Source organism: Pinus tabuliformis, chromosome 8, assembly GCF_031772625.1.
Source record: "Pinus tabuliformis cultivar Carrire ecotype Pingquan chromosome 8, CPIR1, whole genome shotgun sequence".
NCBI lineage: Eukaryota > Viridiplantae > Streptophyta > Pinopsida > Pinales > Pinaceae > Pinus > Pinus tabuliformis.
Genome location: NC_142294.1, coordinates 331995937 through 332068025, shown reverse-complemented (window position 1 = coordinate 332068025; position 72089 = coordinate 331995937). Strand labels below are relative to the sequence as shown.

General features: G+C 34.1%; 1 pseudogene; it reads left to right on the top strand.

Annotated features, from left to right (window-relative positions):
- The first annotated feature begins 13374 nt into the window (after nucleotides 1–13374).
- Nucleotides 13375–33895, top strand: LOC149235474 (GDP-L-galactose phosphorylase 1-like; annotated as a pseudogene).
- Nucleotides 33896–72089: the final 38194 nt, after the last annotated feature.

The following is a 72089-nucleotide window of genomic DNA, read 5'->3' as shown; positions in this document are numbered from 1 at the left end:
TTAGAGAGCTACACTATTGTTTCGGTCTAGAAGTCTGGAGGGATTTAGGCCAAATTTTTCTGTTACAGGGTAAGTATGTTAGGAGTTTACTGAAAAAGTTCAGGATGGATTAGTGCAAAGCTACAACAATGCCTTTACAACAAAATACCAAACTTATGAATGATGATGGTTCTAAGGAGACACATGCAACATTGTAAAGATGGCTAGTTGGGAGTTTAATCTACTTGACTACAACTATGATGGATTTGGCTTATTCAGTCAGTGTATTGAGGTAATTCATGTCAAAGCCTCTTGAGATTCATTGGGTTTCAGCGAAAGGCGTCTTAAGGTATTTACAAGGAACCTTAGACTTTGGTATTATTTATACTGATTCCTTTGATGTTAGATTTACATGTTTTTTAGACTCTGACTGGGCCAAAAATCTTGATGAGCGACGATGCATAACATGGTATGCATTCAAAATTGGGTCCACTGGTACCATGCACATGCATCTATCCATCCAAGAGAAAGGTGAACCCTTGATCTAGTTGGTGCCTCAATTGCTTGAGATGGAAGTTGACCCTGTCAGCTCTTTTGTGTTAGTGTTTTGTGTGTGAATCATCACCCCTCTCTATTTGTCATGTGGGGGTTGTTGTCCTTGTTGCTGATTAGTTGCCATCTTGTAGTTTGTTTTCTTACTGGGTGATGTGGGTGGTGATATGCTGGAGTTTTAAGCAATGTTGTATCTTGATTTAATTCACTACCTAATTGACCCTGATTAGTATCTGGTACATGTTGTGGCGCATGTTGTTGTTTCTTATCTTCTAGTATTAATTCAACCATGGATTCATCATCTAATGTGTCAGTATCTGGAACATCTTCTGCTTTAGTGTCCTTGGACTCTCCCTGTTTATTGATGGAAATATTCTGTAATGTAATTTTCTTTTTTTTATACCAGAGTTTCAGGAATTTATTCTACACATCAATATTGATAATATCAATAGATTCCATCCAAGCGTATCGCAAAAGAATATCCACATTAGCCATATGTGAAGCATAAAAATTAGAATGCAATACATACTTGTCCATAGAAATCTTCAAATCTTTATAAACTTGCACCTCCTCATTATTAACCTGTGTGTGCTCCATTTGTTTGGCTAGAACATGCAATCTTTTAGCAAAATGAATGTTAATAAAATTATACTTGCAACTAGGATTGATAGACACAATTATCTTCTCTTTCTGAACACATCCATGAACCTGTAATAAGGAGATACTAATAGAAATTAACCCCACATGTTTCTCATTCTCTTGTTTTCGAGCATGAGACCATTTGTCTAACAATAATTTTTCAAATTCTTCATCGAACAGGTTTATACACTTCATTCTGTTAAGTGATTCCCACCATGTGGCCGCCTCCTCTTTAAAATGAGTCACTACGAAACCTTTCCATCCTATTGGCCATAATGACTTTTCTCTTTCTATCAATTCTTCAATAGTAAGACCCTTATCTTTCACTGTAAAAAATCTCTTGCTAGAAGCCATGAACAGGGTTTTGAAAAAAAACACTTACTTGGCAAAAATTAAAATGGTCATGGTTCAGTCAATATTGCTTAGAATCTTTATTACGACCTATTTTCGGAAATAGAACAACCATTTTGCATCTTCTCATGTGATAGAAATCCTGATCTAGGCACTAGAAATCCAGATTCACGCTGCAACTCTCCCGCCATCACAAAATATTCTAAAAAATGGTTGATTTTAAATTAGTGATATCTCCTTCATCCGGACTCCAATTCGACAAATTGTTTTTTTGAAATTGGGTAATTTTTTAAGATGATATCAGGTCTGCAATTTTTTTCTCAAAATTCCCCACAAAAATGACAAAAATTAACTCGAGATCTGCCATCCATGAATTTTCGTCAAAAAAATTCTTCAACAGAGTTGATTTTTAAATCTATGATATCTCCCTCATCCGAATACCGATTTGGCTGATTTGTTTTTTCAAATTGGGTATTTTTGTGCAAGGAATCCAAATCTATAATTATATTTTGTAAATTTTGTACCAGAACTTACAGATCTGATATAAAAACTCATCGCCCAAAAACCCTGAAAAAAATAAATAAAAATAATATATATATATATATATATATATATATATATATATATATATATATATATATATATATATATATATATATATATATATATATATATATATCTCCGCTTTGCCCAAGAAAGTGCTCTCATACCACTTGTAATAGATCTGACCTGCAAATATATAAGAATATAAATATTCCCAAAAATAACAAGATAAAAATAAATGGAAATGTTTCTTTATTGATATCAAACCCATGAGGTAGGGCAACACCATACAATCACTCCTTAAGGGAGGAGAATACTCCACAAGCCATAATGCTTGTTCATATAATAATCATTGACACCTCACAATGGAGAGTCTCTAGCCTCTATATAGGCCTCATACATGCAATACCATGGGTCATTACCATGTTCCCTCAATACCATATATCTAATACCATGGGCTTATCACATTATTGCTAACCACTGGTGGTCGTACATGATGTGGGTTAACTATTTTATTTATTAACTATGGTCTATCCCATTATTACATTATTCCCTTGGGTACCTCCCTATGTACCCCGTATTATCCCCCAGGTATACTACATTGCATGGAGCAACAAAAAGCAGAATACAGTTTCCTTGTCTTCAGCAGAAGTTACTGTGGTGTGTGTGACAACTTGTGAAGCAATTTGATTAAGGAGACTTCACCATGATGCTGGAGGAGAAAAAGAGGTTGGAGCAGTTATCAAATGTGACAACCACAGCTCTATCAAACTTGCAAATAATCTAGTGTTTCATAAAAACACAAAGCACATGATACACAGTTTCATTTTGTGAGGGAGAAAGTTCAATCAAAGGAAATCCATATTGAATATTGTAATGCACGTGACAATGTTGCTGATATTTTCACTAAGCCTCAAGTTTGAGTTGTTTAGGGAAATGTTGGGAATACCCCTTTTCTCCATTAAGGGGGAGTGTTGCAAATAATGGGAGAATATGTAATTTAGGAGAGAGTAGGTTCACTGGAGCCTTAGATTAGGAATTAGTTCCTCCTTAGATTAGGAATTAGTTCCTCCTCATAAGCAGTTGTTCTAGCTTCTCTACTTGTGTGAAAACTATATATAATTTTTATTGTAAGATGAATTGTGTAGAGTGTTTTGTGTGGGGCTGAGCTGCCAATTTGATTAATAAAGTTGGTTCTTGAATTCTTAACATTTACCTTCTTGGGGTTTTTTCAAACCCCTTTTGATTTTCGTGGCACATTTTGCAGTTATGAGTATGTTCTATGTTGAGAATTTTCATGGAGGCTTGAGTGCTCTATTTTGTTTCAGCAACCTCTATGGCAAAGATTTTTGACATATTGATTGTTTCTCGTAATGTCTTTGACAATAGTTGTCATTCTGAATTGTATAGACAATAGTTGTCATTCTGAATTGTATGCCTATGGACACGTACAATGTATTTCAAAATTATTTTTACATATTTGCTATTAACATCTTTTTATCTAATAAAAAAATTGTAGTTTTTTATACTTAAAAAAAACAGATGCAGGCACAATGAAAACGCAACCCCATGATTTACTATGCAAATCTTCCCGGGTATTTTAAATTATCGAGGACGTGATGTATTCAGCTCCGATTGGTGCATAAATGTATTTGTAAAAACAAACAAGCTGCAGCTACCATGCCCTCTATTGTTATGATTACGACTGTGTGCTACTATTGTTATAATGATTACGACCGGGTGTTACTATTGTTACCGTGATTTCTAGTGTATGATTATGACTGTGTTTTACTATTGTTATTATGACCACTAGTGGGTGTTATTATTGCTATTTTTTTTTAAAGTATAGCTGACTGGCTATATGTTTTGAATTTTCTAAATGTATTTTTTTAGTTAAATTTGTCAAAAACTAAGTAGGGATTTATTAAAATTATGAACTTTCAACAATTTAAACATTTCAAAACTCTTATTCTTAGAAACTCCTTAATTAAATAAACAAATAATAATTTAGATAAAAATAGTTTCACTAAATTCAACCTAAAACAACATCCTTTCTATATCCAGTGGAATATTAAAAAAGCATCCAATAGATGTAAACAATTTTACAACCCTAGAATCGTTAATAACTCCAGTAAGACTACGATAGAGTTATAAATTATATTATTTTGGATTCACAACATTGAATTATAAACTCTCCTCGTCCAAGCATCTAAAGTGTCTTCGTTCCTGAGAGTTTAGTAACAGTATATACCATCAAAAACTCATTTCACTAAATAAATAAATAACAATTTAACTAAAAATCATTTCACCACATTCCAGCCTAAAACAACACCATTTCTATGTTTACGGGTGTAATACACCCATAAAACAATTTTACCGCCACAGAATCATTAATAACGCTTGAGAAAGACTACAATAGAGCTATAAATTATTCATTGTGATAGTTTCAATTTATAGGAAGCGATTCAGATTTAAAGAATCTGCTGTTGTAAATTACAGAAAATATAGAGAAATATAGAGACATCCCAAAGACTGCTTCTCCAGAGCAGAACATATCTATATGCACTCCAAATGATTGAATTAATAATAAAAATTGAAAAAAGTTCACTGTATGTACGGATGTCCTGACCAGATCTTGCGGGACAGTTGCCCTGAAAATTCAATATTGGTTAATCCCCAACTTGGAATTTATATCGACGAAAGCACGGAGGGCAACTCATGGCGGGTCTGAAACGTCTCTGCTAGAGATCTGAGTTGACTCGGCGTTGGGATAAGAGTTAATCGGTCCGGAAGGCCTGGAGGGAGGAACAGGCCCTTCCTGTAACATGGCGAATACAGGTTTGAAGGTGTTCTTACCCATAAACACAGATTGGCGGAGATCTAACTGTAATCTGTGATCCAGAGATTCGCTAATTTGCTGATTATGGTCATAATCGCTGTGATTAATCTCCATTGATAGAGCCTTTGACTGTTGGGGCAAGGGACGGGCTTCTGAAGTTGGCGAGATCGTGCAGAGAAGTACAAGCAGCCATGGTATAAGCAATCTGCAAGCGGAGGTTGAAGAACAAGATGTTGACTGGCGTTCCATGATATTGACTTGACTTGAGCTCAGAGATTTAAGATGAGAAATATGGCTGTAACAGATTGTAACACTTAACCAAATCCAGAGATGGTTCTCTAATCTGTTATATAATATATATATTATACAGGGGTGCTGCCCAATTGTGTGGAACACGTCATGTAGCGTTTTCTGTCTTGAATGAAGCAAGTAGTTCATTTAACACAAAACATGAGACACGCAATATCCACGCCATTCCCCATACCAAACATGTACCCTCTTTTACGCTTGAATTTAATTGTATTCTAACTTGTTCAAATCTCAACCTTATCTTCCTTGGGCGCATTCAACCTGTTTGCATGTTGTTGGGCAATTTCCCGACTGGTTCCCATTTCCACTCCGCCCATATCGGCTGATTACAAGAAAAGTGCATATCATTTTGAAGGCAGGGTTTGTTTTCGGTGGAGGTGAGCGAGGCAGGGGTCGATATCTTGGAATCTGTGATATTGTGTCCGTTGAGCGCTTACATCTTCTGTTACGGACATTTTGTTAACGCGGGAAAGGGGATATTTTTAAGATTGTCGACGCGTTATAACTTTCAGTTTATGCTTCAGGTTTGCTTTTGTTTGAAAACCTATTATGAAACAATGGTGGTCACGGGATGGTGACTTATCATTAGTCGTAAGAAAAGATAACCCACCATAATCAGGGAGGAAATTTGTTATCATGATAATATTGTAATGAGTGAAGTCCTATAAATTAACTGATTGATATAATATCAATACAGACCAATTCACAGCGGGTATCCAAATACTTATTATGATAGTTCATTATGGAAAAAATATTAATTCAATTCATAATTAACATTTAAATTATTATTTTACAATAAATCAATATAAAAAATGATTAAAATTTATTTATTTTAAGAATTAAAATTAAATTAATTATATATATGTATTTTATAAATTCTAAATTAATTATCATCTATTGATGTCTAGTTTGGAATAGGTTTTTAAAATCTAAATTTAATTTGGATGGCAATTTTTCAATGATATTTATTTTTGGCAATGTTTATGAAAATATTATTTTATGAGATAGTAGTTAAGATGTCTCGTTTACAATGAATTTCTAAAATTGAAATTTAATTATTAATATATAGTAGATGGATGGTAGTTATTTAATAGTATTTATTTTTTAGGGAATATGTATGAAAATATTTTTTGCAGTTATTGACATAGTAGTTGAGATAAAAGGTTGAGATTTATTTCAAAAGTAGTTATGCCATTATTTATTTTCTATTTAGTTTTAGAAATATTATAAAATAAAAAATATATATAGAATATTTTTCTCTGTGAAATGAATTATGATTTTTTTAGCTTGTGGTATTGGTAAGTCATAACATTGGCTGATAATATTGTAACAAAACCTATATATAAGTTAAAAATATCTATGATAAAATGGGGTGAATCTCCATACTAAAAAATATTGTTGCATGTACATATTTTTAATGTATTAATATATATGAATTCATTTTATAATTAATAATAATAATTTAAAATAAAATTATAATTTAATTAATTTTTATGATCTTTTTACAATCTTGATAGTGTGAGATGCGTTATCAAGTAAATATTTTGATATGTCATAAATTTAATAAACATTTTTCATAAATTTGATAACATATTATAATAACGTTATATTTAATCTTTTTGGTAAGTGAAACTTTAAATTCTAAATAAAGTAAATGAAAAAAAAATGGATAAAGAAATAGACATTTTAGTTATATGTAATTGATATTTATACAATGTTATATGCTTTTTTTAATTAAAAAAATTAATATATTAAACTAAATTTATATACATTATTAAAACTCATAATATTGAAAAGGGTAAAATTACAGATTTAAAATTAATTAAACAAGTAAATTGTTTATCAAATATATATTAATTAAACATAAATATAAATTATATAATAAAAGAGAGACATTCAAAAAATCTAAATTTATGGAGGATGTTTGGACTTTAACCATTAAAACCAAGGTGTCAAATAAGTTAATTTTTTTTTATTGTTTATTTGAATAGTTAATGTCTCAAGATTAAACCTGATCCAACCATTTAACAGTAGCATCTAAATTTCATGATGGTTAAAAGCTTGAGTCATGTTTCATTTACATTGTATTAAGTAGTTTTATGGATGTTGGATGTAACACTGTAAATGTTTTTGTTTTATTGCAAATGACTTGGTAAAATTGTGGGTCTTTTAAGGGTCTAGAATGGATCATAAATATTATTTTATTTATTTTAATAAATAATATTACTCTCGCAAGTCATAGAATTACGGAAAAGGTGCTAAAAGAGAGAGTTTCATTTACCAAACAGCTAGAAGAGAATCATTTAGTTATTCCTCTTCCAAGAAAAAAATAATCTCCCTTGGTATAAGGGAGCCAAGAGAGGAGAGGGAACAAAACCTAAAGAAACTTTAAAGACTTAGTATTAGTTGGAGGAGGTCGATGTGAGGGTAATAAAGTTGTAAGCTTGTGAATATGCAACATGACATTGTTGAAGGTAGGAGGGATGCTTCCAAGAAAGGATTGTTGAGTTGGTTGACCAGTGGAATCCAACTAAGACTTGTGTGCTCAATTTAGCCCTAAAATTGGACCTGGTGGGGTTAGAGAATGTCTAGGGTTGGATCAACTAACTTTCTGGTGGTGAAACTGGCTCCAGGGTGGGAATGGACGTAATTTCCTTTCTCGTCTAGGGTGGGAATGGACATAATTTCTTTTCTCATCGGTTGGGTGCAACACTCCCTTTCCTAGTGATTTCTAGCTAGTCAGATAGTTAAGAAAAGATAAATATTGACTTGTTACTTGTGATAATTATTTCTTATTTGAAAGAGAGTAAAACAACATGTGTTCAAATATATATATATATATATATATATATATATTTCTAATTGAATATTTGTGTATGGGTATTTTTATTAAATTATTCAAACCAATGGAAAATACTAGTTTAAGGCTAGAGAGGTTAAATAGTAGCCAGAACATTATAAACTAATTTTCATCTGAAATTAAGTGTAAATTGTATTAGTAATGGAGCTCTTGGTACAAAATGTAGAGTGTAATAGTGTTAACACGAGAACGTTTTAATTATGAGCAACATGAACTACGGTTAGTTCTAGTTAGAAAGTAGGAATTTCCATTCAAAACAATCGTTCTTCTATATCATTAGCACAACATGAATCCTTGTTTTATATCATTAGCAGAACATGCTCTCAATTGTATCACAGGTCTCGACAGGTAGATTCGAGTCATGCCTAACACTGTAACTATGCTAACACTAGCTAATAATATTTATAAGGTATTGAATAAGAAACTACAAAAGAACTCAGGAAAAATCAACAACTCAGAATGAACTCTTAATGTAGTACAAAACATAAAGCTAGACAGAAGCATTGTTGGAAAAGGCCATGCAAGCCCATAACTGTATATCTGAAGGAAAATAAACCATGCTTGGAAGTATACATTGTAGTATTTACTCACAAGAAAAATAACTAGAGTAATTGCTTTATCATAATTAAAAAAAGAAGAAGAGAAAATCAGTTTCATATTCCAATACCTATGAAGTTAAATGGTAGAAGATCAAAGTTCAAGAAAGTATCGAGACAAAAAATATTTTATATAGTGCATATTGGTTCCATTGTATAAAAAATAATATTCACTAGGTGGGTTAGTTATTGGCCACGACCGTTCTCAGTAGCCCAAGAACAATGCCTTAATATTTTCCATACCTTTTGATTAAGTGATATACTAATAAGTGATATACTAATAAGTAAACCTTCGTATCAATCGCTTTATGTCTACTTGTAAGTACATATCCCAAATAGACATAATTATGTGAACATAATAGTAAGTGAAAATTGTAATAACTATTACTTAACTTCATGAATAAAAACATATAATAGGGGTAGATGCTACCTTGAATTACTATTAAGACATATGCAAGGAAAATAATATGTATAGGGGAAGCATGTTGTAACTATAGAGGGTAGAGAAAGAGCAACAACAATATTAAATAATGGAACTGGTATAAGTCTAGAAGAGACTATTCAATCATAAAATTATTTCATTTCAAGCTTCCAGAAAAGAAAACACATGACAGTTAAGGTAACCTCCACGAAAATTGAATTAATTGTTAAATAGAATTTAAAACTATAGTAGACTCGTTGTCTTAGAACATCATGGTCATACCATGTAGATTATAATTATCACAATGTAAAACCCTAACTAGGTGGAATTATGTCAAATGCTAAATAGCAGGATGATTACATTAATCCCTTAAGGTGGGGGGCGCATGGGTCAAATGACTATTTTAAAACACAAAACCCATTTTTGGGTGGTCTTGAAGATGAGACCTAGAACAAGATAAAAAATACTTTGTTAAGAACCTAGAGAACAAGAAACCCCAAGTGATTAAGGAATCGAATGCCAAACTCCAAAGTAAATGAATAAGGGACTCCATGATGAACGAATATGTCAATGAAGCCCTGAATACTAGTCACCAAAGAGGATTAAGAAAGGATTCCAATAAAAAGGAAAGAAAGAGAAATGATTGTTGATACATGAATATTTGGCATGTCTGAGCTTCAATCTACATATAGGAAAAATGATAGGGTTAGTACCCTCGTAAAAAAGATGTAAATAAAACAACCACATAGTGTGATTGTAAAAAGGGCTGGAAAAAACACTACCCTCTTTCCCTTGATGAAGATTTAAACTTTAATGAAATGACAAGCCACTAATAACATTAATTCTGTGACAACCCTCACCTCTACCTCTGCATAACAAGGCAAGTTAGACAGAATCTCCACTGTCCAATATCATAAACTATCAGAGGTTGAAATACAACATTGTAATACCTGGGAAGATAGAAATTGTTTGCCTAGGTTTGAATCATTGGAGTTGAACCCCTGAAGTGACCAGCAAAAAGAATGACGTGTCAGAGCAGCGAGGGTCATAAAACCAAAAAAAAAAAAAATTGTAATAAAACTTGTACTGATCAATACTTATGAACTCCGTGAAGAACCAGGGTCATGTTATTAGACATAACGTAGCAAAAAATGGTGGTATTACTGGAATGGGAGAATATAAATGAAATATGAGGAGACAGGGAACTATTTTAGACATTAACATTAGTCGAATCAAAGAGTAAATATAATAAGACTCAAAACAAAATAAAGAAAAAAACAATAATTCATGAGCTAGTTTTTGAAAAACAAGGCATAATAATTGTATCATTGCAGAGCTCCCAAGTTGCAACTTAGAAATTCACTACCATTTCCATGTAATTAATAAAAGAGGTGAACGGTACTAGAGAATGATGAGAGAAAATATGGGTGCCTCCAAACTATTTGTTAGATAGTAGTGCCGAATGGGACATTGTTAGGAAGGAAAAACTAGAGTTGCAGAGCTTGGTCGCTAGGGGAAACAATATAATCTGGGGGTAGGAGGCCACCAAGGAGCAGGGTAATTTCCATAACAACTCACCCATGGTATTCTCTATTGATAAGAACCTCTAATATCGAGAACCCTTAGATGCTTCATACCTCATTAATAGAAGAGTCTCCTTTAACAAATGTGATTGCCAAGTACATAGGAAATAATTTTGGAGCATTTTGGTGAACCTCAGTTAGAACTTACCTTCATCTCAGTTTATAATTCACATTCAAGGACTATTATACTATAACTCAAATAAATATACTCAATATTACATGAACATTTTCAATATAAACTTCAAATAAATAAATATTGATAGAGGTGGACTGATATAAGCCTAATGGTTTATAACATTAGGTGTGTGGTCAAATGGTCTACCCAAAATCTTGACACTATGGAGGGAATAAACAACAAGAGTACATAATTAACTAGTAGCTCAACCATGGGTGCAATTATTTTAGGTACTTGGAAAATCTTTTTTATCTTCTCTAGCGTGGGTATCTAGGCATGTTACAAGTGGTATCGAAGCTGAAGGTTTAATCACTATGGCCTATTGAAGGGAAAATAACACTAAACTATGTTATGCCTTACGTAAATTGAATCTTGGAAATATGGGTGCAGTCAAGTGAGGAACCACAACCCATATCCATTGTGTTGTTTAAAAAAAAAACATAGAATGGAGTGTAGAAAGCATTAATTAAGAGCTGACAATGAGTAATAAATGAGATCAATTTCTGAGTACATTAAAGTAACTCTGCTATATGAGTAATTTACCAAATATTAATTGATTTGTTTTTTAGGCCATCCATACTTGCAAGAATTGAAATGGTGGTGTGTTTGGATGACTTAAGTATTGACACATGTTAATTAGTAAATCACATCGAAATAATTATAGAGAGAAATTGTGATTTATAATGGTAGGGAAGTGTGTGGGTAGAAAAATAGAGGATATATATAAGTGTATAATTGAAGTAAAGTATTAAGTCCCATACTGTCAAACGATTATAAAAATCTCATATGAGTATGTTAAAGAGAAGAATGTGTGTTGCATATTAAATCACCCTGAAAGGTTCGGGGTTATCCACATGATAATTACCTATTTCTAATTGTGAGTCCTTTTGTTAATCATATATATATATATATATATATATATATATATATTCGACACAGAAACTATAAGGTTAATAACCATAAGGATGTCTTAAATTAAATCTCTAATATGAACTTTTGAGGAATATATAGGTATAAATGAAACAAAGATATTATTGGTAAGTAATTCTCTCAATTGGAAAATCATTATTTGGTTGGGATACTTACCTCCTCACACCTGGATGTTGACGAAGAAGCTATATGAAAGACTGAATTAAAATAAATACTTGGAAGTAAAACTAATTCTAATCCCCATAGAAGGGTCAATTTACCTATGTATGGAAAGAAAAATGTAAAGGAAAGAGTTTATGGTAACGAGTCCAGATCAAACCACAATTAGAATGGGCATACACATAGCAACATAGATATAGATTAGGAAAATGTTAGTGAAGTATTTGAGGTATTGATATACCAAATGAAGTTTCCTCAACATACTTAATGTTATCAAAGAGTAACTGAAAATATAAGATACGTACGATTACCAATACATGTAGAAAAAAGTGTGTTAATTGAAGTTGTTTTGGGTGATTAGTGCCAATGGTAGGAATCCTTTCCATCAAATCAAGCATTAGAAAATGATATGGTAGAAATCAATAATGGGGACAATAAAAGAAATAATTTTAATGTCAATAGGATAACTTAGTCAAAAATATGTCTAGCATGCTAATAACTGGTTGCTACAAACTTCAAGAGTGACAAGAACAAGCATATATGAGGATCGCTAAGCTTCTTCATTGGGGAAGTATTTTCATAAAACATAGCAGAGCTACAAAAAGACAGGTTACAAAATTAGAATGATTGGCACCAACCCTAACATGAAGGATTGCATAAGTTAAGTAATTGAGAATTGGAAATGAGTCACCAGATAAAATATATGTTTAAAAAAAATCAACAAAATAAAAATAAGTTATGGTAAGTTGTGATGGTAATTTGAGATGTAAGGGAGACTATTATAGTAAATAGTGAAGTGAATGGCATATATGAGACTTGCAGTTCAAAAGCAACAAGATAATAACATCTAGGTTTCTCTGTGACATCAAGCAAGAATAGAAGGACATTATAACAATGTTGTTGATACTTGTAAGGATATCGACTTTATATCAAATTTTGTAGCTATATAGAATTACTTGAGTTCCTATACCTCATGGATGTAAAAGAAGGGAATTTACAATGGTAGTATCATAATGGAAAAAAAGGACAACATGAGAAAACATAAATATATATAGTGCACCCAATAATGAAAGTATATATATTAACACCCTAAGGGATTTGCTTTCCAAACCTAACCTAAAGGACTGATAATGAGTATAAGGGGATGTGATTAGGAAATAAGTGAATAAGTCAAGAAAGGTAATCAAAGAAAAGTATGGCACATGATAAAAAAAATAGAAATGCTAGAAAGATTTGTGGTGTAATTTGTTGGTTAGCTTTTGTTGATTTTAACAAGATTTTGCCCTTGCATTCTTGTAAAATTACTAACTTGTGTCTCTAACTGTAATGATCTATTGAAGAAAGATCAAAGGAAAAAGGATACAATAAATAAAATCAACTGAATTATGGAGCCCTGAATCTTGCATGAAATGACTATAGTATAAATGATGTTGACATAATGGGGCCAACTTTCACAAAGGATAAGATATTAGTTATTGTGAAAGTGGTAAGTTGAATTAATTACCCTAGAGATCAATAATATTTTTTTGTGACATGTTTGACACCATAAAAGTATGATGGTGCCAAAGAAACAGATCATCGATTGTAGTCCATCATGGGAATAAAGAGAGAAGCCCTTCCTTGTTATGATGACAAGAATGGATACTATATGAGAAGATAACAAGATAACCAATTACTCTCAGGTTGGAGTAGATTTATTCTCTATTAATATTCCATCAAAACTTACACATCAATATTTTTTTTTGAAGGAAGTGAATGTGACATGATTTATAAGAACATAACCATATTTTAGTAACATGACAAGTATATGATAGTCAATATGCATACAAGCGTAAAATGGAGAAATCCTATGATGATATACAGAAGAAAAATGGTGTAAAAACTACATTAATAACCTATAATATAAATATGACAAGGCGCCAAATTTGAAAAAAATATATATACCCTTGGGTGGCACTAATGAAAAATAGAAAAGTAGCCTGAGATGTGCATAACTAAGTTTACTTGGACATATGGTCATATTGACTATGAACAGGAAGTTACCTTAATCTTTATTCATGATCGACTAATGTGTATGTAGCATTTGAATTATGATAAAGTACACTAATGTTAGTAGTACAAAATTTACTAGTAATTTCTTATAAAGAGTAAAAAGTAATATATGGTTGAACATGTTATTATTGTTAAGAAAATTGTTTAAGCAGAATGGATACCTTTTTGGTTGGAAGCTTATAGTGGAACCCTATGGTGGGGTATTTTCCAATTGGCATACCCATTGGGCAGTTAAAATAAATTACAATAATGAATTTATAATGATATTGCCAACTCTTAAAGAGTACATACTAAGTTGTGATGAATGATGGTGATCTTTGTTAGCTATATAAATAAAAACTGGTAGTGTTTGTAAAGAGGATTATATATATATATCCATCCATATATATTGACAAATGGAAGTTAATGATCATAGTGATTATGGATGTAGGTATAACCAGACGAAGTAATCCTGGTTGAACCTTGGCGCATTCTGGCTCAGAGAGAAAAACACGATGGTTACCCTGAAAGCACTGGATCAGAAAGAAAAGCATGATGGTTATCCAGATTAGGTATAGTGAAATCACTTCAAAGTGGAGAGAGTGGAGAGGTTATGTGGGTGAAATTAAGGGGTTTTAAATTTTTATTGGGTGAATATTTTGTATCAGAGTTTGCCTCAAATTTATTTTATAAAAAAATTTGGCATGGTGGTTAGCCCACCTTATTTTAAGAGGTAGGATAAAAAAAGTAAATTTAGCCCTTGAAATTAGGAGAATAATATGTATTTATGATAATTATTTTCCTTGCCCATTTGGTGTAAAAAAGGTTTTTCTGGTATTGGGATTAATTTCGATAAAATGACCTTCAGTTTTTGGAATAAATGGTTATAAAAGACTAATTCATTTTTATTTAAAAATTCAAGTCTCTTATTGTGATTTCTATTTAAAGATTGAATAACGCTCTTTCTCTCTTCCATTTTGCATATGTTTAGTCAGAATCATATACGAGGGTTGTCCACAAAGTTGTAGAATTTGAATTAATAAGTCAACAATCAACGTACAATGGTACAAGTAAGTCTATGTTTTAATGGATTTTTTTGTATAAAATTGCATGTGCTGTGTGTGCATAAGTTAAAAATCTATTAGGTTTCTAGAGGGATTAAATATGTTCTACGCAAATATTTTAATCATTTTTTCCGTGTAAATTTTGAAGACATTGAATCCATTTTATTCATTCACGTGGTATATATATATATATATATATATATATATATATATATATATATATCTAGAGAGAGAGAGAGAGAGAGAGAGAGATAAAATATGTTGTGTGCAAATTTTTAGTCAAAATTTTCAGTGTAAATAAAAATTGTAGGCTATAAAAATGTGAATCCACATGTTATACCCTTACTGTCAACCATAATTAAAATATTTCAATGTCCATATGAACTATTAGAATCTTATAGCAATTTTATAGAGAAATAAAGTAACTAAAATTAATAATAATAAATATTTTTTTTAGTATAACAAATTGTATAGTTCTTCTACTTTCTAAAAATATTTGGACACTAGACTTAAAAAACATTTTAAAAATATTTTAGTACATGACTCAAATAATTTTTTTAAATATGCATGTTCAATAATTTATATCAATCTCAAATTCATGCATATGTATATGGAGAGAGGGTAAATTACTAATTATTTTAATGTTGATCATAATAAAATATTCCAATGTTGTAAGAGGAGTAATTAAAAGTAAAAATGTTTGGAGGATATACGTATTTTATTTAATTATTAATGTAAAATAAAATACAACATTTAAAAATATATTCAATGTAATTAATAAATAAATTTTTTTAATATGGAGGGTTAATTAATATTGAAATGTACTAATTATTTTAATGTTGATCATTATAAAACATTTCAATGTTGTAAGAGGAGTAATTAAAAGTAAAAATGTTTGAGGACATATGTATTTTATTTAATTATTAATATAAAACTAAAATGCAACATTTAAAAATATATTCAGTGTGACTAATAAATAAAATATTTTAATATGGAGGGTTAATTAATATCGAAATGTATTAAAAAATATATTAATAACAGTAAACTCATTTTAATGTGGTAAATATACTCCATAGAAAAAATATTTGAAGATAAATATTTAAATGTGTTTATATTATATATGATTAAAAAATACTATATATTCATTATATGAAGCAACTATAAAAATAATTTTCTTGGCTAAAACATTTTAAGTAGTCTCATTGTGGTCGGTTTTTAAGAATATTTTTTGGTCAATTTTATTTGAAATCAAGCAAAGATGTGTTAGAATTGCAAGTTTAAGCTATGTAATTTACAAAATCCAAGTCCCCGAGTAACTTTTGAAGACATTTAACTCATTTTTAACATTCAAAAATACAATTTAAACAATGAAAAATTGCAGTCGGTCTTTGTGTGTCTATATATATATTAGGTTTCCACATCTGTTGTGTGCAAATGTTTTAGTCAAAATTTTCACTATAATAGAGGTTTTCCTTGGAGCTACAAAATTTTCTTCCTCCCCTGAAAAAATCCCATATACTCTTTCTCCAAGATTGAAATCCAATCTAAACTAATATAAACATGTACATATACTTTGGAAGATTCAAATCCAATCTAAACTAACACAAACATGTACGTGTACACTAATTTGATCATGTGTGTGCAAATTTGTTATTAGTGAGTCAAGTTTCTAATTAAAGAGTTGATCCTCATATCCCACAGATAAAAGCATACATACAAAGAAAAAAATCATCCCATATACTCTTTCTCCAAGATTGAAATCCAATCTAAACTAATATAAACATGTACATATACTCTGGAAGATTCAAATCCAATCTAAACTAACACAAACATGTACGTGTACACTAATTTGATCATGTGTGTGCAAATTTGTTATTAGTGAGTCAAGTTTCTAATTAAAGAGTTGATCCTCATATCCCACAGATAAAAGCATACATACAAAGAAAAAAATCACTGTAATCACTCTCAATAAGAATTTTGGGCAATCTTGATGGATAACCTAGTTTTCAAAACCCTGGGGTATAAAGGAACTATGTCTTTTCAAAATTTTCCTCACACAATTATATTTTATATCTAATTTTTTTTACATTATATTTGTTTTACCTCTAGTTTGGTGCATAACAAGTGAGTTCTTATTTTAATAAAAAATGATTACAAGTTAAATGAGTATGATTAAGTAGATGAGGTAGAATATATACCTCTAGTTTCATGCATAACATTAGCAAAGAAATCATATACTCCATACACAGTTTATTATTCCCTAATGGTATCCTATAACCATAATATCGATTTAATGGCCCACTCACATCCCAAAATAATTAGAGATAATGGTACTTAGTAAAAATGTTTTACAATCATATAAAATTCCATGTACAAGAATTACATTGGCACATATAACATTGATTTCCCATTATGAAGAAATAGTAAACGTATAGCAATATTCAACATTCAACATTGAAATACTAAAATAACATAGCAAAGCTCATTGTGTTAATCAATTGAATAAAGAAACTAAAGGAAAAACTTATCTATTTGAAATTTCAAGGCCAACACGAACTTACGTAGATAAGTGTTCCACCCAACCATACACTGTATTACACTTATTTTTTTTATACTAGGCTACCCCAATCAAGGCTATGATAACACTAAGGAAAATTAGAACATTTTATGTAAAATCATTCTATCTTAGGATTACCTATCTTAGAACAACACAACTATTTTGGTGACACATTGACTTTCTTACATATAAAAAGGAGAATACCTTCCTTATCTACTCAATATTCCCTCAAAAGTCTCTAATCTCTCCCTCTATGTGTGCATAGAGGGTGTAGATACTATCCATTAACTCCAACAACATTTACTTAGTTATTGAACTTTTTCAAGTTTTAAAGGCTTCCTTGCTTGGTTGCTCAACCCCTACTATGATTTCCTCCTTAGATTTTAAACATGGCTTCTCCATCAAATAGCTTGATATATTTCTTGGATCCCTTTCCAACCCAATTTTTGAATCTCTCTATATTCTCCCTCTCTAGATTTCACTTATTTTCCAAGGAATTAACTTCTAACCATTTGAATCTCTTCCTTATCTATTTTCATATTCTATACATATTTTTATAGTTCTCGTCACATGAATTCAAAATGGTCTTTATCATTCCTTGATGAACCTCCTAGTACAAATCAATACCTCTAAAACTACTTTCAGGGATGTTAGCTTCAACCAAGAGAGAATGAATTTACCTCTCCCTCTATTTCTTTCTCTCGTATAACCTGCTTCTCTTCCATATGATTTTCCTTCTCTATTGTGTCTAGCCCCATGCATCCCTCTTCAATATTATTTGCATGAGTTCATAATGATCACACATCATTAATATGAATGAAAAATGACGTCCACCATTCATCTTAGAACCAAAACTAATTATATCATTTAGGTGATCATTGATTTATACTATGTTTCATGTCTTAGTCCAATAATTACCAATAATGAATCATCCCTTCTTCCCTACAACTATTCACATACATTCCTCTAAGGCTACATGAATCATTGCCTCTATGTACTCAATTTCTTACATCCAATCATGATTTTATCCCTCCCCCTCAACCAAAAGTGTGGGGGGGTAAAATGATGAATGAATGAATCAAAAAATTTCCTCGTCTCCAACACCCCAAGAGACCTCATTTCCCCCCTTATTGTGGGGACATGATTTTTTTCAAAGAAAATGTGAGAAAATCTAGGTTTTACCCCTCCTCTCACAATTCCCATGATGAAGGTACATATCACATTGATTTTGTAATTGTGGAACACATACATATCCACAACCACCACATTCATTCGATGATTGTATCTGTATTTTTTGTACGGAAAATGGTAATGAAGGAAACAAAGTAATGTTTTGAAAAATGGAAAACTAAGGATTATTCAGCATGTAGAACCCACTCATATCCTCCGACCTTTCCTATCTCCTGCTATCATAACCACTTTTTTATGTGATCCTATCTTAGGTAGCCCTATTATTTTATTAAATTCAAGAAAGATAATACTTACATTATTCAATGTACCATAAAATTTCTTCCTCATGGTGTAAATAAGGCATGGTAATTAAAATATACATGTTAAACAAAATTGAACATTTAATCATAATTAAGTATATTTAATCAAAGGGATTCAATACTACGACACTTTATCATATCCCCCTTCAAATAAAACAATAATAAATATTCTCTTCTCATTAACAACACTTATTTTCCTCATTCTTTAGTTGTATTTGCAGTGCCATTCTATTCACTATCTTGCTCTACCACCAAAATTCAACATTCCAACATATGCCTACATTAGTAATCAAGTAAGCATACATATTATATCAATTATCAAGAAACACTTATCTTATGCACAAGATTTCTCAATTCCATGATGTAAGAATCTATTCAAATATATGTATTTATTTGTATTTAATACTTATCTCTATGGATATGCATCTATCCCACATAATGTCTTCCATAGGAAATAATTAATTTCATTATCCTTCTCGTGTAAGGAGAGCACTAACTTACTACTAGACATCCACTAGTAGTATATAACATGTGGTAATCACAGGGTTCCTTTGTCATAGCAATGGCCTTTCTTCGAGGGTTTCCATATTCAATAGCCATCATCTACCATCTATCATACTCATACAATTACCATATATATATTCATATATAACTTATAAATTCCATGTCTAATTCATAAATAATATCATATTTCATAAATATGATATTCCTTCTCATAGTTTTTGGCTCTTGTGTGTTATAGCACCTAATATTTCTTATAAAATTACACTCATTTTAATATTTGAGACCATTCTACCTACAACCTAAACTTTTCAATCAACCAAGTATAAGTGAGTATCTATGCACATAATCCTTTCATTCAATATTTACTACCATCCATGAGGTATTCTCAGAATAATATTATCAAACTAATAATTCAATCATTTTTAGTTGTTAATCATGCTTTATGAAATGGAACTATGATTCAATGTACATGGGTTACTTAAAATACCTACCATTAAAAGATGAAGCTAAATATTTATTCCAATAAACCAATGTGCCAATACTCATTATCACATCTACTCAATCTATCTTTGTCGCTTGATATCAAAATACTACATTTCTATACCATGTATTCCACCATCATCAGTTGGAAGGTCTAGCCAACACCTCAACGCATCATCTAGTCACCTCTCATATATACCTTAGGAATACTACAAGGATCTTCACTTCTCTACTCTATATTACCTTAGGAACCCTCTCCTCGATAGTTTCTCCTCACTATTTGCAAAAAGGTTAAAGTTTACAACACCAATATAAGCAGGGAGACAATTGGACACTTGTGCAATATTATATCCTTCCATATCCATCAAAAATATGGTCTCACACATTAGCTCTATTGGAATTCACTTTCATGATTTATACAAATTCATAACATGATTATGTTACCCATTCACTCATTTTCATGTGACCCAATCATGAAATACTAATTCGTGGTTGAATCAAAAGGATTATAACAATCTTGCGATACGAAAAGCTTCTTCCTTTATTATATCCCACCTACGTATAATTATCATACATGCATTCCATCGTAAAAATAAATAAATGAATATATAAAGTATGCCTAAAGGAATCCTTACTCCAATCATTCCAATTCATATATGTTGGCATCATTAGTTTTCATACATGGATAGTTTCCTTCAGCATTCTTGGCATTACTCGATTAGTTGATGTCTTGTGGCAACTCACATGATACATGAATCAACCTATTGACAAGAATCCTATCATATTTATCATTTTCAAAAGGTTTTCTATCATAGGCCACTTCATCATTAACACTTTCAACCATTGTTGATATTTTTTTGGAATAAATTGTGTGTCAATATTTGAAATGCCCAATATTCGAGTGGACACTCCACACATCATCAAGGAAAAAGAAAGAAATAAAATATGAAGTGATTTTATTAATGAAAAGTGAATATAAACGTAATAGAAAGGTGTTAACCATGACACAACAAATATGAAGTGATTTTATTAATGAAAAGTGAATATAAACGTAATAGAAAGGTGTTAACCATGAGACAAGAAAATGGGTTCCAAGGAATGGAAAAGATCTTTAAATCTTATAAAGAATGATCTTGAAATTAGGAGAAATTTGATCCATAAAAGATAAATTATTCTCTTTATATATTTGATTATTTAAGGAATGTCTTTTTCTCATTTCACTTTGCGGTGCCACAAAAGAATCTCTGCCTTTTAGAATCTAGTATGTTTATTTTATATTTTCTTTGAAAATACTTATTGTTTGTTAAGAAAGGAAAACGAGATCTGCTTAGTTAACTAAAGAGAAAAAATGCTCTATGCGCTAGGATCCTATGTGTTCATCATAGAGTCCTATTATCATGAGACTCACATTCAACTAATGTAATTATACTTTGATTCCAATACAATAAAATCATTACATGTTATTAGATGAGAATGATATATTGTTTAGTGCACTACCATTCTTGAAGTGAAAAATCCCTTGATGATAATTGTTTTGTGATATATTTTTCGAAGTAATAAACATGCAAAGGTTATTCTTTATATTTTTGTTATATTTTTTAGCTCACCAACTGTAGTATTTTAGTGAGTTTGTGTTATTACCGTCTTTCTTTTTTCATCATGTAGGAAATTAAGTTTTAATACATATTTATCTTCCATTAATTTTCATTTTTCATTTTATGCCATTTCAAATAATTTTTTACCAATTCAACAATTATCATAGTTGTCAATTGTAGAATAAAGTGCAACAACTACTACAATACTTATGATCCAAAAATAAAGTGAAAAACCTAAACATGATGAGGAAGCATCGTATTTTAAAGTTGTTGGTTTATTTGAACTTGAGGAATCGGAGAAGTATCTACCTTTTAGAAAAGTGATGTATGAGAAAACAAAAGAATGTCATGTAAATATTCATGATTTTGATATAGCTATTCATAGACCTTATTTCATGTGAAGCCTACAAAATAGGAATTACATTAAACATGATTGACTTATCCAAATGCATCAAGAACAAGTTTGAGCAAAATAATTTCTTTAGTTCAACATCACATGCCTTTGGGGGTGCCTTTCCAACTAGTATCCCCTTGGGATGTGATAATACCTGTGTGGTAAAACATGATAAAAACATGAAAAAATATTTGCAATAGTGTATAATAAAAACCTAGAGCAACATGCAATTTTTCTTTACCAAAACATGGAAATTAGTATATTATAATGCAACTAAATAATTTTCTGATTATTATATATATTTTTTATACATTATCAAGGAATCACCAATATTTTACATTGTTTTCTATTTTTTTAGAAGATTAGTCAAGAATTTGCAATAACATATAACCTAGTGAAAAATTAGGTAAGATTTAACAAAAAATTATAATTTAGTGAAAGATTCGCCAAAAAATTGTATACATATATTATATCAATGAAAAAATAGCATATTCATGTTTATATATAGCATGGGGATTCACCAGTTGGTCAGATAGTTAAGAAAAGATAAATATTAACTTGTTACTCGTGATAATTATTTCCTGTTTGAAAGGGAATGAAACAAGTTGGGTTGAAATATACATATATTTCTAATTAAATATTTGTGTATGGGTATTTCTATTAAATTATTTAAACTAGTGGAGAAGACTAGTTTCAGGCTACAGTGGTTAAATAGTAGCCACAACATTATATACTAATTTCCATCTAAAATTAATTATAAAATTGTATCGAAAATAGAATCGTTGGTACAAACTATAGAGTGCAATAGTGTTAACATGAGAAAGTTTTAATGATGAGCAACATGAACTAGGGTTAGTTCTAGTTAGCAAGTAGGAATTAGCATCCAGAACAATCCCTATTCTATATCATTAGCACAACATTCTCCCAATTATATGACAGGTCTCGGTAGGTAGAGTTGAGTCCTTCCTAACACTGTAACTATACTAACATTGGATAATAATATTTATAAGGTAACGAATAAGAAACATAAAGCTAGTCAGATAAATTGATGGAAACGACCATGCAAGCGCATAACTATATATTTGAAGGAAAATAAACCATGTGTGGAACTATACATCGTAGTATTTATTCACCAGAAAAATAACTAGAGTAACTGGTTTATCATAGTTAAAAAAAAGAAGATGAAATCACTTTCATATTCCAATACCTGTGAATTTGAATGGTAGAAGATGCAAGTTAAGGAAAGTACCGAGCACAAAAATAATTCTATACTATTCATATTGCTTCCATTGTATAAAAAATAATATTTGTAGCAACCTAAGAACAATCCCTCAATCTTTCCCATACATTCTGATTAAGTGACAGACTAACAAGTAAACCTTTGTATCAATGGCTTTGTGTCTAGTTGTAAATACAGAGCCCAAATAGACATAATTTTGTGAACATAACAGTAAGTGAAAATTCTGATAACTATCACATAGCTTCATGAATAAAACCATATAATAGGGGTATACACTACCTTGAATTACTGTTAAGAAATATGCAAGGAAAAGAATATGTACAGGGGAAGCATGTTGCAACTATAGAGGACAGAGGGACAGTAACAACATTATTAAATAATGGAACTGGTATGAGTCTAGAGGAGACTATTCAATGGAACATTATTAAAATTATTTAATTTGGAGTTTCCAGAAAAGCAAACACATAAAACTCAAGGTAACCTCCACGGAAATTGTATTAATTGTTAAATAGAATAAAAAAACTACTGCAAAATTGTTTGCTTAGAAGAGCATGGTTGTGCCATGTAAATTATAGTTATCACAATGAAAACCCTAACTGGGTGGAAATATGTCAAGTGCTAAATAGATAGATGATTACATTAATCCATTAATGGGGCGTGGGTCAAATGACTAGTTTAAACCATAGAACTCGTTTGAGGGTGGTCTTGAAGATGAGACTTATAACAAGTTAAACAAATGCTTGCTTAGGACCTAGAGGAGGAAAAACCCCAAGTGATTAAGGAATCGAATGCCAAACTCCAAATTCAATGAATAAGGGACTCCATGATGAACTAAACTATCAGTGAAGCCCTGGAGACTAGTCAACAAAGAGGATTAAGAAAGGACGCCAATAGAAAGGAAAGAAAGAGAAACGATTATCAATACTTGAATATTTGGCGTGTCTGAAATTTCAATCTGTATGTGGGAAAAATGATAGGGTTAGTACCCTGGTAAAAATAAGTAAATAAAATAAATGCAAAGTGTGATGGTAAAAATGGTTGGAAACAACACGACCATCTTTCCCTTGATGAAGTGTTAAACTTTAAAGAAATGATAAGCAACCAATACTATTAATTCTGTGACAACCCTCATCCGAGGAAAGTTAGCCAGAATCTCCACTATCCAATATCATAAACTATCGGAGATTGAAATACAACAATGTAATACCTGGGAAGATAGAATTTGGTGGTCTAGGTTCGAATCATTGGAGTTGAACCCCGTCAAGTTCTCAGTAGCAAGAGTGAGGTGTTGGAGTGGCAAGAGTCATACAACCAAAAAAAATGGCCTGTAATAAAACCTGGAGTCGTGAATAATTCTACACTCTGTGAAGAACCGAGGTCATATTATTAGACATAGCCCAGCGAAACTAGGGGTATTACTGGCATGGGAGAATATAAACAAAGTATGAGGAGACGGGGAATTAGTTTAGATGCGAGAACAGGTCAAATCGAAGAGTAAATATAGTAAGGCTAAAAAAATAAAATAAAAAATTAATTCATGAGATAATTTTTGAAAAACAAGGCTTAATAACTGTATCATTACAGAGCTCCCAATCTGCAAGATAGCAATTGACTAAACCCTTTCCCTATAATTAGTAAATGAGGTGAAGGGTACCAGAGAATTACCAGAGTAGAGATGGGTGCCTCCAAATTGTTTGTTAGGAAGTAGTGCCAAAGGGGATGTTTTTTAGAAGGAAAAACCAGAGTTGCAAAGGGAAATAGTGTAATCTTGGTGTCGAAGGCCACCAGGGAGTAGAGTAGTTGCCATAAAAACTCACCCTTTCTCTCTCGTGGATAAGAAACCCTAATATATGGAACCTTGAGATGGTTGACACCTCATCAATAGATGAGGCTCCTTCAACAAATGTGATTGCCAAGTATGTAGAAAATAATTCTGGAGGGTTTCCGTGAACCCAAGTTAGAACTTACCTCTATGTATTATATAATTCGCATTACAGGACTATTATATTTAGGTGGTAAAGTGTTTCCCTTTGAGAATAACTTCCCTTAGAGCCCACCTGTCGTCATTTTGGGCCTTTGGATTACATGTTAGATGATTGGGGATGTTCAACCATTTTATCATGCTAGGGAAAGGTAGTTGGAAGGAACTATATCCAAACTGAATTCCTTTCTGGTTTCCATTTATTTAAACTATTTTTAACTACTGAGAAGCTGATGATTTTTGAACGGACAACATAAAGCACTTGCCAAAGAGCATCCTACTGAGCACAAATAGATGCTTCATTTTCATGGTCTTTAATGTCCTTACTAGTTGAGCTAAATGTGATTATCACCCTCCCAATGCAAATCTGTCTTGTTGAACTTAGGCTGATATGTTCTTGTACTATGCCATTTTACTGCACAAGTGAATGTTAAGAATAAAGCAACATATGTGTTATATCCATATTGAAATGCATTATTAAAATCTCTGACTGAGGAAAGCCTCATTATATTCTGATTGGAATTGTGGAATTTATTTGTTATGCCCCTCAGTGTGCATTGAACTTAAAAAAATACTTTTGTATGACTTGTATTAATTGCTATCTTGTTTTGCTTCATTTCAACTCGGGAAATATTTTGAGTGGTTCCTAGATTAGAATTAGCAAAAAAACCCTGGAGGGGATGGGTATAAAATAGAACATAGATGACGCAGGCAGGGTCTCTGTATTTCTGGCTACTCCACTAAAAGACTATTATATTTAGATATTGCAAAGCATTATGAATATCTCTGATTAGGGGAAGCCTTATTGTATTCTGATTATAAGACATTGCAGAAGTTTTGTTTCCTTCTTGATGTGCATTGGCCTCTCAAAAGTTCTTTTGTGATAGTGATTCTATGTTTGTTTAAATTGGGGCAAGGTTTGCAATAAACCTTTTGGATTAGAATTGGCAGAAATCCCTGGAGGGATGGAAGTAGACTAGAACCAAAATGACACAAGAATCCCGTTGTATATTCGGCCACTCTAATGAAATACCAGTGCCACCACATCTTAAAAATATGTAACCCATTATACCAATTTGTAGAAACCGACCAAAAATGTTCTGTGGAAGGTATGTTCCAGCAGCACAACATCTATAGGGTTGGTTATCAAAAAATACGATTTCTAACATCTAACGAGTAACTTATTGATTTCTTTTCGATCAATATAATGTACAGTAGATGAGCATTATTTCTAGGATTGAGTGTATACCCAACAATTGCATAATCATCGCCATCTTTGAAGCCTTTGATACATGATCCAATCATGGACATGTCCATTATTTTAGTTGGGTTATCAGACATTTATTTGTTGTTGGTAACCTGTACCAACAACGTGAATCTGAACCATTGGAAGCAATGAATTAAAATTACAAGTAGATGATAACTAGATTTGGTTTGGAAGAGGAGGAAATCATATTTATAATGAATTTTGAAGGACTCGTTGAGAAGCCGATCAACTACCTTCTTCTCATGGAATTCTTGCCATATTTTATCGATGTAAATAAATTGTTCACAACAAAAAAAATCAAGGAAACTAACCAAGGAAACAAAAAGGGAGAAAACCACGGTGGAGATCCTACAACTCAATCCTATCTATCTTGGTGTTCTGAGAATGGATGCCACGATAAAAAGTATCCACAAATTTGCAAGTGCGAGAGATGCCTACTATAATATTAAATGCTTTCCTACAAATGAAAAATCTCACAGCAGAGTTGAAGAGTGTCTAAATCTGTAAGTGTTGTGACCAACGAATGAGAATAAACTCTCCAATCTCCCCAATGGTCGCCATTGGAATGCCTTGGTTGGTTGATGGAGTTTTTATGATCCAAAAAATCCTCGCGGATTCGAACTAACAACAGAAAAGAGAGGTAGGTTAAAATCTAAATTTGTATAACCTTAATGGAAACATTCATCCGTTGATTGTTTTGTTTTGATATTTCATCACATATGGTCGGAATTGTAACCTTGTTAATAAACCCTTCAAAAGTTAACAAAAAATTAATGAATTTGGTAGGAGCTTTTGCAATTTCTTATCTCGCACATCGAAAATGTTCTTTGCCTCCACTATAGAGGGAAACCAATATGTAATTTTCCATATATCTAAGTTTTTCTCTCAAATTTTTTTAGTTAGAGACCATAATAGTCTTTAATACAAGGTCAAGATAGTTTCTATCAGGTTGAAGTGTTTTACGGAGGACAAGAGGGGCCTTGTCCATGTAGGTAGGCAAATTCCCTGCTAATAAATATTATCATAACACATAAAATTGGGTTGATATATTCCTTATACCTGAAAGTATTAACTAGGCTTTTAAAAAACATTTTAAACACTCATACGTTTGCAAAGCCTGAAAATATAGAACTCAAAAAGCTCAAAAGTATCATCAAGAAAGTGGTTATCAAACCGCTAAAGCAAGGACAGGTTATTGGGAATCTGTAGCAAGCTAATCAATTACTAACAAAGAATTTATATGAAAGACAAACACTTCATCTCCATGTAGGGGATCTCTTGCTATTTAATTTTATCAGATTGAAGCATTTATAATTGTTTAGTTTATTGATATACATTTCAAATCTCAATAACCCACATATTATAGAGAAAATTCATATAAATAACTATGTAAATAATAGAGAAGATTCATATATGCATCTATGTTGATGATGTTAAGGGGATTTTAAATTTTCTTTTCATGCATTTTAAAATTTCCCTAATAAAAGTATATTTCGTGTTTCCACATATATAGATAGGAACACAATTTCATTTTACATTTTTTATTTAGGCCATTAAAAAGGTTAATGTATTTTATTTAAATTGATTATCCAAAACCTCAATTTTATTAATTAACATTTCTAATTTAGATTATAAAACTAATTTATATTTTTTTAAAGTGATTTAGCCATAATAATTTTTATATATTTTTATGTTAATTAAAAAAACCTTAATTCAATTTAACTTTGAAAATACTCCTTTTAAATAATTTAAATTAGAAAAATAAATTAGTGTTAATTATAAACAACAAAATTTATTTATTTATTAAAACATGTAAGATATTGTTAAGTTATCAAAAGTAATTTGTATTAATTCTCATTTTATGCAGGGGAAGCAAAAAAACTCCAGCCACTTCCAGATTTGTTTATTAGTATTGTATAACGTTTTGTATAGAAACCATTTTTTAAAGTCATTTTTAATATGTGAGTATTTTCCTTAAATTTGTGGTACAAAATATTCAAGACATTTTTTTTAATGATTATTGTATTATTGTAATATTTTTGTTATTTTTAAGTTAGTGGTGATGATGATATGGTCAAAAAGTTTCAGATAGTGAACCTATGATATAGAAAATATTTCATGGTATATCAAAGAATACTTTAGTTTCATTATATATTAAAAAACATCTCTTAATATATCCTTCCAATATCAAAATTTCCTATTTTTATTGATTTTTTTTTCTTTTTCTTTTTTCATAGGTACATTATTATATGCACATGTTGTCAATACTACCACTTGTGGGAATTGAATCTTGGTGGGGAGGATTCTATTCCTTCCTCTTAATGAGCAAGGATAACTCCAATTGACATTTCACTAAATATCCTATAAATGTATTTTTTTCTTGCTATTTTTAATACGAATTTTTTCTATCCCTAATAAGAAGATAGGAAATAATGAATATAAGCTTGGAAATAAAATAAAATAAAGGGAAACAAAATAAGTGCATTGAAATTAAAACATAGATATGCCACTATAATAATATAGCCTTGGGGTTGAAGAGCAAGATTTTATATTATTTTTACCCATTTATTTAGTCTAAGACATGGTCATGCACTCCTTAAGAAGGATTTTATGTATATGGATATTGTATTTGTGGAATTTAAAAGGTAAACCATCTCAAGTCATGAATTTTTCTCTAGATCTATGATCCTTCAAATTTGAAATAAAAATTATCTAACTAGCTAGCTATCATGATTGTATCAAGATTGTCGGTGTAATAATTTGTAAGTGTATAAGCCAATTAACCCATTTACATTTTCTTATCATTACTATTCAAAAACATTATCATTAGGAGAACTACAAGCGATTGCAATTCTATGTGGAATCTAACCTAGGGGCTTTCTTATTTTCCTTTAGCTATAAATGAGTTCTTTATTTCTTTTACTTTAACATTGTATTATGGTTTTTGACATACTAATATAAATATCAATTTTTATTAATAAGAAAAAAATTATATTATGTTATACAATGGGTGTATCAAATGTAATCTTACCAAGGAATGCACGAAATAGAAATAAAATTATCTTAATTTCTAGTTAGTGCTAAATAAATTCAAGGTATACTTTTAAAACTTAGAAAATGTTGGTGAATCCTCTATTTCAATAATTTCTCCATATATCTACATTTTTCTCTTGAAAAAATTTAATAAGACTCCATAATAGTCTTTAATACAAGGTGAAAATACTTTCTATCATGTTGAAGTAAAGTGTTTTATGAAGGACATGAGGGGCCTTGTCCATGTAGCTAGGAAAATTCCCTAATAATAAATACTATCATAACTATGTAGATTTGGGTTGATATATTGATTATTCCTAAAATTATTAAGTACAGTTTTACAAAACAGTTTAGACACTCGTTACATTTGCAAAGCTTGAAAACATAGACCTCAAAGACCTCAAAAATATCATAAGGAAAGTGGTGAACAAACCACTAAAGCAGCGACATGAGTTATTGAGAATCTATAGAAAGCTCATCAATTAATATCAAATAATTTATATGTAAGACAAACTCCTGATCTCCATGTAGAGGATCTCTTTCTATTTAATTTTAGCAGATTGAAGCATTTCTAATATTAGAGTTTCTTGATATTTATTCTTTCGTTAGATGACTTCCCATGATTTTTTACTTGTTTTGTGTACAAAGCATTAACATGAAACCTTTTATTTAATTAAAATTTTTGATAAACATACATTTTTATGACACAGAGAAGGAGTTCGAGTGACTTGCATTTATTTCTATTCTAGGTCACAACATTACTCATAATTATGAGGAATCAGAATAATGTGTTAGATGGGTGAATTCTCTAATCTATGAAGTGGAGTTCTTGTTTTCTTTCTATGCAACTACTACATTGACATACTTACATTTTGGAATGACTATACTGATGACAATTATTCTTCGTTGTATGGGTTATATCCATCCTTCCCATTTACATTTCTCAAAGCTTACAAAATTTGTGATCCATGCCAATTTGACTTGTTGGCATGAATGTCAGTTTCATTTAGAATTATGTTTGGTTTTACTAGGTGATATTGATACACATGTTTTCTCTATTTTGAAAACAAGTACCACACCCCTTTGTAGGATTTAAATCAATACACTCACTTTCTCACCTTTTATGTTCATTTGTATGTAAATAAACAATTTAGCTGTTGTGAGAGTTACTAAGAATTGTTGGAATTTTTTTATATGCAGGAACCTAATACATACTAAAAATATTACATCCCATAAAAGCATTGAAAGTATGGAAAATTGTAGGAACATATAAAATTTCAAAGTGAAAAATGTGATGCAAATTCTTGAAATTTCCTATTGAACATACATTAATTTGGTTATGCCTTTTGGGGTGATGTTTTTAAGGACACGTTTTAACATGGATTCTATCCACAGACTATGTGGGGGTAATAAATTGTAGATCATCCCTAGAAAATATGGTTTCATTGCTCAACTGAATGAAGGACATCATCTTAAGAAATGTCCTACTGAATTTCAAGTGGAGAAGGTCTTGCAGGGCTTCGACCCCAGTAAATTCAACTTCACCAAAGTAGGTCAAGAAGAGGTGTTTTTCTCTTTTTAAGAAAGAAATGAAAACAAAGTTCAACACTTGGAAAAATCCCCTACCTTTGACAGTCAAATGTGATTTCCATAAATGTAAGCATAAATAATGATGATGGTAGGATCTTTCAATGTAGTGTTTGAGAATTTTCAGTGTGCTTTGATGCATTTTTTTATTTCTTTTACTCTACTTTGATGCAATTTTGATGTTATTCTTTGTTTTACTAAAGGTGAGTCCAATTAAATATGGGTATGTGCTTCTTGTGTCTAGAGTAATTGATTTCTTGTCCCAATGCATTGATTGTAATAACTTGCTGTCAGCATTGGATTTGGCTCCCGAGGCTGGCAACCCATTTTTTCATCTTGTGTACAACAAGCTCGGATCTTTGCAAATATAAACCATCTAGACTTCCACTTAATTCCACTATTTTAGTTGAAACATGTGAATCTTTTATCATTGAAACTGTTTCGATGCAACTTTGAACAAAAATAAGAATAGGTTAAAGAATACATCTTTTTTATTTTTTTCGATTCAATAACTAATTTTGAAGTGTAAAGATATGATTACAACTATGATATCTGAATATTGTGCAAATTGGCATGATGAATCAATGTGGTAGGTTTATTTCCTTAACATTCCTTTCCCCATCGAAAATCACCCATAAAGAGAGTACCATGGAAGTCTGAGACAGGCAGGGTCAATATCTTCCAACTTCTCCATTTTTTTTTTAAGTTATGCTAATTCTATTAAGGTAAAACAATATCATACACTGAGGCTGAAGCCTATATTTAGCTATGCCAGATGAAAGACATCAACCAGCAAAAAAACTAGAAAATGAACTACCCAGACGGGAAACTAGTTCTTAACCAAAGTGTCTCAAAAAATAGTTATCTTGCTGGCCACGCAGGGGAAACTAGCAAATTAATCAATTTTGCATCATTGTAACTGAGGAGCCTAGAAAAAGTAAAACCAACTTAAGAGTCTAAAATTTTAGCTTTGCCCAAAAAAGCCATTGAAAGCAGAAACTAAAGAACAAAGTCCCAATGAACCTGAGACATGTGGCATGTTGAGTGGCATTTTACTAGGTAGGTGCGTGGCAAGTTGAGTGGCAACAATGTGACAAACCAGTCATCGAACACATGGAAACGAGGTGGCAGCTAGGTATGTGGCGGTGACGGAGGGTGCTCCTCCATGATGAAGCGTCTGTGCTCGTCCATGTCGCCACTTGGCAGTGGCGAAGTCTCCATGTCACCTGGATGTAACTCCGGTTGTTCTTCCTCAATGATGCAGCAGTATTCATCTATGACCTAGTTCATCTGCGGAGCCATTTCCACTTCCTTCCCTGCACATCTGGTTTGTTGTTCTTGGCTCTGCTCCTCTGCACCTTGATGAATTGATTGAGCCAGCTCCGCTTTGGCCTTGGTTTGGCTACTCCCGGCTATGGTGCTTTCGCCACCAACTCTATTCGAGGGCCCCATTACGTTGGTGTAGCCAACACCCATTGCTCCTTGATCCTCAGTGGCCATGAGTCGACCACCAATCTTAGAGTCTTGTGCCTTAGAATTTTTCTTTTCCTCATAAAGGCTAATGGTGATGGTGGCATTGATGAGGGGTTGGTCCAGGGCAGAGCGAAAGATGAATTGGGCGTGCTGGGAATGGGGTGGCGGAGCTGGAGGAGTGCTTCTGAGAGAGGAGCTAGAACTGGAGGGGAAGCTGTTAGGAGGCATTGCAGAGGCCACTGGGTGGAAGTGACCTCTGCCACTGCACATGTTGGGGTAGTGGCCAATGTGCTACTCATCCTGAGAGGAGGTAGTCTCCAAAGCAGAAGAGTGTCATGAGTGACTCAAGCTCCTTCGGTTCCCACCTCTTCGGCTGCACATTCTATGGCACACCATGCTTTCTGCAATTGTAGGTGAATTTTGGTTCGAATTGGGCGCAGTCAGATGTAGTGTTGCAGTAGAGCTAACAGGCAATTCAGTAGAGGGATGAGCAACTAGGGCTGAAGGGATGAGAAAATGAAGATTTAGACTATGGGTGAAATGGATGCCCAAGCCAAAAGCGATGCAGCAATAAAGACTACAACATCTCCTAGTGGTTGTGCGGGTGTTGGGTGCCACCATGGCATGAGAGCAGAGGCATTGCAGAGGGTGAGGTTGGTGGGGAGGAATGGCAAGAGTAGAAGCTATATTTTCCTGAGAGTGCATCATTACCTTGAGCCGAGGTTGATGGAGGTTAATAGAGTGGTGGCAGTGTTCATTTGAGGTGCAATTATGGCAATGGTTAATGTCATTTTTGGACCACTGTGCCACCCTATGGGAGGCCATGTGATTTTGCCACACGCCAACCCAGCTGGCAACCACCTCATTGTCCTATGTTGTCACCCGCATTCGGGATCTTCCAACATCTCCATTAACCAATGAGGGGTTGGGTTTTTGAAGAGGGTTATACTATGGAGGGTGTCTCTAGCACTATTGGAAGCATTTTCATCGTTATTCAAGATAAAAACATACCATACAATGTTCTCATTGCAAATTGTGGCAAAAAGGTGTTTTTGTTTCCTTAGGTATATTGTAATAGCATATTACCAATATTTGTTCCTCCCTCATGCAACAATGTAGTTGAGATTGATGGTTATGTTGAGACTTGTTTATTTTTTCAAGTGTAGAATCATTTTTTATATTATTAAACATCTTCAAATTGTGTATGTAACTAGTGTTATGCAGAAAAACAAGCTTTGGGAGAAGTGGACCAAGAGATATTAGACACTCAAGTTAATCCTGTTGTGTGGAAAAACATGAATGCATTTAAAAACTTAAATGGTAAGTTCATTGCAAAAGGAGGATACCCCTATATACAAGGTTTGAGCAATAGTCCAGGAAATGTTTAGCTAAATGGCTTCTTTGGGGGTTCAATGTTTTTGGTTTAGAAGCATATCAGTAATGAGCATTTTCATACCATTGATGAAGACATGTATAATACACCTTTTTGGTAATGCACAATGGAATTCGATACACATTTTCTCCATGTATTGTTGTGATACTCTCCAAATGAGGGATTTTATGTATAATTGTAATGCCACTAACCAAAAATATAGTTTGGTGGATATGTAAGACCTGGTTTGATATTTTGGTTCTGTACACATCACACTTGTTTGATTTCTTGGTTAAGGATTCATACATCTGTGTGGAAGGGCTTGCTAGCTATGATAAAGTTTGGTGCTTTCTTGCTATCCGGCCAAAAGATATGAGAAAAATATGTGAGTCCATATGTGCTCAACATGAAGTTTATTTCTAAGTAAAGGAATTTTTTTAATAAATAAATAAAAATGTTAGTTGTAATTAAAAAATAAAAAATAATTTTAATTAAAAGTGTTATTTACAATGCAATTTGTTTATTTATAATTTTAATAAGAAAATGAGAACAATTACATTAAAATTGGTTCATTATCTAAATATATATGTTATAATATTAACTAATATCATATAACGAATTGTTTTTAGAGAAGTTTATTAGTATTAAAATCTAATGAATATGATATCCAATTCCTAAATGGAAACCAATAGTTTATTTAATATCTTCTCAATAAAATATATATAGAGACATGGAGTATTTGAAATTGTTTTTAATGAGTTTTTAAAATTAAATTTAAAAAATATATACAAAATTTTAATTAATAAAATGTATTATATAGAGGTATAAATGGAGAAAAGTTTTTATATATTTTTAAGATAGATTATAAGAAATTCTAAATATCAATTTTAACATATAAAATTAATTGATCATATATTGGCTACTAATCATATTTTCCAGTAACTCCTCACTCATTTTGGCATAGAGTGATTCAATAAAGTATCCATACCTACATTCATAACCCATCTATTTTCAAATTTCTAGGCTAGCCAGTTTCCTAGAAGGGTAAAAACCATAACTAAAGCTATTTAGATAATATAATCATTTGTACTAGTTATATTCCTTTGCCACATTCAATCCTCTACTAATAGGTGGTAATAGGTGGTCACTATGGTATTGTTTAACCACTTGTTTCCAAAGGCCTATATAACTAATTAGCCTCAATATTTTCTGCAAGCCTTCCCAAAGTGATATTATTTAGTTATCACACTTATTATCTATGTGATATTTTTAAACTAAGGTAAACCAAACAATGATTAAATAAAATATGGGTAAGCAATTCCATGTATACGAATTAAAAGGAATATAAACGGAGATTAAAAAGTAATGTTAAAGGAATTTTTGATAACGTTCAACGACACACACATTTACACAATTACATCTAGAAAAAATGATATACAATAGGTACAGGTTGTGATAAAAAACTACAATTTATCGAAAACATACCATAATTGACAATTGCAAGCACATAAATTTGTCATAAAGCAATAATTTTTAACACAAAAAATGTCACAGTTAGATTCATTATGGCTCCTTCAACAAAAACTTTAGGTATACAATTATTGAAGGAACAAATATTTAGATTCATTATGGCCCCTTAAACAAAAACTGCAAGTTGATAATCAGAATGTGCATAGGAGGAGAAAATGAAATATCACTTTCTAAGTAGATTGTTAAGGTTTGAGGGTAAGACACCTGCAAACCTTGAATATTGTCTAGGAAACACTTTAAGCCAAAACATGTGGAAATCTCTTTGGCTCAATTTTTTTCTTAAAACCCTTTTAAAGGCGTTTGTAGACAAAAAAAGGTGTAAGGAAACTATGGCAATGTAGACTGGAGGAGAAAATAGAATACCACTCTCTCTGTTGATTTTTAAAGTTTAGGTTAAGTCAATTAGAAATCCTGAAGATGGTGAAGGAAATATCCAAAGCCAAAACAAGTTGTTACCACTCTAGTTTGTTGGTTATTCCCAAAAGCCTATTAATGAGAATTATAGACCAAAAAACAAGTGGTAGTTGATGATATCACTAAGAAATTCTAGTTATTTGAATTGGTACATTTGAATGAAAATTCAATAAAGAGAAAGACATCATAGGAAATCATTAGGAGTATTCATGGGAGAGGATGTACAGCGTAAGACAGTATCAAGTGAAGTAAAAACACATTGATGGGCTGCAAGTACACTACTGAAATTGCTAAGCATTCCCTCAACTGAAATAATGCAACTCAAACCATTAGGATAGAAAAATAGGAGTTTAGTTTAATTTTAACACCATGTTATTTCTCTCGCTCAAATTGTAACATATCACATATGTCTTCATCCATTCTCTTTCTCCATATGCCATCACCTTACAACATTCCCTTTGCAACATCTCGTGCAACTGCTAGTATAACTCAGATAAATATATTCGAGATTACGTGGACATTTTCAATATAATTGTAAGACAAACAAATATTGATAGAGGTGGATTGATAGAGACTTAATAATTTATAATATTGGGTGTATGGTCAAATGGTCTAACCAAAATCTTGACACTATGGAGGGAATAAACACCAAGAGTACAAAAATAATTAACTAGTAGCTCAACCATGGGTGCAATGATTTTAGGTAGTTCGTATTTTTTTTATCTTCTCTAGTGTGGGTATTTAGGCATGCTACAATGTCTTTATGATATCTTGAGCCCATTGTTGAAACCTTTCCATTTTTTCTATCTAATGAAAGCCACCCCTTTTTCTATAGGAGATCTATCTCTTTTGTACATATTTTTAGATACAAAAAATACATATCTAAATCGATAGGGAAAACATCTAATCATTTACTTTAGTTGTTTTACATTTATGGAGTGGCAAGTGATTCAATTTTGGAGGATAAATTATTCTCCTCTTGTTATACCTTTTATCAAGTTTCTTACTATTAGTATTTAATATGTTGGAGAGGAAGTTGATCGAAATGTGAAGGGTGAGGGTAGAGTGAGGAAGATATCTAATATTTTAATTTAGTTTACATTTAACTTATTTAGACTTGAAACTAAAGTGAGTTAGATTAATTTTAATTAATTAAAATTAATATTTTATATAAAATATGAAAATTAATATTGATAGGAAAAAATGAAGAGAATTGGATGGGAGAAAAAAAAATGAGATAACCGACTCATGAAAATTTTACATATATAATAATTAAATTTTTAAATTACGTTATCTAACTTTATTTAAATTAATCAATTTGATTTTTAAATTTCATATATAAAATCTTACAACATTTAAATTAACTTAAATCTTTTACGATTACTTACAACATTATTAAATGAATCCGATCACAATGATATACATTTGATTTTGTGACGGTTGTGTGCAAAGATATAAGAATATTTTCATACCTTTTTTACATTATTGATCAATCCCCAATGACAATGAATTTATCTGCATACATGACTTCATTAACACTGAGCAAAGATATTCTTCACCAATAGCATGTTTGTCGTCCATGCCATTTAACAACTAAACTGTTGTTGAATTTATAGCAGTAGTGTGTAAATTGTTTATATTCGAACATAACGTAATAGTTTAAAACATAGTGACATTTAAACAAATAAACAAATAAATAAATATATATATATATATATATATATATATATATATATATATTTAGGTGTGTTTTTGTACACAAAGAATTTGGATTCTTTACGGTGCTGTTCGTATATTTTAATGTTTTGAATCCAAAAGAGAATTTACGGTGATGTTCGTACATTTTTGATGTTTTGAATTCAAAAGAGAATTTATTTTCGAGACAACATTGAAGGGAAGAGCAGGAAGAGACAATGAATATATATATGAGAGATGTTATAAATTTATATAATCTAAATAGTGATGGTGTTATTAATTTGTGATGGTGTTATTGAAATTAATGGTAATTTATTGAAATTAATAGTAATTGCCTCCCTATGATACCTCGTACTAGTTCCAAACCTCCACCAATATAATTCTCTTCCCTTCTTTTTTTTAGTTAATTTGATTGTTTAAATTACAACTAAATACACATTCTAGTTCCAATCTTAATCTTATCTTATCACTAATCTTAACCAATCTCTCTTATAATTAACATGATATAATATTCGAATTTAAACTTTTGTGATTCATAATCTATTTGATAGAAAATGATATAATATTATTAATATTATAATATCTTCATATCATCATATCACTATTAGCATTAGCATATTTTATATATATATATAACTAACAATAATAATAATAATAATAATATTGTTATTAATATTATTACTAATAAATAGTATTATTAATAAGTTCAATCCTAATGGGAAGGCATGAGAAAATGAAAAAGCCTAAGGGCATTCAGTCATTGGGTGGAATGGTAGTCTCATTTATAAATTAGATGTTTATCAAATGCCCCAACAAACTCGAAATACTTGATCCCAAATAACAAGTTGGATGACTATAGGATGTGCATGAAGGACCATGCACTCATTTGCAAATTAAATGGGGTTTGGCCTAGGGAAAAGGACTTGGTAAAGTGAATTCATCTTAAGTGGAAGCCCAAAAACCATATTGGGCTAAAACTAGGAGTGAGAGGATTTTTCATTATGATTTTATATAATTTGGTGGAAAGAACCCAATTATTTGAGAATGGCCCATATTTATTTAATGAACTAGGGATATTGATGTAACTCTCGGAAGAGTGCTATAACCCAGAACAAGAGAAGTTCATGGCAACAACAATAGGGGTTCAACTTTTCTTATTACTAGATGATTTCTAGGATCCATAGAGCTTGGAGGGGATTGGAAACTCCATTGGAACATTTATGAGAATAGTTGATACCACCAAGAGAAGGTGACATACCTCATTTGCAAGGATTTTCATGCATATGAACATCATACAATTGTTAACTGAATGCATAAATATGGAGAACTCAGGTGAGATTTGGTGACAACCATTAGTCTATAAACATGTCTTATTTAGGTGTTATATGTGCCATGAATATGGGAATATATTTACGGATTTCCCACTCAACAAACTTAAATTACATAATCGTCCATCTAAAGAGGATTCATATGTCTTTTACAGTGTAACAAACATGATGAGAACAATTAAAGCACCTCCAATCCAAGTGGTGGATCAAGTGAATAAGATAAACAGCTAGTTCGAGGTGCTACAAGTAGATGAAGAGGAGAAAAAAACTCCCAGATGACATGATGGTCATTGATGCAATAGATAAAATACACTAGAAGAAAAAAATCCTAAAATGAAGGCATTGGAGCAAGGTTTGCAATGAACCTTTTGGATAAGAATTGGCAGAAATCCCTGGAGGGATGGAAGTAGACTAGAACCAAAATGAAACAAGAATCCCGTTGTATTTTTGGCCACTCTAATGAAATACCAATGCCACCACATCTTAAAAATATGTAACCCATTATACCAATTAGTAGAAACCGACCAAAAATGTTCTTTAGAAGGTATGTTCCAGCAGCACAAAACCTATAGGGTTGGTTATCAAAAAATAGGATTTCAACATCTAACGAGTAACTTATTGATTTCTTTTCGATCAATATAATGTACAGTAGATGAGCATTATTTCTAGGATTGAGTGTATGCCCAACAATTGCATAATCATCGCCATCTTTGAAGCCGTTGATACATGATCCAATCATGGACATGTCCATTATTTTAGTTGGGTTATCAGACATTTATTTGTTGTTGGTAACCTGTACCAACAACGTGAATCTGAACCATTGGAAGCAATGAATTAAAATTACAAGTAGATGATAACTAGATTTGGTTTGGAAGAGGAGGAAATCATATTTTTAATGAATTTTGAAGGACTCGTTGAGAAGCCGATCAACTACCTTCTTCTCATGGAATTCTTGCAATATTTTATCAATGTAAATAAATTGTTCACAACAAAAAAAATCAAGGAAACTAACCAAGGAAACAAAAAGGGAGAAAACCACGGTGGAGATCCTACAACTCAATCCTATCTATCTTACTGTTCTGAGAATGGATGCCACGATAAAAGGTATCCACAAATTTGCAAGTGCGAGAGATGCCTACTTTAATATTAAATGCTTTCCTACAAATGAAAAATCTCACAATCTCACAGCAGAGATGAAGAGTTTCTAAATCTGTAAGTGTTGTGACCAACGAATTAGAATAAAATCTCCAATCTCCACAATGATTGCCATTGGAATGCCTTGGTTGGTTGATGGATTTTTTATGATCCAAAAAATCCTAGCGGATTTGAACTAACAACAGAAAAGAGAGGTAGGTTAAAATCTAAATTTGTATAACCTTAATGGAAACATTCATCCGTTGATTGTTTTGTTTTGATATTTCATCACATATGGTCGGAATTGTACATTGAAATTAACCTTGTTAATAAACTCTTCAAAAGATAACAAAAAATTAATGAATTCGGTAAGAGCTTTTGCAATTTCTTATCTCGCACATCGAAAATGTTCTTTGCCTCCACTATAGAGGGATAAACCAATATGTAATTTTCCATATATCTAAGTTTTTCTCTCGAATTTTTTTAGTTAGACACCATAATAGTCTTTAATACAAGGTCAAGATAGTTTCTATCATGTTGAAGTAAAGTGTTTTACGAAGGACAAGAGGGCCTTGTCCATGTAGCTAAGGCAAATTCCCTGCTACTAAATATTATCATAATACATAAAATTGGGTTGATATATTCCTTATACCTGAAAGTATTAACTAGGCTTTTAAAAAACATTTTAAACACTCGTACATTTGCAAAGCTTGAAAATATAGAACTCAAAAAGCTCAAAAATATCATCAAGAAAGTGCTTATCAAACCAAAGCAAGGACAGGTTATTGAGAATATGTAGCAAGCTAATCAATTACTAACAAAGAATTTATATGAAAGACAAACACTCATCTCTATCTAGGGGATCTCTTGCTATTTAATTTTATCAGATTGAAGTATTTATAATTGTTTAGTTTATTGATATGCATTTCAAATCTCAATAACCCACATATTATATAGAAGATTCATATAAATAACTATGTAAATAATAGAGAAGATCCATATATGCATCTACGTTGATGATGATGTTAAGGGGATTTTAAATTTTCTTTTCATGCATTTTAAAATTTCCCTAATAAGGGTACATTTAGTGTTTCTACATGTATGGATAGGAACACAATTTCATTTTACATTTTTTATTTAGACCATTAAAAAGGTTAATGTATTTTATTTAAATTAATTATCCAAAAACCTCAATTTTATTAATTAACATTTCTAATTTAGATGATGAAACTAATTTATATATTTTTAAAGTGATTTAGATTCTCAAAATAATTTTTATATATTTTAAGTTAATTAAAAAAACCTTAATTCAATTTAACTTTGAAAATACTCCTTTTAAGTAATTTAAATTAGAAAAACAAATTAGTGTTAATTATTAAAAAAAAAAAATATTTTTTTTTAAAACATGTAAGATATTGTTAAATTATCCAAAGTAATTTGTATTAATTCTCATTTTACGCAGACGAAGCAAAAAAGCTCCAGCCACTTCCAGATTTGGTTATTAGTATTGTATAACGTTTTGTGTAGAAACCATTTTTTAACGTCATTTTTAATATGTGAGTATTTTCCTTCTTAAATTTGTCGTACAAAATATTCAAGTGGTTGCACATTTTCTTTAATGATTATTATATTAGTGTAATATTTTTGTTACTTTTAAGTTAAGTTAGTGGTGATAATGACATGGTCAAAAGGTTTCACATAGTGAACCTATGATATAGAAAACTTTTTATGGTATATCAAAAAATACGTTACTTCATTATATATTGAAAAAACATTTCTTAATATATCTTTCCAATTTCAAAATTTCCTATTTTTATTGAATATCTTTTCTTTTCTTTTTCTTTTTTTATAGGGACATTATTGTATGCATATATTGTCAATACTGCCACTTGTGGGAATTGAATATTGGTGGGGAGGATTCCATTCCTTCCTCCCAATCACCAGGGATAACCCCAATTGACATTTTACTAAATATCCTATAAATGTATTTTTTTCTTGATATTTTTAATACCAATTTTTTCTATCCCTAGTAAGAAGATAGGACATAACTACTATAAGCTTGGAAATAAAATAAAATAAAGGGAAACAAAACAAGTGCATTGAAATTCAAACATAGATATGCCTATTATATAGCCTTGGGGTTAAAGGGCAAGATTTTATATTATTTTTACCCATTTATTTAATCTAAGACATGGTCCTACACTCCTTAAAAAGGATTTTATGTATATGGATATTGTATTTGTAGAATTTAAAAGGTAAACCATCTCAAGTCATGAATTTTGATCTAGATCTATGATCCTTCAAATTTGAAATAAAAATTATCTAACTAGCTAGCTATCATGATTGTATCAAGATTGTTTGTGTAGTAATTTGTAAGTGTATAATCCAATTAACCCATTTATATTTTCTTCTCATTACTATTCAAAAACGTTATCATTAGGAGAACTACAGGGGACTGCGATTCTAAGTGGAATCTAACCTAGGGGCTTTCTTATTTTCCTTTAGCTATAAATGAGTTCTTTATTTCTTGTACTTTAACATTGTATTATGGTTTTTGATATATTAATATAAATATCAATTTTTATTAATAACAAAAAAATTATATTATGTTGTACAAGGGGTGTATCAAATGTATGTAATAATATTACGATACAAGGAATGCACGAAATAGAAATAAAATTATCATAATTTCTAGTTAGTGTTAAATAAATTCAAGGTATACTTTTAAAACTTAGAAAATGTTGGTGAATCCTCTATTTCAATAATTTCTCCATATATCTACATTTTTCTCTTGAAAAAATTTAATAAGACTCCATAATAGTCTTTAATACAAGGTCAAGATATTTTCTATCATGTTGAAGTAAAGTGTTTTACAAAGGACATGAGGGGCCTTGTCCATGTAGCTAGGAAAATTCCCTACTAATAAATACTATCATAACTACGTAGATTTGGGTTGATATATTGATTATTCCTAAAATTATTAACTACAGTTTTACAAAACATTTTAGACACTCGTTACATTTGCAAAGCTTGAAAACATAGACCTCACAGAGCTAAAAAAATCTCATGAGGAAAGTTGTGAACAAACCACTAATGCAGCGACATGAGTTATTGAGAATCTATAGAAAGCTCATCAATTACTATCAAATAATTTATATGTAAGACAAACACCTCATCTCCATGTAGAGGATCTCTTTCTATTTAATTTTAGCTGATTGAAGCATTTCTAATTTATGAGTTTCTTGATATTTATTCTTTGGTTAGATGACTTACCATGATTTTTTACTTGTTTTGTGTACAAAGAATTAACCCGAAGCCTTTTATTTGATGAAATTTTTTGATAAACATACATTTTTGTGAGACAGAGAAGGAGTTTGAGTGATTTGCATTTATTTCTATTCTAGGTCACAACATTACTCATAATTTGGGGGAATCGGAAGAATATGTGTTAGATGGGTGAATTCTCTGATATAGGAAGTGGAGTTCTTGTTTTATTTCTATGCAGCTACTACATTGACATACTTACATTTTGGAATGAATACAATGATGACAATTACTCTTCGTTGTATGGGTTATATCCATCCTTCTCATTTAAATTTCTCAGAGCTTACAAAATTTGTGATCCATGCCAATTTGACTTGTTGGCATGAATGTCAGTTTCATTTAGAATTATGTTCGGTTTTACTAGTTGAGATTGATACACATGTTCTCTCTATTTTGCAAACAAGTACCTCACCCCTTTGTAGGATTTAAATCAATACACTCACTTTCTCACCTTTTCTGTTCATTTGTATGTAAATAAACAATGTAGTTGTTGTTAGAGTTACTGAGAATTGTTGGAATATTTTTATATGGAACCTAATACATACTAAAAGTATTACATCCAATAAAAATTTTAAAGTATGGAAAATTGCAGGAACATATAAATTTCAAAGTGAAAAATGTGATGCAATTCCTTGAAATTTGTTATTTAGCATACATTAATTTGGGTATGCCTTTTGGGGTGATGTCTTTAAGGACGTGTTTTGACATGGATTATATCCACAAACTATGTGGGGGTAATAAATTGCAGATCATCCCTAGAAAATATGGTTTCATTTCTCATCTGAGTCAAGGGAATCATCTTAAGAAATGTCTTACTAAATTTCATGTGGAGAAGGTGTTGCAAGGCTACGACCCGAGTAAATTTAACTTCGCCAAAGTAGGTCAAGAAAAGGTGTTTTTCTGTTTTTAAGAATGAAATGAAAACAAAGTTCAACACTTAGAAAAATCCCATACCTTTGGCAGTCAAATGTGATTTCCATAAATATAAGCAAAAATAACGATGATGGTAGGATCTTTTGATGTGGTGTTTGAGGTTTTTCATTGTACTTTGATGCATTTGTTTATTTCTTTTACTATACTTTGATGCAATTTTGATGTTATTCTTTGTTATACTACAGGTGAGTCCAATTAAATATGGGTATGTGCTTCTTGTGTCTAGAGTATTTGATTTCTTGTCCCAATGCATTGATTGTAATAACTTGATGTTAGCGTTGCATTTGGCTCCCGAGGCTGGAAACCCATTTTTTCATCTTGGGTACAACAAGCTCGGATCTTTGCAAATATAAACCATGTAGACTTCCACTTAAGTCCACTATTTTAGTTGAAACATGTGAATCTTTTCTCATTGAAACTGTTTCGATGCAACTTTGAACAAAAATAAGATTAGGTTAAAGAATACATTGTTTTTATTTTTTTTGATTCAATAACTAATTTTGAAGCGTAAAGATATGATTACAACTATGATATCTGAATATTGTGAAAACTGGCATGATGAATCAATGTGGTAGGTTTATTTCCTTAACATTCCTTTCCCCATCGAAAATCACCCACAAAGAGAGTACCATGGAAGTCTGAGACATGCACGGTCAATATCTTCCAACTTCTCCATTTTTTCTTTCTTAGTTATGCTAATTCTATTAAGGTAAAACGATATCATACACTGAGGCTGAAGCCTATATTTAGTTATGCCAAATGAAAGACATCAACCAGCAAAAAAAACTAGAAAAGAACTGCCGAGATGGGAAACTAGTTCTTAACCAAAGTGTCTCAAAAAATGGTTATCTTGCTGCCCACGCAGGGGAAACCAGCAAATTAATCAGTTTTGTATCATTCTAACTCAGGAGCCTAGAAAAAGTAAACCCAAATTAAGAGTCTAAAATTTTAGTTTTCCCCAAAAAATACATTGAAAGCAGAAACTAAAGAACAAAGTCCCAATGAACCTGAGACATGTGGCATGTTGAGTGGCATTTTACTAGGCAGGTGTGTGGCACGTTGAGTGGCAACAAGGTGACAAACCAGTCATCAAACACATGGAAACGAGGTGGCGGCTAGGTATGTGGCGGTGACAGATGGTGCTCCTCCACGATGAAGCATCTGTGCTCGTCCATGTCGCCACTTGGCAGCGGCGAAGTCTCCATGTCACCCGCTTGCAACTCCAGGTTTTCTTCCTCAATGATGCAGCAGTATTCATCTATGACCCAGTTCATCTGTGGAGCTGTTTCCACTTCCCTCCCTGTGCATCTGGTTTGTTGTTCTTGGCTTTAATCCTCTGCACCTTGATGACTTGATTGAGCAAGCTCCGCTTTGGCCTTGGTTTGGCTACTCCCTGCTGTGGTGCTTCCGCCACCAACTCTATTCGAGGGCCCCATTACTTCAGTGTAGCCAGCACACATTGCTCCTTGATCCTCAGTGGCCATGAGTCGACCAACAACCTCAGAGTCTTGTGCCTCAAAATTTTGCTTTTCCTCATGAAGGCTAATGGTGATGGTGGCAGTGATGAGGGGTTGGTTCAGGGCAGAGCGAAAGATGAATTGGGCGTGCCAGGAATGAGGTGGAGGAGCTGGAGGAGTGCTTCTGGGAGAGGATATGGAAGTGGAGGGGAAGCTATTGGGAGGCATTGCAGAGGCCACCAGGTGGAAGCGACCTCTGCCACTATGCATGTTGTGGTAGTGGCTAGTGTGCTGCTCAGCCTGAGAGGAGGTAGTCTCCAAAGCAGAAGAGTGCTGCAAGCGACTCAAGCTCCCTCAGTTCCCACCTCTTTGGCTGCGCATCCTATGGCACACCATGCTTTCTGCAATTATAGGTGAATTTTGGTTCGAATTGGGCACAGTGGGATGCAGTGTCGCAGTAGAGCTAATAGGCAATTCAGCAGAGGGATGAGAAACCAGGGCTAAAGGGATGAGAAATTGAAGATTCAGACTATGGGTGAAATGGATGCCCAAGCCAAAATCGATACAGCAATAAAGACTACAACATCTCCCAGTGGTTGTGCGGGAGTTGGGTGCCGCCATGGCATGAGGGAAGAGGCATTGCAGAGGCCAAGGTTGCAGGGGAGGAATGGCAAGAGCAGAAGTTGTATATTCCTGAGATTGCATCATTACCTTGAGCCGAGGTTGATGGCGGTTAACAGAGTGGTGGCAGTGTTCATTTGAGGTGTAATTATGGCAATGGTTAATGCCATTTTTGGACCACTGTGCTGCCCTATGGGAGGCCATGTGCTTTCGCCACATGCCAACCCAGCTAGCAACCACATCATTGTCTTTTGTTGTCACCCACATTTGGGATCTTCCAACTTCTCCATTATCTAATTAGGGGTTGGGTTTTTGAAGAGGATTATACTATGGAGGATGTCTCTAGCACTATTGGAAGCATTTTCATCATTATTCAAGATAAAAACATACCACATAATGTTCTCATTGAAAATTGTGGCAAAAATGTGTTTTTGTTTCCTTAGGTATATTATAATAGCATATTACTAATACTTGTTCCTCCATCATGCAACAACGTAATTGAGATTTATGGTTATGTTGAGAGTTGTTTATTTTTTCAAGTGCAGAATCCTTTTTTATGTTATTAAACATCTTCAAATTGTGTATGTAACTAGTGATATTCATAAAAACATGCTTTGGGAGAAGTGGACCAAAAGATAGTAGACGCTCAAGTTAATCCTGTTGTGTGGAAAAAAATCAATGCATTTTAAAAATTTAATAAGTTCATTGCAAAAGAAGGATACCCCTATATACAAGGTTTGTGCAATAGTCTTGGATTTTTTTAGCTAAATGGTTTCTTTGGGCGTTCAATGCTTTTAGTTTAGAAGCATATTAGTGATGAGAATTTTCATACCATTGATGAAGACATGTATAATATACCTTTGTGGTAATCCACGATGGAATTTGATACACATTTTCTCCATGTATTGTTGTGAGATTCTGCAAATGAGGGATTTTACCTATAATTGTAATGCCACTAACCAAAAATATAGTTTGGTGGATATGTAAGACCTGGTTTGATATTTTGGTTTTGTACACATCAGACTTGTTTGATTTCTTGGTCAAAGATCTATACATCTTGTGGAAGGGCTTGCTAGCTATGATAAAGTTTGGTGCCTTCTTACTATCCCACCAAAAGATATGAGCAAAATATGTGAGTCCATATGTGCTCAACATGAAGTTGATTTCTAAATAAAGGAATTTTTTTAATAAATAAATAAAAATGTCAGTTGTAATTAAAAAATAAAAAACAATTTTAATTAAAAGTGTTATTTACAATGTAATTTGTTTATTTATAATTTTAATAAGAAAATGAGAACAACTACATCAAAATTGGCTCATTATCTAAATATATATGTTATAATATTAACTAATATCATATAACGAATTGTTTTTAGAGAAGGTTATTAGTATTAAAATATAATGGATATGATATCCAATTCCTAAATGGGAAAGCACTAGTTTATTTAACATCTTCTCAATAAAATATATATAGAGACATGGAGTATTTGAAATTGTTTTTAATGAGTTTTTAAATTAAATTAAAAAAATATATACAAAATTTTAATTAATAAAATGTATTATATAAAGGTATAAATTGATAAAAGTTTTTATATATTTCTAAGATAGATTATAAGACATTCTAAATATCAATTCTAACATATAAAAATAATTCATCATATATTGACTACTAATCATATTTTCCTATAACTCCTCACCCATTTTGGCATAGAGTTATTCAATAAAGTATCCATACCTACATTCACAAACTATCTATTTTCAAATTTCCAGGCTAGCCAATTCCCTAGAAGAGTAAAAACCATAACTAAAGCTATTTAGATAATATAATCATTTGTACTAGTTATATTCCTATGCCACATTCAATCCTCTACTAATAGGTGGTCACTGTGGTATTGTTTAACCACTTGTTTCCAAAGGCCTATATAACTAATTAGCCTCAATATTCTCGGCAAGCCTTCCCAAAGTGATATTATTTAGTTATCACACTTATTATCTATGTGATATTTTTAAACTAAGGTAAACCAAACAATGGTTAAATAAAATATGGGTAAGCAAGTCCATGCATATGAATTAAAACGAAGATAAACAGAGATTAAAAAGTAATGTTAAAGGAATTTTTTATAACATTCAATGACACACAAATTTACACAATTACATCAAGAAAAATGATATACAATAGGTACAAGTTGTGATCAAACACTACAATTTATCAAAAACATATCATAATTGACAATTGCAAGCACATAAATTTGTCATAAAGCAATAATTTTTAACACAAAAAATGTCACAGTTAGATTCATTATGGCTCCTTCAACAAAAACTCTAGGTTTACAATCATTATGTACACTGAAGGAACAAATATTTAGATTCATTATGGCCCCTTAAACAAAAACTGCAAGTTGATAATCAGAATGTGCATAGGAGGAGAAAATGAAATATCACTTTCTAAGTAGATTGTTAAGGTTTGAGGTTAAGACAACTGCAAACCTTGAAGATTGTCTAGGAAACACTTTAAGCCAAAACATGTGGAAGTCTCTTTGGCTCAATTTTTTTACTTAAAATCCTTTTAAAGGAGTTTGTAGACAGAAAAAAGTGTAAGGAAACTATGGCAATGTAGACTGGAGGAGAAAATAGAATACCACTCTCTATGTTGATTTTTAAAGTTTAAGGTTGTCAGTTAGAAATCCTGAAGATGGTGAAGGAAATATCCAAAGCCAAAACAAGTTGTTACCACTCTAGTTTGTTGGTTATTCCCAAAATCCTATTAATGAGAATTATAGACCAAAAAATAAGTGGTAGTTGATGATATCACTAAGAAATTTTAGTTATTTGAATTGGTACATTTGAATGAAAATTCAGTAAAGAGAAAGACATCATACGAAATCGTTAGGAGTATTCATGGGAGAGGATGTACAAGGTATAAAAGGGATAGTATCAAGTGAAGTAAAAGCACATTGATGGGCTGCAAGTACACTATTGAAATTGCTAAGCATTCCCTCAATTCAAATAATGCAACTCAAACCATTAGGATAGCAAAATAGGAGTTTAGTTTAATTTTAACACCGTGTTATTTCTCTCGCTCAAATTGTAACATATCACATATGTCTTCATCCATTCTCTTTCTCCATATGCTATCACCTTACAACATTCCCTTTGCAACATCTCGTGCAACTGCTAGTATAACTCAAATAAATATATTCGAGATTACGTGGACATTTTCAATATAATTGTAAAACAAAAAAATATTGATAGAGGTGGATTGATTTAAACTTAATAATTTATAACATTGGGTGTATGGTCAAATGGTCTAACCAAAATTTTGACACTATGGAGGGAATAAACAACCAGAGTACAAAAATAATTATCTAGTAGTTCAACCATGGGTGCCATGATTTTAGGTAGTTGGTATTTTTTTATCTTCTCTAGTGTGGGTATTTAGGCATGCTACAATGTCTTTATGATATCTTGAGCCCATTGTTGGAACCTTTCCATTTTTTCTATCTAATGAAAGCCACCCTATTTTCTAGGAGATCCATCTCTTTTGTACATATTTTTAGATGCAAAAAATACATATCTAGAAGCTAGGAATTGGATCGATAAGAAAAACATCTAATGATTTACTTTAGTTGTTGTTACATTTATGGAGTGGCAAGTGATTCAATTTTGGAGGATAAATTATTCTCCTCTTGTTATACCTTTTATCAAGTTTCTTACTATTACTATTAGTATTTAATATGTTGGAGAGGAAGTTGATCGAAATGTGAAGGGTGAGGGTAGAATGAGGAAGATATCTGATATTTTAATTTAGTTTACATTTAACTTATTTAGACTTGAAACTAAAATTTAGACTTTGAAACTAAAGTGAGTTAGATTAATTTTAATTAATTAAAATTAATATTTTATATAAAACATGAAAATTAATATGGATCAGGAAAAAAAATGAAGAGAATTGAAGGGGAGAAAAAAAAATGAGATAACCCACTCATGAAAATTTTATATATATAATAATTAAATTTTTAAATTACTTTATCTAATTTTATTTAAATTAATCAATTTGATTTTTAAATTTCATATATAAAATCTTACAACATTTAAATTAACTTAAATCTTTTACGATTACTTATAACATTATTAAATGAAGCCGATCACCATGATATACATTTGATTTTGTGACGGTTGTGTGCAAAGATATAAGAATATTTTCATACCTTTTTTACATTATCGATCAATCCCCAATGACAATGAATTTATCTGCATACATGACTCCATTAACACTGTGCAAAGATATTCTTCACCAATAGCATGTTTGTCGTCCATGCCATTTAACAACTAAACTGTTGTTGAATTTATAGCAGTAGTGTGTAAATTGTTTATATTCGAACATAACGTAATAGTTTAAAACATAGTGACATTTAGACGAATTTGGATTCTTTACGGTGCTGTTCGTATATTTTAATGTTTTGAATTCAAAAGAGAATTTATTTTCGAGACAACATTGAAGGGAAGAGCAGGAAGAGACAATGAATATATATATATGAGAGAGATGATATAAATTTATATAATCTAAATAGTGATGGTGTTATTGAAATTAATAGTAATTGCCTCCATATGATACCTCGTACTAGTTCCAAACCTCCACAAATATAATTCTCTTCCCTTATTTTTTTCAGTTAATCTAATTGTTTAAATAACAGCTAAATATACATTCTAGTCTCAATCTTAATCTTATCTTATCACTAATCTTAACCAATCTCTTATCATTAACATGATATAATATTTGAATTTAAACTTTTGTGATTCATAATCTATTTGATAGAAAATGATATAATATTATTAATATTATAATATCTTCATATCATATATTATCATATCACTATTAGCATTAGCATTAGCATTAGCATTATATATATATATATATATATATATATATATATATATATATAGATATATATATATATAACAACAATAATAAGAAGAATAATAATAATAAGAATATTGTTATTAATATTATTACTAATAAATAGTATTATTAATAAGTTCAATCCTAATGGGAAGGCACGAGAAAATGAAAAAGCCTAAGATAAGGGCATTCAGTGATTGGGTGGAATGGTAGTCTCATTAAAAAATTAGATGTTTATCAAATGCCCCAACAAACTCAAAATACTTGATCTCAAAGAACAAGTTGGATGACTACAGGATGTGCATGAAGGACCATGCACTCATTTGCAAATTAAATGGGGTTTGGCATAGGGAAAACGACTTGGTAAAGTGAATTCATCTTAAGTGGAAGCCAAATAATCATATTGGGCTAAAACTAGGAGTGAGAGGCTTTTTCATTATGATTTTATCTAATTTGGTGGAAAGAACCCAATTATTTGAGAGTGGCCCATATTTATTTAATGAACTAGGGATATTGATGTGACTCTCGGAAGAGTGCTATAACCCAGAACAAGAGAAATTCATGGAAACAACAATAGGGGTTCAACTTTTCTTATTACCAGATGATTTCTAGGATCCATAGAGCTTGGAGGGGATTGGAAACTCCATTGGAACATTTATGAGAATAGTTGATACCACCAAGAGAAGGTGACGTACATCATTTGCAAGGATTTTCATGCATATGAACATCATACAATTGTTAACTGAATGCATAAATATGGAGTACTGAGGTGAGATTTGGTGACAACCATTAGTCTATAAACATGTCTTATTTAGGTGTTATATGTGCCATGAATATGGGAATATATTTACGGATTTCCCACTCAACAAACTTAAATTACATAATCCTCCATCTAAAGAGGATTCATATGTCATTTACAGTGTAACAAACATGATGAGAACAATTAAAGCACCTCCAATCCAAATGGTGGATCAAGTGAATAAGATAAATAGCTAGTTCGAGGTGCTACAAGTAGATGAAGAGGAGAAAAAAACTCCCAGATGACATGATGGTCATTGATGCAATAGATAAAATACACTAGACGAAAAAATTTCTAAAACGAAGGCACCGAGGAGCTACCAGAACCCAAATGAGGGAGGAACCTTTACCAGGAGAACATGATAAAATGGAGACAAACAAGGCAGACACAACCCTTGGCAATGCAGACTTTTTTTTGGCATGCATTCTAGAAAAATGACATCACTTAGACTCTAGATTTATCCCAGAGTGTCAAAAACACTTATTTCAAGAAATTTATTAGAAATTATAGCGTCAAGGTAAAGAATTTCATGAGGCGCAAGGTGAACCATGTGTAGAAATAGAAACCCAATCGAGTGGAGAATCTAAATAAACGGCAGTTGGTCAAAGGACTAATTAAGAGAGGGAGAAACACTGCAAAGGAATTAATATAGATACTCAGGGATCACCTAATCGATTTGGGAAAGGTAATATTTATTTTAGAGATGCATCCACCCTTAAAGGAATACCTCCAATGAATATCATCACATGGAATATTAGAGGCCACAATAATAGAGTAAAAATATAGGTATCTTAGAGATATAATAAAAAAGGAGAATACTAAAATTATGATACTTTAAGAGAAAAAGATCTTTGGTGAAAAAATGAAAAACATTGTAGATCGTTGTAGGAGAGGGAGTGAATCAATGGATCTCAATGCAAATGGGAGTTATGGAGGAATTGTGATCCTATGGAATCGTCTTGTGGTTTCATTCCAAGACTAGATTGTCTTCCCTAGGGTATTACTAGGAAAATTTCAATACATATGAACTAAAGAATAACAATATTAACAATGATTTATGGGCCTCATGCTCCTACAGAGAAGTCAACTTTTTTAGAAAAACTCTTAGACATTAGGAAGGACTACTCCAATGAGCTTTAGATCAAAGGAGTTGAATTTAATCTTGTTAAATCATTGGAAGGGAAGAAAGGAGGTATGAGATTATTATAGCTAGAATCCTCCCAATTTACAGATCTATTCCAAGACTTAAGACTAGTGAATCAGGAAACAAGTAATGGAGTCTACATGTGGAACAATTAGTATAGGGGAAAACACGAAATCACAAGCCACCTAGTTATATTTCTAGCCACATAAGTCATGCCAAATAAATTTATTTTGGTTGAGGTAGAGATATTTCCCTATCTCAGCTCGGATCATCAATCAATTAGATTGGAATTAGAGCTAAATGTAGGCACCATAAATTATAGATTTTAGTTTGAGGATTTTGGCTACAAGATCAAGAATTTGTTTCCAAAGCTCATCCATGGTGGGGATATATTCACGTAGTAGGAAAAACTAAATGTACTCATTCTAAGTCAAGTTGAAAGAGTTAAAGAAGAATATAACACACTAGAATGACAAGTAATTCAAGCATATTTTGAAAGACAAACGGTAGTTGGAAACCCACATGCAACAAGCACAATAGTCAGTAGTCTTTGAGTGGTGCTCAGAGACTCTGATATTTCAAGAAGGGTAGCTGGTAAATAATATAGAATAGTGAAGAAAACAAGAGGAGACCCTATGGGAACAAAATTTGAGTGCCATTGCAAAGAGAAGGAGAGTGCAATATAAAAATTTTCCATAACACCATGATTAAGCATAGAAAATATAAAAAAATATTATCTATAAAATTGAGAGATGGTCAATGGCCACTATAATTAAAGAAATAGAGGATGAACTTGTATCACATTTCAAATATGTGCTCTTGAATCCTATCATCAACAGGAAGGAAGTTATTTAGAGGATTATCTCTCACATCTCTTGATTGGTTAATCAAGAGGAAAAATGAGGGTTTAATAAGATAAATATATTTATCAGAAGTAGGAGAGGTGGTGATGGAGATGCTAAGGAAAAAGTGGATTTACAATGGAATTCTTTTATGCTTGTAGGAAGTTCCTACGTCTTGAAATTCATGCTTTAGTGGAGGAACTGGGATTTAGTAGCATGGTAGAAACTATGTAGCCTAAGACTTTGTAAAGGATTAGGCCATGAGATTTTGATGTGATTAAAAAAGAAAAAAAAAATCTTGGGCACAAATTTATGGTGACAGTCGATTCAGAGTGGGATTCACTTATGGAAAAAAAATTGGAATAGAAAATACAATGGTAATCTTTCACAAACAGATAAATTAAGATAAACAAGATTCCCACTAAGTTCATCAAATCGAAATCTAGCCCATTCAAACAGTTAATTGATTTCATTTCATGTTTTCTTAGATATTAGAGATGGATGCATTTCGCTATTTTAGTAATATTCTCGCAAACAATTACCAAACTTAGGTTACCAAGAAGAGTTGAGGGAACTAAACACATACACATGGATGCAAAAATGCGACCAAGTAGGTGATGTCTGGAAACCACAAGTAGGAGAGGAAAAGTATTGTATCTAGAAGGATCACATGGAATGGCCAAATTCCCCCCCTATTGGCTCGGTAGCCTACTATAACAAATAAAATGCAAAATCGAAGAATTCATGTAGATCATAATCCTAGCATACTATGATGGGGACACCAATCAAGGGGGGTTTTTAACTTAAAAGAGGATTACACTCTATTTTTCGACCATAAACCCCTGCCTCGGCAGCCTCTCTAGAGGAAAAATATGGACACAAAACATATGCCCCAAAATTGTGCTATTTCTCTCGTGAGTGAGGCACAAAAATCTCTTAACATCGGGCCATATTTTAAAGAAAGGATTTTAAGAGTCATCCTTCTACTCTCTATGTTCCCTGTAAGAAGAGACAATAGAGCATCTTCTAGTTACTTTCCCATATTCAATATTTATTTATATCTAGTTAATTGAGTTATTTTGGCACTTCAATCAATCATCGAATAGTACAATTGAGACATTGGAACAAGTATGAAAAAATTTGCTTTCAAGTCGATTGGTTAATCATGCTTGGGAGGTTTATGTGGGGTTTTGTTGTAGTGACTACAACCACCCTCAAAAATTTTCCTATGCTTCGATTTTGGAGCCTTCCTTCTAAACCACAATAGCTCATCTTGCACCGAACCAAGTACTTATGCTTCAACTGAATCTTATATTTTCATTTTGGCTATTGTTTGCTCATGTAGTTGATTTTCTAACCCACAAGTTGATCTCTCAACTTAGTCCCTTAACAGTTATTGGCGTGTCTCAGAAAATTGGGTAATTCTTGATAGAAACTAGCCTTGCTGTTGGGAATTACATAGTCCTTACTGCCAGTGAGCCTTGAGATCTAGAAATATACAGTCATGGAGGGGTGGCCCAACACTGAGACCAGAAACTGTGCAAACCTAAATGTGGTCAGAAACTATGCAGTGCATGAGCCAGAGGGTTTCCTAGTCATTCCTAGAACTACATAATATTTCTAGGCAATAGATGGTCATTGCTACCAAAAAAGAAAAAATTAAAAAGCATCCCTAAAAAATAGGGATATATTTTTAGTAAACCAAAGGTGGCGCTTGGATTATTTTTAGAAACTAATCCCAAGTGTCACCTTTTCCTTGATTTTAGGCATGTGCATCATAAACCCTAACTTGGCCAAATATATTTAGTCGATAACCCTAGAGGTCATTTTCACACTTGATTTTAGAGCTCTAGCATTCTGAGGAGACCATTGAAACTTTGGTGTGATCGTTGTTTCTTTTCCAAGTGAGTTTTTCTTTTCTTGTCTTTTTGCTATTTTTTATCGTTTTTTGTTGTTTGGCTTGTGTGAGTGTTGTTTTACTATTTCTTTGCACGATTGCTTGTGTTCTAACTTATTTTAGCTTGTAGAAGTATTGTTTCAAGTTATATATTTCCTTTCCTATGTGTCGCATGAGTTTTCATGTTTTTGCACCAACAGTCATTACTGCAAGGACTCTCTTCTCACGCTTTGTTTTCCTGTAGTTTAATCAATTGTTGCACTTGTTTCACATGAATGCATCAGCACTTAGTGAAATATGCACTCAACTTCACACCATCTTTCAAATCCACTTTTTTTTCACACTCCCCTTGGCCACATATGGGTCCCCTTGCTCGGATCTCACTGTGCATAACTTGCACTATGCAATCTAGAGACTAAAGCCTTTGTCTTGGATTCTGGAATTGCACAGTGCATAGCTTTTGCTGGTTCCAACTACACACTACGTAGTTCTAAGAGCCAGCCTCTTAGCTTGTCCATTGAGATTGAGTAATGCTCAGTCTTTCTTAGGCCTTGGCATGGACTGAACTACGCATTGCACAGTTCCAGTCGTCAAAATCCCACACTAACTACTAGGAACATGTAGTGCATAGTTCCCATAGTTAATTAGTCACCCTTGTTAGCCAACACTGCACAATCCTACCCATCATGAGCCCAACTTGCTACTTGAAATTGTCTTCAACTTATTTTTCTTTTAGCTGACATTTTCTTTCCATGATTGTCCTCTTTATCCCACACGTATAGCCGTTGTTGAGCATATCTCTAGTAGTCATAGTTAACATGGCATCCAAGAGGTCTTCATCAAAGGAAACCACTGAGAGCAGTACTAGGGAAGCAGTTGAGTAGATATGAATTGATTTACGAGTGTAGGCAAATACTCAGTTGTTTATTGAAAATGGAACAACACTGACATGGTATCATATCAAAGACACTTTTGTAAAGGCCTTCAAGGAAGACTTAGAATACCGGCATGTTTATCTTATAATCTAGCAATGAGAGTTATACAAGGTTGCATGCAGGTATCCCGTCTTCTCAAGTGATAACATCATCAGCTGGATTATCTAACATACGGATCAACAAACTGTGACATTGAGCACTGCCAACAGGAGGAAGCTTTCCCCTTTCAGGGAAGAGGACGTTCAGCAAATGTATCACTCACTTGAGCTGGTGAAGTACATGGACTCACTCTTCTATGACACCCATAGCTACGTGAAAATGAGAGATATTGTTAAGTGATGGGTGAAAGAGTCATTGAAATTTAGACAAACACCAATGCATGTTTACAAGATGAAGTCCCTTAGGAAGGCTTACCAGTTCTTGATCATCTTTGCCTACATAATATATGGTCAAGAGAGCACATAAAACTTTCCTGGAGGGTGGGTAGTCTTACTGGACCAGTTGGTGAGTGATGGGAGGCCATTCAACTAGTCAGATATGTTGGATCATGAGTTGAAGTTGTTGGAAATAATACTGAGAGGGGGGGGTGAATCAGTATTATCACATTAATAAAACTTTTTCATTTCCATAATCAGATTCATATATGATACTTCCACAACTTCTTATGATTAAGTTAATTGATCTTCAATGACTGCATTAGAACATTATCAACCATATTATCAATTAATAGATGCAGTAACATAGAGTAGATCATCACACATAAGGCACACACATGAACACCATGATATAAGGTGGAAACCCAATGTGGGAGAAAACCACCTGCTGCAAGTCATCTCAATCTTCTTCTTAATAAGAAAATTCTTTTACAATATTTTGTACTAGTGCAGTCTTATACCAGTACGGGAGCTACAACCCCCTTTTCTCTTGTACTAGCCGATCCATTTACTAGTACGCAAGCTGCTACCTGCTACAATGCTCCAAAGATTTCCTTTAGCTCTTGTACTAGCTTAGATACTAGTACGTAGGTGCTGGCCTACAATCTTTTCTCCTCCAGGTACCACGTTTCATCAATTTTCAGACTGGATACACTGAAGCACAACACATAATCTGAAAGGCCACATTTCATCCAATTTTCATACTGGACCCAACAACAACATTGAAGCTCATAATCAAACAACTTTCTGAATCACCCAATCACCAGATCATATACAATGAGAGTTGTCAACCAGATCTAGTCCACCAGATCATATAAGGATAAGTCATTATGAACCTGATCGATTCATCTATCAATACTGAAGCTAATCATACTGCTGTTATCATAACATAATATCAGAAACCAAAAACCCAGAACACAACAATAATAAACAGGGGCAGCTAAATAGATTTCATGAAAAGTCCGCAGCTTCACCCATAGAACACCTGCGTACATACACACTGTCTCCAACTACTTTCCTGCGTACCCACGCACTGTGCCTCACTGACTTCCTGCATACCTGTGCTCTGTGTCCAATGAACTGCCTGCGCACCTCCGCATCTGCAGCGCTTCTGGGCCTGCGTATTTGCGCACCTGCAGCGCTTCTACGCTTGCGTATCTCCGCACTTTTCTTTCACTGTACTTGCGTACCTCCGGGTATAGATAATTTCAAGACTTCAAGAATAACCCAGACTGTCAGATCTATAGATCTGAACATGCGTCGAGGAGATATCAACCCATTAGTAGATCCGACTTGTAATTCTCATGTTTCTCCTTGATATTGATTCAACTCTCTCTCACAAACCGATTACAAGAATTTCAGATCTAGCTTCTCTTAAGATCTTCTAATTTCACAAGTGTCTAGCCAAATGATCTCCTTTGCTTTATATAGGCAAGCTCTTCCTAAAATCATGGATCAATACCATAGATAACCAAAACATGGGACTCAATAATAATAATATAAAACAATACCACGGGCCAAAACCATAGAATCAAGAACGGCGGGCTAAATACCACGGGCCAAACATAAGAAACCCCACGTGAGCACGCTTCTCTGCCTTGAAGTGAGTGAACTGGGGTCCGCACCTTTTACATGGTGTACCTACGGGTATGTACGCACTTTATCTATGACATGCCTGCGGGTCCGCAGCTTTCGTACGGTGTACCTGTGTACCTCTTGTTTTCTTCATTATTTGTGAGCTAAACATCAATCTCTACTACTGTCCTGTTGTACAGTGATCCATCACCTGTATGAGTTGCCATCAAGGACAACACTTTAGCCATAATGCCAACAATCTCCCCTTTTGGACTTGATGGCAAAGCTTACTTGTGAACTGTCATCTGATCCCTTTGAACTGTCCTACATCCATGTATTCTGTCATCTCTGATATCTCTTCTGTGGATTCATCTGAATGTATACAAGTGAGATGATCTTCTATGAGTGGGTTGCCATCAAGTACAACACATGCATCATAATGCCAACAATCTCCCCCTTTGGACTTGATGGCAACAACACCAAATCACTCTCCCCCTTTGACATCAAGGGCAAAGGGTTTTGCTCCCCCTAAGAACATGCTCCTCTTGACTATAAACCAGATCTGCTGAAGTCTCTGAATGAGCTCCCCCTTTGTATATGCCATGGTGCACCAATCTGATCATGCTCTTTCTGAGAACAAGCTGAAATGTCTGTTCTGCTATATAGTGTTGTTCATGCTCAAGCTCCCCCTGACTGTAAGCAAGGTCTGCAAAAAGATGTTCTACAAGAAGAACATGACTCTATATATCATAAAAGACCTTCCTATCACCAAAGACTCATACATACATCTATCTCCCATCACAATGGTGATATACCAAAAGTTTACATATGATAACATAAAAGAATAACATCATTCATCCCAGGCATAGTGGGGAAACCAACATAGGCCGTTACATGACCTGAAGAGATCTCATCAAATGACTACAATGATATACTTGACATCTATAACAGAGACCAAAGATCAAGACAAACATCAGTAACAACACTGTATGATCTGCTCCATAGTATCAACAGTAACTAGACCAGCAACTTGCATTGGTGCATGAATCATCAAGGTATGTCTGCATCAACTCATTCAGAATTCTCATTTTATCATGAGTGAGAAACATCATAGCCATTATGAACCAAGTATGCATCAATCATCCTATCATCATCAAGTCTCCATCAATGCAACTTTGAATAGTCAACCATGAATCCAGCCAACAATCCTCATCCATATATGTGCCAAGAACAATAAAGACTCCATGCAAGCACCATTAGAGAATCAACCACAAATCTGATCCAAGAACCATGTGAACAACTCATAACCATAGCAAGATGAATCATAAGCATCGTCACCAAGGACTATTAACCATAATGCCAACAATGCATTAAAAACATATGCTTCCCCTAAACTGGTGCCATCTGTGAGATCTTATCAACAATAAAAGATAGATCCGCAGTTTATATGGCCTGCGTGGCTCCGCAATTCACCTTCCGCTCCTCTGCGTATCCTCGCACTTGACTTTCTATGTTTCTGCGTATTCCCGCAGAGAGCCTTCTACTACAGCGCGTACCCACACACCTGTGCCTTCAGTCGCGCTACGTACTTCTACTGTACCACGCAGCCTCGGCTTCTATCGCGCCGCATATCTACGCACCTGCGGCTTCTGTAGCGCCGCGTACTTTCACTGTGCCTCCGCACCTGAACATCTGCTACGCCGCGTACCTCCGCACTGGTACTTTTGCTTCGCTGCGTAGCCTCGCACTTGCTCTGTGTATCACCTGCGTTCCTCCGCACCAGAACTTCCGCTCTGCTGCGTATGCCTGCACTTTCACAGTGAATGGTCTGCGTACTGTTAACACCCAGGTTGTTCCCTTTGACTCCCAAGGGAATACGGCCGGGGTAACCACTAACCAATCTTTGGATTACAGCTTCTAGCCAAACTGTAATCAGAGAGGGCTCTCTCTTTAAGGTTTGTCTCTATTTTGTGAAGATTTTAGGCTAGTTATGAATTCAGGGTTTGTTTTTTTGTTTTGGTTGAGGGATGTCTTCTATACCTAAGGTGGAAATCTTCAGATAATTCTAGTCCATTGGGAAATGGAGTCTGTGGCTACAGGTTGTCTGAGGGATTGAGTTGAATTGCTGAAACTGCAAGGCCATTTAAATACATCATGAAACAAAATTGAAATTGTGATTATGAGGTGTGTTTAACCAGTGAAAAGCAATTAAGAATTCTCCACTAAGCTGGGGGTGTAAGAAAGAGATATATTGCACAGGAGCAAACTTGAATTCCTGAAACAACAATCACTGTGAAAGATATAGTTTGGAGGTGCAGCAGTTAAGAATTACACCTTATGACTATAACTGAAGAAAGACATCTATAGCAGCATAGATTGAGTTCAGGGTACTCTGTGAATAAATCCTGGAACTATTCTTTTTCTCTGCCATTAACTATGAAACACAGAAACATGAATGAGCTATGAAAGGATAACAAAAAAAAAAACACATAACGAAGAGTTTTTAAGGAAAACTTATTGTGCCATGAAGTACGCAGGAATCCTGTAACATTCAGCAAAACACCACAATGACTCAGATAACGCAGAGCTTTGGAAATTCCATTAGCCTTTGTATTAATACTCTGGAAATTTACCGCATAAGAAACTCTGGAAGAGAAATCAACAACAACCCCTGCAAACTTATGCGAGGGGGAATATATACAAACGGTCATACAAAAAATCTGAAGCGTTGAGTCATCTGAGAAATAAATATGTTCACCAACTTGTACAAAACAACAGATAAGAAGTTATTACAGCTTTGAATACAACATAAATGCTCTTCAATTCTGTCAGAAGACTTTTTGACCTTTGGAGGCCACTGAGTCGGTTGAATGTTCTGTTATAAATGATGAATGGCGTGTCTTTGTAGCTCTGTCCTCCTGTAGCTTTTCGGCCCTGTCACCTGTGACTGTCAGTGCTGCTTTAGTGGCCGAATAGTTTTGCTGAGTTGGCTCAGCCCATTCTTCTCCATACATGCTGATTTTATCAAAATTTTCCTGTGCATGATAACTTATATATTTCAATGAGAAAACTTGATTACAGGCTCTGGTTTCACAATATTAATTGTATCATTCTGGTCCAGACTTCCTGTGTGGGCAATTGATGTCTCAGGATTGCCTCTAGAGTCTCATTTGCCTCTGTGTATTTATAGAAATTTGGAGGCACTTCAAACAAATGTTTGATCTCATCCATGATGAAAAATAGGTTCTCAACCCTGTTGTAGAGACTCTGCCCTGATGCTGGCCCTGATTCTTCTGAAGTACTGGGCCTTTCTGTAATCTGATTTGTAGCAAATATGTTGACCCTTTTGGCATAATTTTCATGGGAAAGTAGTCTTCCTGCGCTGTTAAGTAAGCTAGGAAGACCTCTGTTCTGCAATGCTACAAATTTGTCCATGAATTTATTAACCTCTGTCTGCATATCCTGGCTTCTTCTTTCTAGTGTTTGTACCAGGCTTCTTAGTGTTAGGACTCTTTTTATTAGCAAAATGGTCTTAGTCCTATTGGAAATTTCCATTGTTGCCAGCTGAGCACTTGTTCTGTTATTAAGCACATTGATCATTCTATTGGCAACCTCAGGCATATTGCCTAGAGATGCCCTTGCTCTTTGGATTTCTCTATGTGCTTTCCCTATGAGCTCTATTTTCTCATGAATGGTCTCAATGTATTGCCATTGATCAGTTATGGATTGGCCAATATTGGCCCATATGACTGTCTTGAGTTCAACCACTACTTTATCAAGTGTGAGCTCCTTCTCCAGCTCCTTTATCTTTTCTTTGAGAGCCTTTATCTCTCTTCCTTTCTCAACAACACTTTGTTTTGATTTATCATATTTTTCATTCAACTTGACCAAATTTTTCCTGGCCTCATTTAATTCTGCCATTTGGGCTTCCAGGGCTTGGATTTCACTCCTTAGCTTCTGCATGTCCAGGCTTGGAGCCTGCTCTGTTGTTGGCGCTGGTGCTGATGTAGATGGTGTTGTTTGTTCTGTCTTTTCAGGGGGAGGAGCAGTAGTTTGAGGAGGTTCCTCAAGGTTAATTATCTCTGGAGGAGGCTGAGATGTTTGTCCTCCTTCTTTTTGTTGTAATGCTGCCTGCAGTGCAGCCTATGCAGCCTCTGATTCTCCCAATTTCTCCTGTGTCTGGATCAACTGTTTGTATAATGACACCAGCATAGCTGCTGCATCTTGGTCATGTCTCAGCTGGGCAACTTCTCCAGTTTGTGGGTGAATGGTTGCTGGGACTTTTACCATTTTCCTTAGTGCTGCCATATCTGCATCTCTTAACTTCAATAATGCTTGTACAGCCTTGATGTCCTTGGGATCATGCCCAAGTTCTATGATTATCTCCTCTAAGGCTTTGATTCTGTTGTCCCTTGCTTGAGAGGATGCTCTCTCCAACTCAAGTTGGGCAGCTGTATTGTTTAGGCTATTTTCCAGCCTGTAGTTCACTAATGTCTTATCTGCCAAGGAGGCATACACCATCTCACATGTTTGCTTATGTAATTCGATTTGATCCATTGGGTGGATGTCCTTGGCAAGGACCTCAAGGTTGGTCCTTATGTAATCTGCAGCTGACTGTGGCTGCAACACTGCTGGCGTAAAATGGCTCATGATCATCTTTCCCTCCTGGACATCATATGCAGACATTAGTCTCTGCTGGTTAGTGGGAGCCATTTTTAACAAATGATTGTATAGCTGTATCCTTATGGGCTCATTCCTCTCCTTTATATCAATGAACTGTTGCTTGATGCCCAGTTCACCTCCTCTTTGCTGGCTTGAGGAGCTGACTTCTCCTCCCACTGTCCTCTCTTTTTCCTGCTGGAAGGAACTTGCAGATGCCTCCATGCTAGGTGGGCCCATGTGTTGTTGGGAAAAGTATCCAATACGGAATGACCCTATCCCACTCTAAGGGTGATAGTACCTCAGCAACAACCGAATGCAAAGCTATTCAAGATTACTTCTTTATGAGATGTAAGAGAGGGGAGAAAGAGATCCACTAACTTTTGTCTTCCGCTAATGTTTGATCCAATCTTCTCTCCTTGCTGCTTGCTCCCAGCTCCTTGCTCTTTCACTGGCCCAGCTACACAAAGATCCTACAAAAGCACAAGAAAGGGAAACTACAAGAAGCATACATCCATAATTGATTCAAGGATTAGAAGAAATCAAATATACAAGCATCAATGCGCCACAGAGACACATGCATATAGAAGAACCTCAAATTCTTTATTAATGGAAGAAGTAAAGTTCTGAGAGTGTTACAACCATAAGAGGCCCAACCCAGCAACACCTCCCAGCAGAAAGAAATCTCCTCTTCACCTCCTTCAAAGAAATCACCCAATAGTTCTATACTCAAACCAATAGCACTTCCTTACATTCACAAGATTCCAGCCTCCTTAGACCTCATGAGAGAGCTCTATATATAGGAGTTTTGGAGAAAGGATGAGTCAGCTTGAGCTTGGCATGAAGCTGACTAGTGTCCTCTCCCACTTCAGTTATACTTCAATTCTTGAGTCCACTTGGAGTTTCTTGCTTCCACTTGGATATCTAGATCCTCTTACTCATCATAAGGCGAATTCCCTGATCCAAGTGTCATTTTGGAAGCTTCCTAGGCATTTGACACCTTGCAGAATGACTGTGCCACTTGGCCAATCTCGCCCAGCGTAGGTAGCCTTCATTAGATTTGACATTCAGTGCAGGTACAGAGTGGAGCAGTTGACATTCGGCGCAGATGCTCAGTGGAGCAGCTGACATGATCCAGAATTAGCTTGTTTTTTAGTGTTTTCAGGTGGAGAACGAATTTTCAGTGCTGTGGTTTGCTGACCTTGTTCCTCTAGGGGTAGGAACAACATGTTTAGGGACTTTGGATCCCTTGGATTATCGACATTTCATGCTTCATGCTGTAAGGCACAAAAATGTCTATAACAGTTGCCCCCTAAAGTATGAGGTCATTTATCGGGTGAAATGCTTTATCAGGAGGATCCGAAGTTCATTCGATCGCTGAGAGGTGCCCTGTAATAAATTACAATACAATACATTATTTTTCATTCTGCTTTCATGATCTAGCTGAGGCGGGCATTCCCATGCTCAGCTTTATAAATTCATTTTGGTACATAGAACAGACGATCGTCTGATGGTAGACTGATAATTCTCTGCTGAAATTATCATCCTTTGAGTAGGATGATCATCTGTTGCAATGATGTACATATCAAATGTCTTTATATCCTGAATATATATCGCAGCCCGGATGGATGAAACTAGATCCGGGGTCTTCAAACTCGTTCGATCTTCACTCTAAGTACAAGTCGATCCATGTGAGAATTGCGCTGAAGTCGAACATGGAAAGACATCGCTTGATTACCGGTCAATAAAGTAAATCGTTAACAAGCGTGAGAGGAATCACCAATAATGACAATGACCCTCAAGGTACTGTAGTACAATTCACGTGGTGTGAATAAAGGACTTGGCGTCGAACACCACGCAAAATCTTTCGGTCGAAGGTCATTGATGTATACCTGTCGCCGGAAGTGAGAAACTTGCCATTGAGGCATGCAAGCTTCAAAGTACTGAGGGGGTTGTTCCTAGATCAACTTCTTGGATAATGAGCTGAAGTCGACAAGAAGCGATCCGTCAAAGGAGGGCCTTAATGAATCCCACATCAGTGACACGGAACGGAGCTAATGATTTTAATGGAGGTGAAAACAATCTGTGAAATATGATTCAGGGTGGCGATCATGGGTGGATGAAGGATAATGTATGGCAGTGGATGGGACACGGTTGACTCTTTCTGAACACATCTCTTGAACATATAACGACACTGATGTGATGGATCGGTAGCATTACCCCAAATGCGGATGGTTTGGCGAGGACCATGGTGATGAGACCGGTGAATGAAACAACCCAACCCGATGTGATACGGAGGACAAAGTGTCATGTTCAAGAGCGACTTGCTACCATTAAAGCTTTGAGGTTCTCCCAATTTTTCCCCAGTCATTTCTGACCAGTACCTCTTTATTTTTGTCAAGCTTGATGAGGATAACATATGTTTGTTCTATAACCTGCCCTTCGGGCAAGCCCCTCGCTATGTTTTAACGAGCCTAGCGATAGGGAAACTCGTTCTCGTCTAAAGACAAGTTTGTCGCTATTTAATCATTTTAACGAGTCTAACGACAAGGAAAACTTGGTCCTTTTCATTTTTAGAGAGTCTGAAAAGGTACAGAAAGTTAACTCCAAAATTCCTTTTTCGTCATCTAATCCCTTAAGTCCGAAAAAGTATAAAACAATACAGAAGGGATGAGTTTTCGATAACTTTAACGAGCCGAATAAAACAAGCGCTCGACCTTTTTGTGCAATAATCCCTCGGGTCCAAAAAGATTAAAATCTAGAGGAGGGATAGCTCTTCCGGTCATTTTAACGAGCTGGAAGGCCAAAACTCGGCAAACTTTTCATATTTTACGAGTCAGATGAAAAGAGCTCAAAGAAGACTCGTCTTTTGAGGAACGAGTGATAAACAGGGATAGCAGCAGATTCCAGGTACAGGTTGGAATTTTCCAATCACGGTAGTGTCACAAGGATGGCTAGGTGAAATCACTCTTCGCAGATGTTCCTCAAAATGGGTAAACAATCATATGGAGGTAAACGATCGGCCAAATGAACGGTGGAGGTGATGGCTGCAGCAAAACACGACCAAGGTCTTTTTACGGTTGATCAGGGTACATTCTTAATGGTTATTTACCGGGAAGTTCATTTTTTAACGAGCTTAAACTTGCTCAAAAGCTTATGTTTATTTTTTAACGAGCATGAACTATGACGCTAAAACTGCTCGGATCTCGCTTTTCTATTTTTTAACGAGCATAAATTCCGCGGTAAAACTGCTCGATAATACCAGTCATAAGATAAGAAATGTCTCCTGCAAGATTCCATTTTTTATAGAGCTCGCACCTCACATAAGCTATGCTCCAACTCCTCCTTTCTTTATGCAAGTTCGGAAACGGCTAATCTTAAAAACAGATAAATAACCGCCCCTAGCTTGCACTCCAAAAGGTTTGCATGCCCCCAGGTATAAAGTACAATTTCAAGGCTGCCCCTACTTATCCGATAAAACATTTGTTTTAAAGGGTGAGGCTTGCCTCTTCCTGGTTACCCAAAGATTGTTTTGTTAACATCATCAAACGAAAACATCTCCTCGGCACTGTCTACCGAAGTAGACAATGGTGAATGACCTTTGTCAAACAAGTAACCTTATCAAAAGAATCCTGTTCTAGAACAAACCCTCTTCCATCCACGGACGGGGTACGGACTAGTCATATTATTTCGCGGAAATTCTACCTTATACCCAAGGTTTTCTCTGCCCGAAGCAGACCAGGATGCATGCCCCCTGGGTTCCAGTCCCATCTTTCCGAATCACTCGCACTCATCGGGAAGGAGGACTGGGGGTGGAGACATTTCTTGGGTGAATAGACCATTGAGGGTTGGTATGTGACTATTTGCGATGCGTGATCCCGGAAATGAAAGTTGGTCTACGAGCTTGACCATTCTTCCTTCGTGTGGAAAACACATTACTCTAAAGAGTGAGGAGACTATAGCTCCCATGCAATATATATAGTCTCGTCCAAGGAGTAGGTTATAATCCAAGGGTCCTTGGACGACCATCACATTCATTTGAACGGTCTTCCCTTTCAATGTAACAGGTACATTGGGGAGGATCCCTAATGGTCGACTGGTTCCTTTATCAAAACCCGAGAGATTTCTTATCTCAGGCAAAAGCTCCGGGGAACCCAGTGCTTTCCAAGCAATAGAGGAAAGGATACTCACGGATGCCCCTTCATCAGTGATAGTTCCAGCCATTACCATCCTGTAAATTTGGACTATGATTCTGAATGGTATACTGGCTGGTAACCGGGGTCTGCCTAGTTGGTTCCAATCAAAGGACACAACCAGGTTGCTTGGTGGTGGGACCGAATACACGGCCGGATACGACCTTGATGATGTTCCTTCCTGCGATAAAGGAATGGGCGCATTGCCCTGATGCTCATCAGAGTCGGTGTTGATGAAAAGAATCTGGATGGTGTCATCCTTATTCTCTTCAGTGAGGGTGTCATTTGAAAATGAATCTTCATTGACGGTGTCATTTGAAGATGAAACCTCTGAAGGTGGAACCGGGTCAACTGTCGTATCGACCTTTAGACTTTCGACTGGTCTGGATTCAGTAGGTTCATTTTCAATGACTGACGCTTCAGCTGACCACTTGAGCGGGCCAGCTGTATTTTCAACCAACGAAGGACTTGGCACGAGTTTTTTGTATCCAGGAGGAAGTCTCAACGGTGAAACCGGACGATCTTCCAAAACTCTCTTTGCTTCGTCTAAGAAGGGACAACGGTGGATGGCGTGATCGCCTTTACACAGTTTGCAGGGGGATCTTATTCCCCCTCTTTGTCTTGAACCTTCACTTTCGCTGGTTGACGGTAAGCATTCAACATGGCTATCAGAGGTTGATGCTCCCGAATTGTGCAACCGAGGGGACCAGTCCCTTAGTATCCGGGGAATACAGGGACAATCTCTATGGAAGTGGTCTCCTCTACATATGACACATGGCGATTTAGGCTCGGTCTGTGCTGTGTGTGGATTTTTGTTAGATGTCTTTTGTTTGCCCCCAGTCGCCTTAGGCTCCTTCTTCTTCTTCTCCTTCTTCTTCTTCTCCTTCTCCATGGGAGCTTGGCTTTTGCCGGCTCTACCTTGCGAAGACGAAGGATCGGAGGAAGAGTTATAGGAAGTTGAAGGCTGAGGGGCAGCTCTAGACTCATCTAACTGTTGACTCGACTGTTCAGGAACCATGGTGGTCTGAACTACATTAGTTGAGAATAGCCAAATAGGCAGGCCAATTGTCAGTCCTGGAAGCGACAATGTGGCCATGTGGGGCGCACCAACTTCTCCCCAAGAGGAGAATGGACTAGGATTTCCATCATGTGGAATTCCTTGGTTGGGGCGTTCCATGTTCTCAACCTACAGAACAACGCGGGAATAGGAGGTGATTATGTTCCGTTTAAAATAAATTTTATAATGACGCTTTAGACACAACTTGCTTTTTCACTTTTTAAGAGTCGAGAAAAAGCTAAAGATGACTCTAGTCTCCTTCGATGTTTTAACGAGCCCGAAGTGACAAATGCTCGGATGGACTTTTTCAGTTATAGAGTTTGAAAAAGGCCAAAAGAAACTGCTCTGGAGTTCTAGGCAGAGGGTGTGCCAAACTTTTCGCAAAACCACAAAATACGTTTTACGGTACGAGTGGTCGATCTTCGTGAATGCTGTGTTCACTGCATTGCGATCAGTAGGGTGGCCGACACGGTTTCCTATTGGATAAAGGCTTTATTCCTATAGGGGTCTCCCAATATATACGCGACGGTACGTGGGAGCACAAGTCCATATTGATACTTATTGCTTCACCGTGGAGGAATCACCCAACCACTCAACGCTAAGATATCATGTTTAACGACGCCAGAACACGTCTCTAGCTTACACCTCTATGTGTTTGCGTTATGTTTCAATGTGTTGTTATGTAAATTCAATTTATTTTAAGGTTGATCTTGTTTAGCAGTTTGCCTTTATGGATCACCACGAGATGTATGATAACACTCCTAAATGCAGTCTAAGATGATAAGCAAGCTTTCAATCTTTCAACTTTGAAAATATTAACTACTGAGGGAAAAGAAAGACAACATCTTTTCACACAGATCATAGAGCACACACTAATGCACTTTTTCCTAAATCAACATGCAAGCTGTCATAATGCACATGCACAATGCAAGTATTTCTTTTCTCTTTCTTTAATGTTGGCGTAATACAAAAAGAAAGCTGTTGTATAATTTCGAATTCAATTTCAAGTGAAAGCAAACAAGCTTGTCCAAAATCAAAAGACACCTTAAGATTTACTTGTTTCGACACTAGAAATATATAAATTCAAACCTAATGATGAAAGTAAAGCTCAATCAGCTATGAACAGCAAACAAACTAACTCTTAAGATCAAAACGACACTTTATCACAGGTCTAGATCTAAGAGGCCACAGCAAGACTAGTTCACTTTCGTTATGGGAAACTGTAAATGATACAAGAAATACACAAAGAACAAACACAGTTTCTTTATACAACCGAGGTGGAATAGTGGCAAGGAAAGTTGGTTTCAGATAGGCACATTGACTGGTAACAGGCAGCAAAAACAAGGGTGAAAACAGGGCAAGAAACAGCAGGAAACCCCAGTAGCACAAGGCAAGACTGGTCCAGCACAGGTGGGATACTGTCTGTTTGACCTTCAGCGTAGGTAGCCCCTTCAGGAACTGTGCTGAAATGCAGACAGCCTTCACAGTAGTTGCACTGAAGAACGAAACTTTCGTTTCTCTTGGTTTCCGGGTCACAGATTGCTAAAAAATTCACAGTTTTTGGCCAAATCAGAAGCTATCAGTCAAGGACACACTAAGGGATGACAAGGAGGATGAAAAGCTATCACTAAGAGCTTATTAGAGTCCTTGTGGATCAGCTCTTCAAATCATAAACTTGCCCTTAAACTGAGCTAGAGTAGCTGCCCTCTACTTTGCATTTGAAAGATCCAAATGCAGTTCGATTCGGTAATCCCTTTGTTTATGAAATGAATAGCAAAAACACAAACAACCAACAAGATACGATCCCCAGTGGAGTCGCCAATTTGTTGTTGGGAAAAGTATCCAATACGGAATGACCCTATCCCACTCTAAGGGTGATAGTACCTCAGCAACAACCGAATGCAAAGCTATTCAAGATTACTTCTTTATGAGATGTAAGAGAGGGGAGAAAGAGATCCACTAACCGTTGTCTTCTGCTAATGTTTGATCCAATCTTCTCTCCTTGCTGCTTGCTCCCAGCTCCTTGCTCTTTCACTGGCCCAGCTACACAAAGATCCTGCAAAAGCACAAGAAAGGGAAACTACAAGAAGCATACATCCATAATTGATTCAAGGATTAGAATAAATCAAATATACAAGCATCAATACGCCACAGAGACACATGCATATAGAAGAACCTCAAATGCTTTATTAATGGAAGAAGTAAAGTTCTGAGAGTGTTACAACCATAAGAGGCCCAACCCAGCAACACCTCCCAGCAGAAAGAAATATCCTCTTCACCTCCTTCAAAGCAATCACCCAATAGTTCTATACTCAAACCAACAGCACTTCCTTACATTCACAAGATTCCAGCCTCCTTAGACCTCATGAGAGAGCTCTATATATAGGAGTTTTGGAGAAAGGATGAGTCAGCTTGAGCTTGGCATGAAGCTGACTAGTGTCCTCTCCCACTTCAGTTATACTTCAGTTCTTGAGTCCACTTGGAGTTTCTTGCTTCCACTTGGAGATCTAGATCCTCTTACTCATCACAAGGGGAATTCCCTGATCCAAGTGTCATTTTGGAAGCTTCCTGGGCATTTGACACCTTGCAGAATGATTGTGCCACTTGGCCAATCTCGCCCAGCGCAGGTAGCCTTCATTGGATTTGACATTCAGCGCAAGTACAGAGTGGAGCAGTTGACATTCAGCGCAGATGCTCAGTGGAGCAACTGACATGATCCAGAATTAGCTTGTTTTTGAGTGTTTTCAGGTGGAGAACTGATTTTCAATGCTGTGGTTTGCTGACCTTGTTCCTCTAAGGGTAGGAACAACATGTTTAGGGACTTTGGATCCCTTGGATTATCGACATTTCATGCTTCATGCTGTAAGGCACAAAAATGTCTATAACACCATGCCTAAAGATTGCCTTATAGGCATTTCTTCTTCTGAAAGGGGATTCATTCTGTGCCTTTTCTCCCCGTGAGTTGTTGATGTTGTGAGGGGAGTCTCTCTATCCCTCTTTCTACTTATGTCTTCTTTTTGTGGGGTTTGGAGGACTGAGGCCTCCACTTTTGTCACCTGCCTAGGAGGCAGAGTGTCCTGAGCTTGCTGCCCGGTGGATTTTGGGGCCTGTGATGTTTGCTCTTGTTGCACTGGCTGTTCTTTTTCTTGCTGCCCCCCTTGTTGCTGTTGTACCTGTTCATGAGGTGGCTGCTCTGGCTCCATCTCTTTCTCTT